This window comes from Giraffa tippelskirchi, chromosome 6 (assembly GCF_054371585.1).
Source record: "Giraffa tippelskirchi isolate mGirTip1 chromosome 6, T2T-mGirTip1v1.2.pri, whole genome shotgun sequence".
Taxonomy (NCBI): Eukaryota; Metazoa; Chordata; class Mammalia; order Artiodactyla; family Giraffidae; genus Giraffa; species Giraffa tippelskirchi.
In genome coordinates this window covers 126,075,579-126,147,341 of record NC_137280.1, presented here as the reverse complement: position 1 = coordinate 126,147,341, position 71,763 = coordinate 126,075,579, and the positions used below count along the sequence as shown (strand labels likewise).

Below are 71,763 nucleotides of genomic sequence, written 5' to 3'. Positions count from 1 at the left end.
TTCTAAGTCTCCGTCTTACTTCTTTGGTTCCCTTGTTCCATGATACTCTCTCCATATCTCAACACTGTAGCCTCAGCCTGGTCATTCCATATCAGGTTCTTTCCACGTGCAAGAATGATGGCTGCCAGCAACTCAGACTTCCATCCTCCCAGCTTAGCAGCCCCAGGGACAGTTTGAATCTACGGACAGGGACTCTCTCCTAGCATCATGTGTATTATTGCCATCTGGATCAATCATGTCTCCAGGAAAATGAAATCTAATGTTTGGCCTACACTGCCTTCCACACCTACATCTGTGGCCAGTTCAGAAGGGAAATAGGGAAATAGATGAATAGGGTAGGAGGTAGGAGGGACACGCTGGGCAACCAAAAATAATCACTGCCAAAGACCTTCATTCAAAGGGGAGGTGCTAGTGTTAGACATTTCTGGCATCATGGAAATTCCAAGATCACAGGCAAATGGGCCATTGTCGGGGAGGAAAGACCCAACAACAACCCCAAAGCTTATTCTGTGTCAAGAGCAAGCCCTGGTCTGGACAGTCTCCTGGGTTAACAGAGGACACTGCGTCCCTGGAAAGCCAACAAGCACTTTTCAAATTACAGGGCAATACATATCACTGCAGCCCACGTGGAGACTGGGGCAGACCCACCACTTAACCTGATTACTGCCTCCTTGGTTATTTCATTCTGTTGCAATTTTACTTTTTCCAAATGAGTGGAATGGAATCTTTTTTAGAAAATGGAGGCACAACTTCAGTAATTGAAAACATTTTCTATTTTACTCTCAGTGGGTTCCAAAATCTGAAAAGAACTCTCAAGGGATTTCCAAAACCTCTCAAATAAAGTTAAATGGCTATCAGCGCCCACACGTTCAAGAGAGAAAATGAGCTGAATCCCTAGATGTGAAAATTGGAAGACCCTGTGGGGACCACCTAGTCCCTCTACTCATTTTACTCAGGGAGCAACTGAGGCCCAGAGCTGTAAGAGGCCTGTCTGGTCATACAGATAAGAAGTGGCTGCTGTTGCTGCTGCTAAGTCGCTTCAGTCATGTCCGACTCTGTGCGACCCCATAGACGGCAGCCCACCAGGCTCCCCCGTCCCTGGGATTCTCCAGGCAAGAACACTGGAGTGGGTTGCCATTTCCTTCTCCAATGCGAGAAAGTGATAAGTGAAAGTGAAGTTGCTCTGTTGTGTTCAACCCTTAGCGACCCCATGGACTGCAGCCTACCAGGCTCCTCCGTCCATGGGATCTTCTAGGCAAGAGTACTGGAGTGGGGTGCCATTGCCTTCTCTGTTTAATGTTTACATAATATTTACATAATGTTTACATAATATTACATAATTACTAAAACCAGCTCTCCCCGCCCATGCCCCTTCCTGACAGGGCCTCTTCTTGTCTGCAACTCGCCCTTATGAGCACAAACTTAAAAAAAAAATAGCATTTCCCTGGTGGTATTGTGAATAAGAATCTGCCTGCCAATGCAGGGGACAAGGGTCTGATTGCTGGTCCAAGAAGATTCAACATGCCTTGGAGCAACTAAGCCCCTGCCACAACTACTGAGCCCCTGCACACTAGGGCCTGTGCCCCCCAACAAGAGAAGCCACTGCAAGGAGAAGCCCATGCACCACATCTAAGGAAAGCCCTCACTGCAATGAAAGACCCAGCACAACCACAAAAAAATGGCTCCAGATACATAGTAAGGGCATAAGAAGGAGGTGCTGAATGGTTGCAAAGAATTTCCAGTTTTAATTCTTTCTTTGGGCATTGCAGGAATCCAATCTATGCCTGGGGGAGGCTTCTTGCTGAAATAAGCACTGCGGGTGCCATATTACAGCTGTGAGTCACAAACAGCACAGGAAGCATCTTAATGAGGTTTTTCTGAGTGAGAGGAGAGTTCTTAAGGGCGAGGAGAGGAAAGGGGTGCAGACATTTTTGAAACTGCAATAAACAGCTGAAACGAACAGAATCCACTTGAGTACTAACCACATGTAATGTCCTATGGGCAGAACAGAAACATCTCAGGCACAATTCTCTCCTTGAATATTTAGAATCCAGTCCCCCAAGGGAGGAGACATGCTTCTGGGACATGTTTTGCAGTCTGTGTGTGTGGGAGTGTGTGTGTACACGTGGGCACACATGTGAATTTGTAAGAGCCCTTTATGCTAAGAGCTCTTAGTTCCTGTCTATCTCACAAGTTGCAAATATTTCTCTCCTGCTTTCATTTGTCTTTTAATTTGTTTTTCTCTTGTGAAGTATTTCATTTTCATGTGATCATATCCATCAATCATTTCTTTTGTGTGGCCTAAGTTTTTGTGTGATGACTCAATATCCTGCTCTACTTCAGTTTTCATCAGAATTTTTTCCTAACACTTTTGTACACTTAAATATTTAAACGATGCAGAATTTCTTTGGGTGTAAAATGTGAGGTAGGGATCTAAGCTTTTACTGTTTTTTTTTTCCCCTCAAAATATTTAATCAGTTATCACAATAACACTTGTTGACTAATTCCCTTCACACCCAGTAATGTTTTACAGAGTTTCAGGCTGGGAGGATATATATTTCCTTGCTGTTGCTATTGAAAAATACATGCACAAATTTATGACCCTCTTCCCTTCAAAAGATGGAATTTAATTCCCCTCCTCGAGTGTCAACTGCATTTGTAACTTTTAATTGAATAAAGTGTTTTTTAAGTCTTCCGTCCCACTTATTCAAGACTCTGACCCCTGAAGCCCTTAGAGAAGCATTGTCTCTATGTAAACCATCACAAGAGGCCAAGAGTTCTTCTCAGCCCCAGAGCAGAGTGTTTTCTGGGGTTTGGGGGTAGAATTGCCTGCCCCTGACTACTACCAGCTGGATCTTCATATAGATCTGCTTTCCCCTGAATCTTGCAAAGTGCCTTTTGAATTGTTTCATCGTTGTCTTGCTATAAGCCCCTCTCTCTGGGTGCTCAGGTCCAGGCCAAAGGATTGGACAGGAGGCACGAGCCCTTCTATCTACTTACAGACACTTATTCTCCCTTCACAGAGCAAATGTCCCACATAAATGGATGGAGACCTATAGGGACTACTGGGAGTGTAGATTAACAGCATGAAGGGCAGCTAAGCACAGTGCTCTGCCAGCCCCATTCCTAACCTAACCTGAGAGCCCTCTGGTCTCTCTGACTCTTTGAGTTAGCATTTGTCTTCTCACAGATCTTTCCTGTCCTTGTTCCAAGTATCCTCTCCTTGGGAACCCAACAGCTCTCCCTCTGCCCCAAAGGAACATGACCTGGCTGTGCTTTTGCATTATAGATGATCCAGCATTCTTAGGGAAGCAGTGCCTTCTGCACTTTAGATCTAGGAAGAGTAAGTTCTAGAGAGGATTCTCTTTCCTCTAACCTTCAAACTGGCATTCATTGATAGCAGGTTTTTGTTGTCAAGGGTTGGGAGGGAGCTGCTTAGGGTAACAATCTGACAGCCTTTTAAATCATGCATATCAGTCTTTTAACAAGCAACTCCATAGTTAAAGAGATGGAGCCAAAGCAACAAAGGAATTTAAGTTTTCAGTCCCACTTATTCAAGGCTCTGACCGCTGAAGCCCTTGGAGAAGCATCATCTCTGTATAAACCATCACTGGAGGCCAAGAGTTCTTCTCAGCCCCAGAGTAGTGTTTCCTGAATTGAACAAAGAATGTTCAAACTACCGCACAATTGGATTCATCTCACACACTAGCAAAGTAATGCTCAAAATTCTCCAAGCCAGGCTTCAACAGTACGTGAACCATGAAATTCCAGATGTTCAAGCTGGATTTAGAAAAGGCAGAGGAACCAGAGATCAAATTGCCAACATCCACTGGATCATAGAAAAAGCAAGAGAGTTCCAGAAAAAAGTCTACTTCTGATTTATTGACTACGCCAAAGCCTTTGACTGTGTGGATCACAACAAACAGTGGAAAATTCTTGAAGAGATGGGAATACCAGACCACCTGACCTGCCTCCTGAGAAATCTGTATGCAAGTCAAGAAGCAACAGTTAAAACTGGACATGGAACCTCAGACTAGTTCCAAATTGGGAAAGGAGTACGTCAAGGCTGTATATTGTCACCCTGCTTATTTAACTTAAATGCAGAGTACATCATGAGAAACGCTGGGCTGGAAGAAACAAAAGCTGGAATCAAGATTGCCGGGAGAAATATCAATAACCTCAGATACACAGATGACAACCACCCTTATGGTAGAAAGCGAAGAAAAACTACAGAGCCTCTTGATGAAAGTGAAAGAGGAGAGTGAAAAAGTTGGCTTAAAACTCAACATTCAAAAACAAAGATAATGGCATCCGGTCCCATCACTTCATGGCAAATAGATGGGGAAACAATGGAAACAGTGAGAGACTTTATTTTGGGGGGCTCCAAAATCACTGCACATGGTGACCACAGCCATGAAATTAAAAGACACTTGCTCCTTGGAAGAAAAGCTATGACCAACCTAGACAGCATATTAAAAAAGTAGAGACAGTGCTTTGCTGACAAAGGTTCGTCTAGTTAAAGCTATGGTTTTTCCAGTAGTCATATATGGATGTGAGAGTTGGACCATAAAGAAAGCTGAGTGCCAAAGAATTGATGCTTTTGAACTGTGGTGTTGGAGAAGACTCTTGAGAGTCCCTTGGACTGCAAGGAGATCCAACCATCCTAAAGGAGATCAGTCTTGAATGTTCATTGGAAGGACTGATGTTGAAGCTGAAACTCCAATATTTGGCCACCTGATGCGAAGAGCTGACTCATTTGAAAAGATCCTGATGCTTGGAAAGATTGAGGGCGGGAGGAGACGGGGACGACAGAGGAAGAGATGGTTGGATGGCATCACTGACTCAGTGGACCTGAGTTTGGGTAAACTCTGGGAGTTGGTGATAGACAGGGAGGCCTGGTGTGCTGCAGTTCACGGGGTCGCAAAGATTCAGACACAACTGAGTGACTGAACTGAACTGATAGGTTATTAGAAGATACTGGGTGTAATTCCCTGTGCTATGGGGCTTCCCTGGTGGCTTAGTGGTAAAGAATCTGCCTGAGCAGGAGACGGAGGTTTGAATCCTGGGTCAGGAAGATCCCCTCGTGAAGGAAATGGCAACCCACTCCAGCATTCTTGCATGGGAAATCCCATGGGCAGAGGAACCTGGCAGGCTATAGTTCATGGGATCACAAAAGAGTCAGACATGATTTGGCAACTAAAACAAACCAAAATGAAAAGCCCTCTGCTATACAGTAAATCCTTATTGCTTATCTATTTTATGTACAGTAGTTTGCATCTGTTAATCCCATACTCCTAATTTATCCCTTCCCCACCTACCTTTCCCCTTTGGTAACCACAAGTTTGCTTTCTGTCTGTGAGTCTGTTTCCGTTTTGTATATAGACTCATCTGTATTGTTTTTTAGGTTCCACATATAAGTGATATCACATAGTATTTGTCTTTGCCTGACTTACTTCACCAAGCAAGTATTCTCTAGGTCAAGGATGCCCTTTATAACATAGTTTACAATAATGAAAAATTGCCAAGAGCCTAAATGCTCAAAAGTAAGGGAATTCCCACACCTATGGTCAATTTATCTTAAACCAAGGAGGCAAGACTATGCAATGGGGAAAAGACAGTCTCTTCAGCAAGTAGTGTTAGGAAAGCTGGGAAGCCACATGCAAGTCAACTAACTTAGAACATACTCTTACACCATATACAAAAATAAACTCAAAATGGCTTAAGGACTTAAATAAAAGACATACCATCATAAAACTTCTAGAAAAGAACATAAGCAAAACATTCTCTGACGTAAATCATACCAATGTTTTCTTAGGTCGTCTCCCAAGGCAATAGAAATAAAAGCAAAAATAATGTGGGACCTAATTAAACTTATAAACTTTTGCAGAGCAAAGGAAACCATAAACAAAACAGAAAAGACAACCCACAGAACGGAGGAAACATTGGGGCTGACAAGGGGCTTCACTTCCAAAATATAATAACAGTTCACATCAAATATCAAAAAAACAAACAACCCAAACAAAAAAATGAGCAAAAGACCTAAACAGACCTTTGTCTTCAAAGAAGACATACAGATGGCCAGTAGATATACGAGATGACGCTCAGCATAGCTAATTATTAGAGAAGTGCAAATCAAAGCTACAGTGAGTTACCACCTTGCACTGTCACTGAAGAAATAGCAGTGCCAAGTCCATGGCCCTACTCTAAGAAGTTACTCATGCCAGAGGCTTCCCTTGGGCCAGATTTGGGTTTTAAACCTAATTTTCATTAGATGACCAACCAGAAGGCAATGGCACCCCACTCCAGTACTCTTGCCTGGAAAATCCCATGGACAGAGGAGCCTGGTAGGCTGCAGTCCATGGGGTCGCGAAAAGTCAGACACGACTGAGCGACTTCACTTTCACTTTTCACTTTCATGCATTGAAGAAGGAAATGGTAACCCACTCCAGTATTCTTGCCTGGAGAATCCCAGGGACGGGGGAGCCTGGTGGGCTGCCATCTATGGGGTTGCACAGAGTCAGACACGACTGATGTGACTTAGCAGCAGCAGCAGCCCCCATGGGCCTTAGTCTCTCCAGCTAAGAAATTTACAAAGAATTTACCTTAAAGGTTTGTGTGAGGATTAAATGAAACAAAATGTGTAAAGTTCTTAGAGCAGTGCACAGGACCCAGTAAAGGCTCAATAAATACTGGCTGTTATTTATAATGCTTTACGTAGGTATCCTTACTTATTGTCGCTGTTCTTTTCTTTCTTTGCTGTGGTGGTAAAATATACATAAAACTTATCATTTTAACTGTTTTAGAATAATTAGTTCAGTGACATTAAGTGTAGTCACACTGGTGGGCAAGCATCATCACCATCCTTATCCAGAACTTTTTCCACCTTTCCAAACTGAAATTTCATACCCACTAAAAAATAACTTTCTATTTCTCCCTTCCTCTGGTCCCTGGCAACCACCATACTACTTTTTATCTATGGATTTACAAGTCTAAGTACCTAATATCCAGGGAATTATATATATATATATATATCTTTTTGTGACTGGCTTATTTCACTTAGCATAATATCTTCAAGGTTCATCCATGTTATAGCATGTGTCAGAATTTCCTTCCTTTTCAAGACTGAATAATATTCCATTGTATGTATACACCACATTTTGTTTATCCATGGACACTTGGGTAGTTTCTACCTTTTGACCATAGTGAATAATGCTGCTACAAACATGGGTGTACAACCATCATTTCAAATCCTTGCATTTAACTCTCTGGGATATACACCAAAGAGTGGAATTGCTAGTTCATACAGTAATACCATTTTTAATTTTTTTGAGGAACTGTCATACTGCATTCCCATAGCAATGCACCATTTTACATTCCCACCACAAGAGTTCTAATTTCTTCCCATTCTCACCGAAACTTATTACTTTTTTTTTTTTTTAAGTAATCATCCTAACGGGTGTGAGCTGGTATTTCACTGTGAGTTTGATTTGCATTTCCCTACTGGTTAGTGATGTTGAGCATCTTTTCATGTGCTTATTGGCTATTTGTATATCTTCCTTGGAGAAATGTGCATCTACGTCCTTTGCTCACTTTTTAATTTGAGCTGTTTGTATTGTTGTTGAGTATAGCAAGGTGTCTTATATAAGTTTATTCCTTTCTTCCCTCAATGCTCCCAGAGCCTCCTCTTAATGCCCCAAGGCACCTCAGACTGATAAATGAGATCTGCAACAGTAGCTAGAAACATGAAATAAACAAATGCAGAAAGGAGGGAAGGGAAGGCCAGCTAAGAAGATAAACAAACTAGCTCTAATTCTTTCCAGCCAGTCCTTACTAAATTAGCCACAAAATGTCAGCGCCTCAGATTCAAATGTGAAGTGATTTATATAAATTTCACCTTTGAACTTGACAATGAGTCTTTGCACATTAGGAGCACCCTCCCTGCTTTCCCCACAATGGAACAGCAGCAGCAAGCACCAGAAAACAGGAGAAAAAGAGTGAGGGGCCTGGAAAGATGTTAGGTCCTGTGCAAGCAGCTTCCAGGATGCAGAAACACGTCTGGGGGAAGAAACAGAAAGAGTGATTGCTCCCCCATCATGTTCTCCAGAGGTGGAATCTTAGAACACAGCGTAGGAAGGTAATGTTAATGAGGCAAGTACAGCCATGATGAAAAGTTGTATAGGGAAGACAAGTGAGAAGAAAATCAGGAGATCCCCTAAAATGACAGCCATCCACGAGACACTTTTTAAGCATACTTGCTCTTCGGATAGTAACCCCAGCTCTGCCCAGGTTCCTTCCCCTAGAATTTGAATAAGACTATAACTCTACACCAGGAAACACACTAAATGCAGGCTCCCAGGCACCATATTCAGAGATGCATCCTTAGTGGGTCAAGGTGGGGCCTGGGGATCTGTATTTTAGCTCCACTGCCCACGATGACAGCTGTGTCGATGGCTAGAGCCCATATCTTGAACCCTTCTGGATACTCTCAGTGGCAGAGATTCCCCTGGGCTATCCCCAGTCTGTGGGACAGCCATCATAGTCTCTATTCTCCTTTCCCTCCCCAAATACTGGGGATGATTCCTGAAATGATGAACAGAAAAATTAGGGAACAATGACTTATTATCCCATGATCCAGGATTCTTCCTTCTACAAAAGAATTTGCTAAGAGATGTTTTCACTTTTCAGGTACTTACTTGTAAGTATTTGTTTGCCAGATTAAGAGTATAAGAACTTTGGCAGATGGCATTCAGGGGAGAGATGGAGAGCATTTAAGATCCATGGCAAACCAAACCTCACTGAGTAATGAAGATAATATGAGAATCACAAGCCAAAGGTACAGAGAGAGAATAGGATTTTGTTTCCACACTTGTCAAGAACACATCCCTTTGTAATTGTAATAATAATGACTAATGAGTCAGGCCCTATGCTAGGCACCGCACTTGATTTAAACATATATTTACATAAGTAAACATGAACAAAAGCCAAACTGAGGCTGTATTTACAGATGATTACAAGTCAGTCAAGTAACGTAGCCTTGTGTTTTAGCACGAGTTCTAGACAGACTCAGGTTCAAGTCCTGGCTCTATCATTCATTAACTGTATGACCTTAGCAAGGAAGATCTCCAGATCTCAGTGGGTACATCTGAGAAATAAGGCAGCATGTACATCACAGGACTGTTCATCCAATTAAAGAAAACGATACGTGCAAAGCTCTTAGCATGGTCCTCAGTACATGGTAAAACCAGCTTATGAGTATTTTTAATGGTTGCTATTATCATTGTTGCTGCCTGAGTAGAGTTTGAGTCCCCTATACTAAAGAAGGGCAAGAGTTGAGTCTATAGCCAGTTCTGACTTCACACATCCCCACCAAGATGCAAAGGAATACAGGGGACACTGCCAGACCAGTGTCATCACCAAGGTGTACCCAGAGCTAGAAACAACCTGTCACCGGTTATTCATGCCGGATAACTCCCCCTGCACAGACAGTGCATCCTAGAAACTGCAGAGATCCATAAGGTAGATGTGAGGTCACTTTAAGAATGAAAGGAAGTAGTAGAGAGCCCAGTACAGAGCAAATATTCAACCATTATTAGACATTGTTATTATCTCTAATTTATAAGATATCTGCTATGGTGTCTCTAAAAACATGATCTCATTAATAGTAATTCGCATTGAGCACCCACTCCAAGAGCCATCTCTTGGGTATGCATGCCAAATACCTTCACTTTTTCCTGATGACAGCGTCTCATTTTTCTCTGGGGAACTTCCTCCCTCCATCCTAGTAGGTAGACCATCCTGTGGCTCTAGTAGGGCTGCCCATCACAGTGCTCTATTCCAGCTCCTGACAGTCATTACTAAATCATTCCAGGGCTTCCCTGGTGGCTCAGTGGTAAAGAATCCGTCTTTCAATGAAGGAGACACAGGTTCAATCCCTGATCCAGGAAGATCCCACGTGCCATGGAGCAACTAAGCCTGTGCACCACAATTACTGAGCCGGTGCTCTAGAGCCTGGGAGCCACAACTACTGAGCCCGTGTGCTGCAACTGCCGAAGCCCGTGCACCCTAGAGCCCGTGCTCCACACCATGAGAACCCACCACAATGAGAAGCCCAGGCACAACTCGAGAGTAGTCCCTGCTCGCTCCAAGTAAAGTCCACGCAGCAATAAAGCTCCAACATAGCCAAAAATAAAAAAATAAAATTATTTTTAAAAAATTAAAAAGTAATAGTTCCTGACTAACCAGCCAGAGGTCACCACGCAGCGAGGTGGGGCATACAGAAGACCTGAGGAAGGACTGCAGCTCTTTTGTGTAAGTTTTGGGTTCCAGCTCAAGGATTCCAAGGAGAGTCGAGGAGAAGCGGGAATCAGTTCTGGACTGGTTGCTGTTTTGGTCTCAGGATTAAGAAAAGCAGAGGTTAACTAGGAATGGAGTGTTGTCATGAGGTGAGGGCTCAAAGCAGTTAGTTATTCTCAGTAAGAGATGAGAATAACAAAGCAGCCCTTTGCTTTTGTCTTTTGTCAGAAGTCAGAAAGCAGCAGTCATCCCAAGAGAGGTCCTTGCGGCATGTCACAGCTGCTGCCTGACTGTGGGAGAAACACAAACCTGTGGCTTTGCAGCTAACTTTATCTCCCCTGTCCTCCCAGCCGACTTTTTTGCTTCGCAGTCCAAGCTGATCTTCACTGTCAGCCCTAACTGTGACTTTGTACAAAGACACCCATCCTCAAAACACTGGATTGTCATTTGCTAGAAAATTGTCCTAATGAGAATTCAATCCTCTGATGACTATGATGTGAAGGAACCCCCTGCTTGCAAGCTACTGTGATAAGGTAGAACTCTGCCACACCAACAAAGGTTGCAGCTGGATCGTCCAAGGCAGAACCCCAGGGGAGGCCTAGCTACAAGCTGCTGGTGCCGAGATGTCCATCACTGCCTGGCCTCTCCCAGCCTCCCAGAGGACTGACTGTTTAAGCTATTATTTCCATTCGAGGAACTATCCCAGTCTTCTTCCAGTAATCTTTATTATACCAAGCCACTGAGTTTCTGTTGCTTGCCACCACAGAATCCTAAGTGGCCTATCTCTGTAAGCCCTGTGTTGGCTGCTGCGGATAGAGAGGAATAAGATGCAGGCCTACCTGGGTGTGCTCACTGACCTCTTGTGACTAAAAGGAGTGATTATTCTCATGACAAAAAAAGATTCTTCCCTTTGCAAAATAATTCACTTCTGGGTCCTCCCATCCCTCATTTTGTAAACTTCATGATCGCTTAGTCTATCCTCAGTGCCTGGCCCACAAGCAGCCCTCAGTGAATTCACTGAATAAATGATAGATGATGTGATCATCTCCATTTCTAAAGATAAGGAAAAAGAAGCTTATAATTCATTTGGTGGTGGTTTAGTCGCTAAGTTGTGTCCGACTCTTGCGACCCCATGGACTGTAGCCCACCAGGCTCCTCTGTCCATGGGATTTTCCAGGCAAGAATATCGGAGTGGATTGCCATTTCCTTCTCCAAGGGATCTTCCCGACCCAGGAATCGAATCTGGGTCTCCTGCATTGCAGGCAGATCCTTTACCAACTGAGCTATGAGGGAAGTAGATGCTATCAATAAGTGGTAGAGCAGAGATTCAAAACCAGATCAGCTTGTGTCTTCCCTCCACTATACCACACTATGTTTCCCTTATCCACCAATAAAAGGAGCTCTCCTCTTCTTGGATAGGAGAAATTCCAAGATACGAAGGAAATATTCTAATTTTAAAACATCACACTATGATTTTGCAGGTCTTCTAAGAGCTAAGCAGGATTACCATTTGACCCAGCAATCCACTCCTAGGTATATACCCAAAGACCTGACAACACCTACCTAAATGAGCACATGTACGCACATGTTCACGGCTGCAACATAGCCACAAGAAGGAAACAGCCCAAATATCCATCAATGAATGGATGGGTAAACAAACTGGCAGAAGCATACAATGGAATCTGTTATTCAGCCATAAAGAGAAATGAAGCACTGACACGTTACAATGTGAATAAACCTTGAACATATATACTACAGGAAAGACACCACATACCAAAGGTCACATACTGTATGATTTGATTTATATGAAATAGCCAGAATACAGAAATTCACAGAGATAGAACACAAGAGTTTGGGATTTTCAGGGGTGAGCGGAGGAGGAAATGGAGAAAAACTGCTTCATGGGTAGGGAGTTCCCTTTCGTGGGTATGAAAATGTTTTGGAACTAAATAGAGGTGATGATTACATAACAAGGTGAGTGTTCTAAATGCCACTGAATTGTTCACTTTAACATAGTTAATTTTGTTAAGTGAATTTTACCTCAATTAAAAAAAAATCATTTTCCAGGAGCTCTGTGGGCACTCAGGAACACCAAATGTTTCCCATAGCTCTTATGCTTGATGTTGTTCATGTGTTGGACAAGTCCTCTTTTGGAGGAAGTACGGTCAAACAGCTGGAGTACAGACAGCCTCAATTCAAACTCCAGATAAACTACTTATGTCGTGAACCTGGGTGAATTTCTAAACCTCTGGATGCTGGTTTTCTCATCAGTAAAACCGGAATAAGGGTATCTACCTCGTAGGGTTGTTTTAAGGACTAAGTGAGATAATAATGCATGCAAGGCACCAGCAAAGAGATCTCCAGCAATGAAATTCCAAAAATGTTCTGGAGGACCCTCCCTGGTTTTTATCTCCATCAGCAGTGGAGAGCTCCGAGGAAGTGAGCCCGACACAGAATCATTAGAGTAGTCCCTGTTCCCTTTGGCTGCCTGGGTAATTTAGTGCATTTATTGTTAGCTCTGTTTCTCTGTCATTTGCTATGTGGGATGACACTGCTTCCCTCCCAGCCCCAGGCTATTTCCTGTGCTCTGTGATGTGGAGATTTGGAGCTGTGGGAGACATCCCACACAGCTGGTTGGCCAACCTCAGATGTCCACCCTGGTCCAGATGGGTCACTAGGCTCAAAAAACATCCTTAAGCATATCAAACCTGTGCCTCTCATCCATGCCTTAGGTCACACATTTGATTTTTAAAAAAATAATTGTTTCAGAAATAATTAAAAGTGTTTAATATATAAAAGAATATGTCATGAAAAGGAAGCCTCTTCTGCTCCCTGCTCTTCAGCCTCTCAGCTTTTCAGTTTTTCTCCTCCCAGATCATCATGACTGTTTCCTGTATACCCTTCCAGAGACAGGTTGCTCATACAAGAACATATATTTATTCCTCCTTCTATGATGCCCACGCATACTCCAGCACAAATTATACCATACAAGGAGTTGGCATCTTGTTTTCTTTTTTGAATGCCATAACATTTATTAAGGAAATTAAATCCTTATTTTTCCAAAAGACAAAAAAATCTTCCCAGAAATACAACTACAGGTCGTAATGGCTTCTCTGAGCAATCTTTGCAAATATTTAAGAAAGTGATATACTAATCACCACATCTTTTCTTTTTAAAAATTAGCTATCATGATAGTATTCATATTAGTTCATGGAACTCCATCTCATTTTTAATGGCTGCACTGTATTTCATCTAACAGGTATCCAAAGATTTATCCAGCCAGTTCACGACTGATTGATACTTAGGCTGTTTCCAGTACTTTCCTTTAACAAGCAGGCTACAATGAATGCGTTTGTAGAAGGAAATGAGAATTCACCTTCCTTCTGTTGAGGTGTGGCTTCCTCCTCTTCCCCTAGCACTTTGCTTATACAGTTGCCTGTACAGACAGGACATGTTCATTACTTTGTCCTGTGTCCTGTACTGACTTTCAGGACACCCTGAATGTCTTGTATTCAGCTTTTTTCAATAAATTACCAAAATACGTCAGAACTATTTTTCCTCCACAGTAATTGGTGCTTGAATCACTTAAATGGCAACACCAGCTGAAAAACGTATCTCCACAAATAAAGATTCAGGCAACCTCTTATGATCTCCTGCAGGTTTAGCGAAGGGAAATAAAAGGGGTCGCTGAGATTTAAATGTATTTATTTGCACATTCAGGAAAGGAAAACACTGTTCGTTGGCCATAGTCCCAAGCCGTGAACAGTAACCACCGTTAATAAGAAATAACAGTGATTTTTTTTTTTCTGAAAATCAGCCTATCAGCGACACCCTCACTTCAGTAACTATGCTTCTGGATGTGAGCAAATCCAGGCCGGCCCCAAGCCTCCAAAAGCCAGCCAATCAGTGACAGTGTCCATGCTCCTAAACGACAGCCAATCAGCAAGCGTCTCACTCCCAGGTCCTTTCTGGAAAGCCAGCCAGCCAAAAGCAGCCTTCCTCCACGGATACATTAACTCAGCTGAAAAGTCCCTACATCCCTAAGTCCTTTCTCTTCTGAAAATCCATCACCCCCCGCTCCCAGGCTTCCCAGACGCTTTCGTAAAATCAGCTCCGGCTTTGCTGGGGGCACTTTGCCTTAAAAGTGCAGTTCTCACTTTCAGGCAAACAGGAAGTTCACCTTAAAAAAAAAAAATCATCACACGTTAAATTCAATGTATGTTAGTTTGCAGTTTCGCAGCCCTTTTTACAGTTGGACCCAGCTGTTCATAATGAGTTTGAACCTGTGAATGACAGATGTACTCTCTCACAGCTGTGAGATTATCAATCTCTGATTCTTGCAGTGGTTTTTATCACTTTTTTCAACCTTCCAGAAATATTTTTTTTCTTGAGGTGTAAAAGACATATAACACTAGTTTCAGGTGAACAACATAATATTTGCCATCTGTAAATATTTCAAAATACTCACAAGTCTAATCAACAACTGTCACCATACAGTTACAAAAATTTCTTTCTTGTAATGACTTTTCAGATTTACTCTTAGCAACTTTCAAATATGCAATAAAGTTTAAAGTCATCAGTACATCTCCATGACTTATTTACTTTATTGCTAGAAACTTGTACTTTTTGGCCCTTTTCACCCATTTCTCTTAATCCTTACTCATTCACCTGTGGTAACCACCCATCTCTGCTCTGTGTCTGTGAGCCTGGTTTGTTGTTGTTTTAAATATGTGTCATAAGCTATTTTGTCTTTATTTCTGTTAGCATAATGCCCTCAAGGCCCATCCATTTTGTTGCCAATGGCAAGATTTCATTCTTTTTATGACTGCATAGGGTTCCATTGTGTAATCTATGCTGCATCATCTTTATTCATCCATTGATGGACACACAGGTTGTTTCTATATCTTGCCTATTGTAAGTAATGCTGCAGTGAACACAGGGTTGCATACATCTGTTCGAATTAGTGTTTTCATTTTCTTCAAATAAATACCTTGGAGTGGAATTGCGGGATCATATGGCAGTTCCATTTTTTTATTTTTTGAGGAACTTCCATACTGATTTCCATAATGGTTGCACCAATTTACATAACCACAACCAGTGCGTGAGGATTCCCTTTTCTCCACATTCTCGATAACACTTGTTGTTTCCTACAATAATAGCCATTCTGACAGGTGTGAGATGATACCTCATTGTGGTTTTGATTTGCATTTCCTGATGATTTAGTGGTATTGAGTATCTTTTCATGTACCTATTGGCCATCTGTATATCTTACTTAGAAAAAATCTATTCAGATCCTCTACCCATTTTTCAAATGGGATTGTTTCAGGCTTTTTTGCTATTTAGTTGTATGAGTTCCTTATATATTTTGAATATTAACATATCATCATATCTGTTTTTGTGTATATGGTGGTGGTGGTGATGGTTTAGTTGCTAAGTCATGTCTGACCATTTGCAACCCCATGGACCGTTTGCAACCCCATGCACTGTAACCCACCAAGCTCCTCTGTCCATGGGATTTCCCAGGCAAGGATATTGTAGTAGTTGCCATTTCCCTCTCCAGGGGACCTTCCCAGCCCGGGGATCAAACTGGCATCTCTCTATCTCCTGCATTAGCAGGAAGGTTCTTTACCACTAGCACCACCTGGGAAGCCCCCTTTTATGGCAGAGCCAAATGCAAAGAATCACAGTGCAGAAATTCTTTTTGTTTTGTGCAATATTTTCCTCATAAGAAAAGCTTGTATTGTATATAAGGCAATTACAAGTAGAATGCCTTCCAGATGAGACTTCAAAAACAGCAGCAATTTTTTGCAGTCTTACTGAGTTGAGTTAATCACTCACACACAAACACACACACACACACACAAACCAAAGGGACACAGGAAATTTTTGGAGGTGATGGATAAATCTATCAATTGTGGTGTTATTAATTTGCTGTTCCCCAGGGAATGCATATGCCCATAAATACTCATCAAATATATACATTAAATATATGTAGTTTTTGCATATATATTAAAAAGTTAATAATACAAACCAAAACCACAATGATCTGGAAGCAACCTAAGTGCCTACCGATACATGAATGGATAAAGAAGATGTGGTATACATGCATATATAATGAATATTATTCAGGCATAAGAAAAGAATGAAATCTTTCCATTGGTGACCATATGGATGGACCTGGAGGGCATTATGCTACTTCAGACGGAGAAAAACAAATACTGTATGATTTCACATATATGTAGAATTGGAATCTAAAAGCAGAACAAATGAACACACTTAACAAAACAAACAGAGTCATAGACACAAAGAACAAAAGGTGGTTGCCAGAGGGGAGAAAGGTGAGAGAATGAGAGATATAGGTGAGGGAGATTAAGAGGTATAAACTTGCAGTTACAAAATAAGAATCATGGATATGAAATGTAGTGTGAGGAATATAATCAATAATAACGTAATATCTTTATATGGTGACAGATGGTGACTAGAGTTATTGTGGTGATCATTTTGTAACATATAGAAGTATCAAATCACTATGTTGTGTACCAGGAGCTAGCACAGTGTTGTAGGTCAACTGTACTTCAAAACCAAACAAACTCAACAGGTACACACTACTATATATAAAACAGATAATCAACAAGGACCTATTGTATAGCACATGGAACTCTACTCAATGTTCTATAATTACCTATATGGGAAAATAATCTGAAAAAGAATGAATATATGTATTTGTATAACTGAACCACTATTCTCTACAACTGAAACTAACACAACATTGTAAATCATACACCTGAAACTAACATAGCATTGTAAATCAACTATACTCCAGTATAAAATAAAGGGAAGGACTTCCCTGGTGGTCCAGTGGTTAAGAATCCGCCTGCCAATCCCACATGCTGCCGGGCAACCAAGCCTGCTTCCTGCAACAACTGAAGCCAGAGCACCTAGAACTCATGCTCCACAAGAGAAGCTGATGCATCACAACGAAAGAGTAGCCCCTGCTTGCTGCCACTAGAGAAAGCCAGAGCGCAGCAATGAAGACCCAGGACAGCGAAAAATAAATATGTAAAATTTTATAAATGTAAATGAAACATACATAGACTGTCACTTTGGGGAATTTTATAAGAAAATCCTGCGAAACAATGAGCTATTAAGAACCAAATCACCAAGGAAATATAAAGAAAGAAAGAGGTCTCTAATTTAGATGCAATTTATTTCAGATAAACAAAAATATGTTTTTAGAGACACTCATCCGGTGGTACAGTAGGTAGGAATCCACCTACCAATGTAGGGGATATGGGTTCAATCTCTGGTCCAGGATTCCACATGCCGAGAAAAAACTAAAGCTACAACTATAGAGCTCACATGCTGCAACTGCTAAAGCCCATGCAGTTAGAGTCTGTGCTCTGCAATAAGAGAACCCACTTCGATGAGAAGCCCATGAATCACAACTAGAAAGTAGCCCCCACTCCCTGCTACTACAGAAAGCCCCACGCAGCAACAAAGACGGCACAGCCAAAAAAAAAAAAAAATGCTTTTAGAACAAGTATATCTCATGGAGGATTTTCTTTTATCTCAAAGTATATATGCATAAGAAAGTAAAAATGATTCAAATTTACCTGGGTATCCTGTTTATATTTCTTAAATCTGGAAACACTATTCCTCCAGCCTCTGTGGCTTCCTGTTTATGATCTTCCCTGTCTATAATGCCACCCTCCTCCTCTTCAGTAACCAAATCCTAACTCTCTTTCAAGGCCCATCTCAAAACTCTAGTAATAATAACAACGATTCCTTAGTGACAGCTAACTCAGTGCCAGGCACTGTTCTAAGTGCCTTACATGTATTAAATCATTTATTCCTCATCCCCATGGAAAAGAAATGCAAACAAGCAAAATGGCTGTCTGAGGAGGCCTTACAAATAGCTGTGAAAAGAAGAGAAGCAAAAAGCAAAGGAGAAAAGGAAAGATATTCCCATCTGAATGCAGAGTTCCAAAGAATAGCAAGGAGAGATAAGAAAGCCTTCCTCAGCGATCAATGCAAAGAAATAGAGGAAAACAACAGAATGAGAAAGACTAGAGATCTCTTCAAGAAAATTAGAGATACCAAGGGAAATTTTCATGCAAAGATGGGCTCGATAAAGGACAGAAATGGTATGGACCTAACAGAAGCAGAAGATATTAAGAGGTGGCAAGAATACACAGAAGAACTGTACAAAAAAGATCTTCATGACCCAGATAATCACAATGGTGTGATCACTCACCTAGAGCCAGACATCCTGGAATGTGAAGTCAAGTGGGCCTTAGAAAGCATCACTATGAACAAAGCTAGTGGAGGTGATGGAATTCCAGTTGAGCTATTTCAAATCCTCAAAGATGATGCTGTGAAAGTGTGGCACTCAATATGCCAGCAAATCTGGAAAACTCAGCAGTGGCCACAGGACTGGAAAAGGTCAGTTTTCATTCCAATCCCAAAGAGAGGCAATGCCAAAGAATGTTCAAACTACCGCACAATTGCACTCATCTCACATGCTAGTAAAGTGATGTTCAAAATTCTCCAAGCCAGGCTTCAGTAATACGTGAACCATGAACTTCCAGATCTTCAAGCTGGTTTTAGAAAAGGCAGAGGAACCAGAGATAAAATTGCTAACATCCGCTGGATCATCGAAAAAGCAAGAGAGTTCCAGAAAAACATCTATTTCTGCTTTATTGACTATGCCAAAGCCTTTGACTGTGTGGATCACAATAAACTGTGGAAAATTCTGAAAGAGATGGGAATACCAGACCATCTGACCTGTCTCTTGAGAAACCTGTATGCAGGTCAGGAAGCAACAGTTAGAACTGGACATGGAACAACAGACTGGTTCCAAATAGGAAAAGGAGTACATCAAGACTGTATATTGTCACCCTGCTTATTTAACTTATATGCAGAGTACATCATGAGAAACGCTGCGCTGGAAGAAACACAAGCTGGAATCAAGATTGCTGGGAGAAATACCAATAAACTCAGATATGCAGATGACACCACTCTTATGGCAGAAAGCGAAGAAGAACTAAAGAGCCTCTTGATGAAAGTGAAAGAGGAGAGTGAAAAAGTTGGCTTAAAGCTCAACATTCAGAAAACTAAGATCATGGCATCTGGTCCCATCACTCCATGGGAAATAGATGGGGAAACAGTGGAAACAGTGTCAGACTTTATTTTTGGGGGCTCCAAAATCACTGCTGATGGTGATTGCAGCCATGAAATTAAAAGACGCTTACTCCTTGGAAGCAAGGTTATGGCCAACTTAGATAGCATATTTAAAAGCAGAGACATTACTTTGCCAACTAAGGTCTGTTTAGTCAAGGCTATGGTTTTTCCAGTGGTCATGTATGGATGTGAGAGTTGGACGGTGAAGAAAGCTGAGCACCAAAGAATTGATGCTTCTGAACTGTGGTGTTGGAGAAGACTCTTGAGAGTTCCTTGGACTGCAAGAAGATCCAACCAGTCCATCCTAAAGATCAGTCCTGGGTGTTCATTGGAAGGACTGATGTTGAAGCTGAAACTCCAATACTTTGGCCACCTCACGCGAAGAGTTGACTCATTGGAAAAGACCCTAATGCTTGGAAGGACTGGGAGCAGGAGGAGAAGGGGACGACAGAGGATGAGATGGCTGGATGGCATCACCGATTCGATGGACATGGGTTTGGGTATACTCCCAGAGTTGGTGATGGACAGGGAGGCCTGGCGTGCTGCAATTCATGGGGTCGCAAAGAGTCGGACACGACTGAGCAACTGACCTGAACTGAACTGAAGTAACTACTCTTGGCAATCATAGTACATACCATAAGGTAGGTGTTATTTTTCCTATTTTATGGATGAAGCAATTAAGCAGGAAGAAATTAAGTGACTTCCCAGAAGTTACAATTGGTAAGTGGTAGAGCTGGGAATCAAAGTCAAACAGTGCCTCTGGGCTGCATTCCTGGATATGCCCCAGGTCTCTCCGGCTTTGATCTATGTGGCTCTCTTGGGGCTCTGAGCTGCTTTCCCATCTAATATCTGAACCACACGATCATGCTGCTTATTATATTGTCATCCCCTTGTCAAGGAGCCTGAAATTACTAAACTTGTTCACATTTCTCCGCTTAAAAGGAATTCTGCAATACCCAAGAGGTAGGAGCAATCCAGTGTACCTGGACAGATGAACAGATGAAAAGATATGTATGTATATATGTGTATAAACACAAACACACACACACAATGGAATAATTTTCAACCTTTAAAAAGAAGGACATTCTGATACATGCTACAATGTGTATGGAACTTGAGAACATATGCTAAGTGAAGTAAGTCAGTTGCAAAAAGTCAAATGCCATATAATTATTTGTATATGAGGGAACAAAAGTAAACGAATTGGTAGAGACAGAAAGTAGTGCTGCATGGGCTCAGGGCAGGAGGAAACGGGGAGCTGTTATCTAATGGGTATGCAGTTTCAGTTTTGCAAGATGAAAGAGCTGTAGAGAGGAGTTGCAAAACATGAATGTACTAACCATACTGAGCCGAACACTTAAAAAGGATTAAGATGGTAAACTCCATGCTATCTGTTTTTACTGTAAATAATTTTTTTTTTAAAAGAAAAAAGGAATTTTGCTTTTGCCTTCTTAGTCGCTCCCCTCTCACCTACTCTCTAGGAAGCCAGTTTTTGGCAGTATCATGCCTGGATTTTTGGAATGAGAGAGAGAGGAAAAGAGAACAACTGGGAAGCCAAACTCTGGTATCTGCATCAAAAAAGACAGAGAAATGTACTGTAAAGAAAAGGAGAATGGACGTTAAGTTGAAGGAAGGGGGAGGCAGTCTTCTGCTTTGGCTGGTTATGTGTTGGGGCAGATTTTTTTAGTTAGGAATTTAGAATGAGCAGTGGAAAAAGGTTTCCTGGTTAGCAGTAAAAGGAATGAGGCAAGGAGAATTTTAAAAGGTGCTCTGAGTTCTGATTCAGATTGTCTTTGATATTCCTCTAGAGACCTTAACAACAATTCTAATTGCTTTTGGTCACCAGACTGTTTCTCTGAATATAACTCTGGTGAAAGAACAACAACAGCAATAATATGGGATTAAACTATGTAAAATGGACAGTATTTGGTTTCTGATCCATAAAAATGACAATTTTTTGTATGATTCAACCTAATAAGTGATATTTATGGAGCAGCTACCATGTTCAGGCATAGTTCCAAATGCTTTACATGTGACAATCTATTTTAAGCCTCATGACAACCCTATGAAGTAGTTACCACTACTTTCCCTACTTCGCAGTTGAGGAAACTGAGGCACAGAGATTAAGGAAACGTACCAGCTAATAGGTGGTTGATCTAGTATCAGAACCCACTGGGCTCCACAGCCATTGCTCTGAAACATGTGGGGCTTTGACTTTTATATGCAAGGTACTGAGCTAGGTTGTATGGGAAGTGCAAAGATCAGTGAGAAAGCTGTGAGATCAGAAAGAAAGTGAGAAAGAGCTATAGGAAATTGAGATTAAGACATGGCCTCAGATAATGAGAAGACAGCAAGTAACAGCAGAAGCCTTGGCAGGGGATTCACAAACGTAGCATAAGGCAGCACAAGGTGGGAAGGTGTGGTCTGAGGAATGGAGAGTCATTTGTGGGTCAGATGATGCACCTCTACGCACAGGGGAGAGAAAACAGGAGTTGGATCTCTTGCTCAACATCTATCCCACCTATGGAATTTTCCTGAGTGTGTTAGATATCTACTGCAGCATAACAAATTACTTTATAATGCAGCAGTTTAAAACAACAAATGTTTATTTCCTCACAGCTTCTGTGGGTCAGGAATTCAGGATTGACTTAGCTGAGTGATTCTGGTTCAGGATCACTCATGAGACTTCACTCAATATACTACTGATCAAAGTGGTGCATTTGTTACAAGTGGAGAGCCTACACATTATAATCACCCAAAGTCCAGTTTACATCAGAGTTCACTCTTGTACATGGGTTTAGAAAAAAGTACAATGAAGGGCATGTATCCATCACTACAGTGTCACACAGAAAGCTTCACTACCCTATAATCTCTGTACTCCACCCATTCATCCCAGCCTCCCTGTTGTTTCCATTGTTTCCTGTTAATTCTTGGAAACCATCTTTTTTATTGTCTCCATACTTCTGCCTTTTCCAGAAAGTCATATGGTTGGAATATTATAATATGCAAACAAAATTCTAGCAAACAGAATCCAACAACATATTAAAAAGATCATATATCATAACCAAATGGGCTTTATCCCAAGGATGCAAGGATTCTTCAATATTTGCAAATCAATGTGATACACCACATTAACAAACTGAAAGATAAAAACCATATGATTATCTCAATAGATGCAGAGAAAGGCTTTGACAAAATTCAACACTCATTTGTGATAAAAAGCTTTCCAGAAAGCAGGTACAGAAGGAACATACCTCAACATAATAAAAGCCATATATGATAAACCCACAGCAAACATTATCCTTAATGGCAAAAAATTGAAAGCATTTCCCCTAAAGTCAGGAACAAGACAAGGGTGCCCACTCTCACCACTACTTTTCAACATAGTTTTGGAAGTTTAAGCCACAGCAATCAGAAAAGAAAAAGAAATAAAAGGAATATTATAATACATAGTCTTGTCAATAACATACATTTTAAGTTTCCAAGTCTCATGACTTGATAGCATATTTCTTTTTAGCCCTTATTGTAATTATTGTTTTCAGCCACTAAGTTTTGCAATAATCTGTTATGCAGCAATAGATACCTCAATATTCTTCCAGAGTATCCCATAACTAGCCTCAGGGGAAAAAAGATATTTATTTTTGTATTCAGTCATTCTCCCAACTTAAACCCAACAGAGTATATTTGGCTTCGGATATGGTTAGATCTAGACAGCTCAAGTGATGTCAACAGGGCTTTCTGTCTGTTTCCTATTGGTTCTACATCCCTCACTGACAGCTCTAAACTTTCCTGGATTTTATTAGAAGAAAGATTCATACAGAAGAAAGGTATCTCCTTTCTTCTGACCTGAGTCATCTTCTCTAACAGTGAGTCATGTTTTTGATCTTAAGTCACAGAAAACTCTACCAGCAGTGGTTTAAATAAATATCCCCCACAGATATTTATTATTTCCTTAGAGGAAGTCAGGAGTAGGAGGTCTAGCACTTGTCAAATATCAAAGACTTAAGTTCTTTCTATCCTCCAATCTAGCTTCATGCTCGTTGCCTCACAGTTATAATATGGCTTCCCCAGCTCCAGGCATTACAACTGCCATCATGACAGGAAGGAATGAAAAGGAACAGAGATTATATAGATGAACTCACAAACAAAAAAATTGGGGTGAGGGGCGCACTCACAATTCTTTTAATTAGACAACTTTAGTTCTAAAACAAGAGGATGGGAGGATGAGTATGGATAACAGTTTAAACCTAGGCATGGAGCGGGAGGAGTCTGAGGAGGGCAGGTTAGATTAGAGAGTATTTCAGAACTCTGTAAGAAGGAGAGGAGGAAATAAGGGGTATCATGGATCTATGATAATATAGTCAACCATCGGTTTCCCAGGGGATTGCTTCAAGGACCCCCACAAATACCAAAATCCACACCAGCTCACGTCTCTTACATAAAATGACACAGTATTTGCATATAACCTATATACAACCTCCTGTATATTTTAATCACCCCTAGATTATTTATAATCCCTAAGACAACCTAAATATTATGCAAACAGTTGCCAGGCACACAGTAAAACATAATTTTTGCTTTTTAGGAACTTTTATAAATTATTTTTCGAACATTTTCTACCCAAGTTTGGTTGAATTTCTGCATTTGGAACCATGACACAGAGGGCTCAGTTTTTCATTTAATGCTCACAATAGCCACATGAGGTCAGTATTACTTAATTTCCACTCAATCCCCAAGTTCCAGAGAAGAAAAGTAAGAATTGGGGAAGGGGAGTCATTGGCTTGAGTCATTCAAAGAAGTGGATATTGGCAAGAACAGAATTCAAACCCAGGCCTTTCTGATTAGCCCCCATGTGGACTCCAGAGTCTCCAGAGTTAACAGACGCCTGCACTGGTTCCCTACAGGAACGGTAACTCTGGGGTGGTGGTGGTGGCTTAGTTGCTAAATTGTGTCTGACTCTTGTGATCCCATGGATTGTAGCCCACCAGGCTCCTCTGTCCACGGGATTCTCCAGGCAAGAATACTAGAGTGGGTTGCCATTTCCTTCTCCAGGGGATCTTCCCAATCCAGGGATTGAACCTGGGTCTTCTGCATGGCAGGCAGATTCTTTAAGGACTGAGCTATAACGGGAGCCCAACTCTGGGGAAACAGGCCCAATTAAGGTCACATGAAGTTACTTCCTGGACCTATCTGAAGGCAACTGACTAGCTGCTGACTAGCAACCTATTATCTGAAGTGCTCGGAGATGGGGTGGGAACCTCACTGAGAAACATCTGCAATTCTCAGGCCGAGATGAGATTTCTAACTAAATAATTTTTAAAAAAGCAAAACAAACAAACAAAAAACCCTACACCAACAGTGAAGCCAAAGAACAAGCCCCCAGAACGTGTGTCAGCTGCACAGTCCGAGCTCATCAGGTTCTCACCAGAAGATGAAGCCGCAGCGGGGCCCCAAAGGAAAGGGCGAGCCAAGTCAGGGGACCTGCAAGACATGGGCGCCCAGCTGCCTCGGGATGGCCCGTTGGTATGTTCTCATTTCTGTAAAATGTAATACAAGGATATTAACGAAAATTCACTGAGGATGTAGTCTAAACTGTTAACATGATTATCTCAGGGTGGAGGAGTAGAGACCAAGAGTTTACATTTTTCTCTAGTTTATACTGCTGCAAAGATTGATCTTTTTTTTTCCTAAATGCAGGAAAAAATCCAATTATATTGAAAACAAAAAAAGCAGTACTATCTAGGTAAAGAAATGATACCTAAAAAAATAAACTAAAAGTGAGAGCCAAGCTCAGCCCTAGAGGAAGCGATTCTGCTCTTCCTCCCCGGCCTCACCTCCAAAACTGAAAACCTGGTCCCAGAACCCCCGCCCAGGGGACTGGATCCCTGGGAGCAACCTGGGACCCCCTTCCGTCTCTCTCTTCCACCAAACCAGTCTCCAGGTCCCGTTTCCCACCCACGCCCTCCGCCGCCCCTCGCTTTTCCCGGGCCTACTTGGCTCCGGAACTCAAATGAGAGTGGGCGGCCCCTGGCCCGCGGGGCAGAGTCTTCCGCGGAGCCGCGGCCCCTCGGAATCAGTCCCGCTGCCCGAGCGCCACCGCGTGACCTGCAGCCACATGACCCGCGCGGGGCGGGGCTGCCGGTACAGTCGCTGCAGCCGCCGCGGGAGGCATCCGCGTAAGTGGGGAGCGGGGTCCGCGGGGATCCTCTTCGCGGGCGGGGTCCGGGCGCTGCCCAGCCTCCGGCACTCCGGGGCCGGGATTCCCAGCGATCTGCTTGGACCTCCTCCCTTGGAGGGCGATGGGATTGCCATTGGGGTGGGGGGAAAACTTCTGTTCCTGGGGAAAACCCCATGAATCGCAGACCCGGCCACCTCAGCCTAGGGCCTTCCCACTCTGATTTGACCGCAGTGCTGGGGGAGGAGTAAACGCCCTAATTCCTGAGCGATTGCCTCTACCCCGTGTTCTTTGGTGGAAACAGGATTCACAAAGCAAGGCCGGCCGGTAGGAGCACCCCTCGCTGGTACTGAAAGAGAACACACCTCTCCAGTCCCCCCACCTACTCTAGTGATCCAAGGTGATCCCATGACCTGTTTAGTGAGGAGTTGTTCAAGGGTAGAGCATAGCATCTAGCCAGGTGAGGGTCGTCAAGAAGGGGAACGGGGGCCTGGGTCGAGCTACAAGATACTAGCCGACATATTATGTTGAATACTATGTGGTTTACAGGCATTTTCTCATTTAATATTAACCATCATGAAATCTCTCAGGTAGGTGCTGTTGTCACCATTTTCACGTTAAGAGAAACAGGCTCAAAGAACTTGGGTCCTTAACCAAGGTCCTGCAGTGATAAATAGAGGAACCGAGATTAGAACCCAGGTCTGTCCCGCAGCAGCGCCTCCTGGTGGGTGGTGGAGGCACTTGGCCCAGCTGTTTGCTATTCCTGTGAACTGAAAGAGCCTTCCTCCTCCTGGCTCAGCCTAGAGAGAGGGCCTTATCCCTCCATCCCAACCACCTCTACCCCTTTCTGCTTATGCCTTACCAATGATTCTTTTTGTCACCTGCCTCTGCAGGACACGATGAAGCTCATCATCCTGGACCACTATTCTCAGGCCAGTGAGTGGGCGGCCAAATACATCAGGAACCGCATCATCCAGTTTAACCCAGGGCCAGACAAGTACTTCACCCTGGGGCTCCCTACTGGTGCGTTGTGGGATGGGGAGAGTGGGCAAAGGCATTAGGGGCTCTCAAGGGGCCAGGTAGGTAGGCTCATTCAGCCAACGAACTGCAAGGAGGGCTCTGAGGTACTGCCCCTATGAGTGAACAACTCCCCTGCACCCTGGGCATACAAAACAGAGTACCTAACTTCCTCTGGGGTTGGTTTTGTTGCTGCCTGCTCCTGAAGAATCCTGGAGTAGAAAGCATCTTGGTTAGGCACGGAAAACTTTGATTTTTAGGCTATATTCTCAGTCAGCCCTGGGAGCCAAGTGTCCTTAACAGAATTAAGTCCTAATACCTTAAGACATACATTTTATGTAATGAATTAATTTCTCTTCTCTGCACCTGTAGTGCTAGTAACTAAGCACCGTCTTTGGGAGAATTGAGAAGATAGTCACTCAAAGCAATTTCTGTAAGGCTTAATTAAACATAGAACTAAGTGAAAAACAGTCCCCATTTCTTTGGGGAAAAAATCAGAATGCTGCCTTTATCGGAGGATATTTTGACTCTAGCTCATCAAGGCAGATGTTCTGATTATTTCTTTCAGAGGTGGGGTGGATTTGCCTCAGTGGCCCATATACTACTGGTTGAGTCTTCAAGATTTTTCTATATACAGCCAAATAATAAATATTTTACACTTCACTGGCCATATAGTTTCCATTGCAACCACTTAACTCTGCCCTTGTAGCTCAAAAGCAGCCATAGACAATACATAAATGAGCATGGCTGTCTGCCAGTGAAACTTTACCAACACTGAAGTTTGAGCTTATATAATTTTCATATGTCAGAATATTCTTTTGTTTTTTAAACTGTCCTTTAATTTATGAATGCTACAAAAACAGGCAGCACACTATATCTGGCCTGTGGGCTGAAGTTTCCCCATCTCTGCTCGAGAGGTTTGTGGGAACAGTATATGCGGGTGCCTGTGAAACCACTAACATCTCAGACTAGGACGGGGCTGCACTAACATCCTGTTTTCTAACTGTACAGCCAGGCTAGGTTGGAGTCTGGGCTTCTGCTGAAACCCCTCCTCATTGCCCAGTCATTTGCAAAATAGATCCAGCCCCCTCAGAGTGGTATTCAGGGCTGTAGAAGACCTGGCCCTTTCCTTACTATCACACTTGAACCAGCACAGCATTTCCATGTGGGTTCCATGAAATAGTCATTCTGTTAGATGAAGCACCAGTCAGGGATTTGGGTGGAAGCTACCAAAACCTACTCTGGCTAATTTAAGAAGAAAAGGAATTTATTGGCTAGATATTGGGGAGCTCACAGGCTCAAACCAGTCAATCTAAAGGAAATCAACCCTGAACAGTCATTGAAAGGACTGATGCTGAAGCTGAAGCTCCAGTACTTTGGCGACCTGATTTGAAGAGCTGACTCACTGGAGAAGACCTTGATGCTGGGAAAGACTGAAGGCAAAAGGAGAAGAGGGCATCAGAGGATGAGATGGTTAGACAGCATCACTGACTCAATGGACATGAATTTAAGCAAACTCCAGTAGATAGTGGAGGACAAAGGAGGCTGGTGTGCTACAGTCCATGGGGTTGTAAAGAGCCAGACACAACTTAGTGCCTGATCAATAACAACACACAGGATTGATGGGAAGGCTAGAAGTTTGGAAAATGGACATGATGAAGTTCAAGGGGAGGACAGGGAAGCTGTGTAGCTCAGGCATAGCTAAGACCATGTCACAGGGACAAGCTGGTTACTTCGTGTGAATGGGGCTGCTGCCGCCATTCATTCAGCAGATATTTTTCGAATACCTGCTGTATGCCAATGTTCTCGATGCCAGAGATACAGCAATGGTTAAAAAGAACATAAATTCCTGCCTTCCTAAAGCTTAAATTATAGTGGGAGAGACAGATCATAAACAAGTAAATTAGCAAAATACAGAGTAGATTGGATGGTGATAAGAAGGAAGGAGAAAATGAAGCAGGGAAAGTGATAGGGATTGTTCAGGAAAGTGTGGGAGTTACAGTGTTGGATATGGGGGCAGGGAAAGTCTCTGAGTAAAGGCCCTAAAGAGGTGAGTTAGCTGTGCAGATACTGGTAGGATAGCATTGTTGGCAAAGGGAACAAACCCCATGTGCAAAGGCCCTGAGGTGAAACTGCTTGAAGCAAGATTCCTAAGGCAGGTGGGAGGCAGCCAGGGGCCAGGTTATATAGAGCCTTTGTTAGGACTGGTTATTATTCAGAGTGAAATAAGAAGCCATTAGTGAGTTATGAAAAGAATGACCTGGTTTGGGTGGGGCTTTTTTCTTTCCATCTTTTTATTTTTAGCGGTTTCACATATTCAGAAAAGCTAAAAAATAGGTACCGTTTACCTGGATTCACCAGTTGTTAACATTTTGCCATATTTACTTTTATCTCTTGTGCCTCATGTTCTGTCTATACACACACATACACTCCTTATAAGCCACTTGAAAGGTCCAGAGATCCTCTTTTACCTCTAAGTCCTTTAGCACATAACTCCTCAGAATAAGGACATTCTCTCATTCTCTTATATAACCACAATACTATTATCATACCTAAGGAAATTAAAAATGATTTCACAATATCTAATACACAAGCTATATTAATTTCCACCCTAATTGTCCACATTTATTATTTGTAGTTTTTAAAAAATTAATCCAATGTCCAGTCAGGCTTCATGCATATCTAGTTTCTTAATCTCCAGCAGTCCTCTTGCCTCTTTATGGGTTTACGACTGAGTTTTTAATGAGATTGCACTCAAGAGTTTGCTGCTCTAAGGGGAAGTCTCCTCAAACCCACAGGCTAGCCTGTACCACAGCTGACATTATGTGGTGTAATGTGTCCCCTCTCCTAGACAGTGAGCTCCTCCAGGGTGGCTGCTGAGTCTGTCACTTCTCTGCATGCTCGTAATGTACCTCTCACGTACTGGTTGCTCAGGGAATATCGTGTTGGTAATTAAGTCTGACATTCACTCAGGTGCTAATCACAGTCGTTTGTGTCATCAGTGTTTTAAGTGCTAGGGATTTAGCAGTGAACAAGACAAACATAGCCCTGCCCTCCTGGAGCTTGCAGTCTAGGGGGAAAATAGGGTATTAAACCAGCAACTTAATGGATGGCAGTTGGGATTGAGCACTGGGTAGGACTTCAGATCTGATAGGTATTCCTAGTGAAGCATCCCTGATTCATTCCTGGTTGCCCTCTGGGCTTCCAGGAGTGGGAGGCTGAAGGGGGTTCATTGCTGTGGCCTCTCTTGCAGGGAGCACCCCACTTGGCTGCTACAAGAAACTGATTGAATACTATAAGAATGGAGACCTGTCCTTCAAATATGTGAAGACTTTCAACATGGATGAATATGTGGGTGAGTCTTTGTCTTTCACGGTCTTACCTGATTCCAGGAAAGTCGTACTCCTCGCTTCACAGGATCAGGCAGGAGAGGATTGGGGACATCTCGGAACCAGTGACATTTGGTGGTAGGCTCAATTAGTGATACCATATCCTCCAGGCCTTGGTTTCTTCAGCTATGACATGAAGCTAATGAAGCTGACTTTATGGGCTGTAAGCATTAAGTGATATAACAGATGTGGAAGCTTCTTGTACAAACACTTGATAAACTTTAGCATATTGCCCCCTCTGTTTCCGCTCCAATTCCAAGCCATTTCTTTCTGGAACAAATGGCTGCAAATGGGATCTGGGGTCCCATGGCTGGGGCATGTCCCACAGTGTCTGTGTCTGGACTTTCTACTGTTCCATCTTCCAGTCCCCTTCCTGCCAAGTATACTGGGAGGGGAGCTGAGACTGGTGTCCTTCCCACGGATGAAAAGTGGCACCTTCGACTCCTGTCACCCTCTCTACCGCCTACCATCATCTTGTAATGGCTTCACTTGAAAGATTCTTTTTTTTTAATTGTGGTTAACTACACGTAACATAAAATTTAGCATCTTAACTGTGTACAGTTCGGCATTAAGTACTTTCACACTGTTGTGCAACCAATTTCCAGAACTCTCTTCATCTTGCAAAACTAAAACTCTAGCTATTAAACATCAACTACCCATTTCCCCACTCCCCCAGCCCCTGAAACATGCATTTTAAACATTCTTCTTGACTGAAAAATATCCTTTTTGGGAAGCCCTGAGATTAATTCTCACCAGCTACCTGGTGTTCAAGTTGGGGTTCAGGCTGAGCAGGGTGTAACTGGGAATAAATGGTGGGATAGGAGGCATAGGGTAAGGGGTATGCTTGCTTCCTTCCCTAGATGGACCCAGTCCTTACCCCCCAGGAGGCTTGCCCACCTCCAGAGGCCCAGAATGACCCTGGCCTGCAGCCTCTGGCCATTCCCCTGTGAAAGGTGATCAGAATGAGGGCCTAGTCCCATGGTCATGAGGAGACAAGGATACCAGCTCAGCCTATCCTGAGTGGCTGAGGGTGGGAGGGCTGGGGCCCTAGCCTCCCTGATCGGCTTTTCTCTGAAAGTGTCTCTGGGGGTCAGGAGGTATCCTGGCATCTTTGGGAGACGGACTCTGGCTCAGCCTGGCATGACTGAGTGCAGCTGTGGCCCCATAGGCCTTCCTCGAGACCACCCAGAGAGCTATCACTCCTTCATGTGGAACAACTTCTTCAAGCACATTGACATCCACCCAGAAAACACCCACATCCTGGATGGGAATGCAGCTGACCTGCAGGCTGAGTGTGATGCCTTTGAAGAGAAGATCAAGGCTGCAGGCGGAATTGAGCTGTTTGTTGGAGGTGAGCTCAACACTGCAGCAGGTGTCCAGGGTGGCTGAACACATGAGGAGGACGACAAGACCCATGCCTGTCTCTCAAACAGCTTCCTCTCTGTGCCAGTGACGGGTCATTTGTTAGCCTGAGGTGGCAGGGAAGGCACAGAGTGGGAGCCCCTGCTGCTCAGAAACTGTGATCTGGGGCATCTCCTCTTCTTCGATGTCTAAAGTGAGGTATTTGGATTTGGACTCAGATTCTCTCCATTCCCTAGACAAGAGTTTTATGGATCAGTCACGGGAACTGGCTGATCAGTCAGTTAAACATTAAAAATCAGACTCATGTATTTCCAAAAGATTCTACCATCAACCCCTTCACACTATAAATAGCAATTGAACCCCAGAGAAGTTGTGTGTCTTGCCCTGGGTCAGCCAGCCAGAGCAGCAGAGAGAGGGTGGGGACCTATGGTGTTCCTACCCTGAGTTGCCCTCTTATACTTCTGTCTGTCATGGCCTCTGGAGTCACCCACCGCGGGTGGAGGTGGGAGGCTGAAGTTGAACAGTTTTTTACTGCTCCAGATTTAACCCTTCTTTACTTCAAAGTGGGGAGGAAGAGGCTGGGAATGCTCATGTTTTGAGATATTATAAACCTGGCAGCCCCTTTCCAGGCCCTGTGCATGTTTTATTCAGTGTGACTCTGTCCAAGTAGTGGGACCCATGACTAGTGGCAGACGAGAGAAAAGTTACACTTGGATGATCTAGGGGGCAGAAGCTTTTTGAATTGCTCCCTCCTTAGCTTTCTGGGGGGGGTTAGCAAGTTAACAATGTATGTGTATGCCTCAGCTAGAAACAAAGGGGGAAGGTCAGATGCTTAAAAATGTACCTTAACTGAATGAGGTAAGAGACACAGTTTTCAAGGATTTTTTTCAGACCCTAAGTGGGGAAGGAGAGATTGTCCATTCTTGAAGTCTTGGATCCCTGGCACCGACAGGGCTACCCCATCTCTCTTGGGCAGGCATCGGCCCTGATGGACACATTGCCTTCAATGAGCCGGGCTCCAGTCTGGTGTCTAGGACCCGTGTGAAGACACTGGCCATGGACACCATCCTGGCCAATGCTAGGTTCTTCGATGGAGATCTTGCCAAGGTGCCCACTATGGCCCTGACAGTGGGCGTGGGCACTGTCATGGATGCTAGAGAGGTAAGGGTGCAAGGGATCCATAGGCCTTTCACTGGGGGGGGCTAGACTTGTCTTTTTGCTGTTAATTTAACTATACAAGTACTACCTGAATTCACTTTTATTAAAAATGAAGACATTATAAATAAGGCTAAAGTCCCAACTGAGACCCTTTACTGTTCTCCTTCTTCTCTGGAAGTAACCATTCTTCCCAGTGTGAGGTGAAACCTTTCAGCAGTGACTGCCCAGGAAGCCACAGGCTCCTACTCTGCTTACCCAGCACCACTAATGTCAGAATATGAATTTGTACCTGCCCAGGTACTGAGGGGGCCCTCTGGTTCCCTGCAGTTGGTGGTGCTCAGTCACTGCTTGAAGGGAGCTCTCCCTGCAACTCCAAGGTGCTTGTGCTTATTGCCCTGTGTGCAAGGATTCATAAATGTGGAGAAATGGAAGTAGTATCTTGACCTGAATTTAGTGAGTCTTTCCATAGAAATCTGGTATCATTCAAATTTTTTGTGGTTCCAGTTTCCTTACTTTCATTAGAAGCATTTTCTCTTCATTTCTGATATATTCAGTGAGAAGCAGCTACAGAAATTTTAACTTCAACTTTCTTTGCCCAAGTCTGTAAACAAACATGTAAATCAGTGAAAAAGTTTCCCTGTCTAAAATGAACTTTTGTGAAATAAGCAATGGCAACAGATTTCTGTTGGGTAACCTTGAATCAGTACCTAGGGAGGTCCTTTTGCTGGTTTTGGTAAATACTATGGTTTGAGGGCTTTTCCTGCAGTGTGCAGAAAGGACCTGGCGCTGGAAATCTGGAAATTCTCTTTTTAAAAATGAATTCTAGGGTCCTGAACAAAGAGTCACATTTCTCTTTGTGCCTCCGTTTTTTCATCTTTCAAGCAAGGAACAATAACCTGCTCACAACTCCATGGTACAAATGAACTACAATGAAAGGGTATATGGAGAGCTCTTTATAATCACTTTCCAACACTTAACATCTTGATATTTTAAGTGTCGAGGGGAGCCTGTGCCTGTTTTACTTAGACAAAAAGCACATGACAAAAAGCTAAGTCACATGAGCAGGTCTAATACTCTGAATTGAAAAGTGACCAGATTAAGGGGCAGCCTTATTGGGATTCAACCTTAGCAGCCACACAGATAACCCTCACCATTGCTTCCAAGGCCTCCTTGTAGGCGGTACCGACTGTGACCCCTCTTTTTCAGTTTGTCACTGAAAACTCACCCAGCCTAGAAGCCCCAGGACCTAGTGTCAGAACTGTTGGGATAAGGTGTGGGCCTCTTTGTGCATGGCACATCTGTTCACAGGGCAGTTTCACAGACATCATCAGGGGTGCCAATTACATGGTGGTCAAGAGCATGGACTCTTGATTTGAGAAAAAAAAAAAAGAGCATGGACTCTAGGTCAGAAATGACCTGGGGCAGGCTACTCAAACCCCCATCACAGAACCTACTTCCTTATCCTAGAATGTAGGGATAATGATGCTCCCCACTTCAGGCTACTTGTGTGATAAAGCACATAGAGCCTGGAGCACAGTGTGCCCCATGCTAATGACTTACAATGACACATAAGAACAGTAGTCCTTAGGATCGTTTCGGGTGGTCAGACTAGAATTCAGGTGTCTAGACTTCCAGTTTCGCTGCTCCTTCTCCTCCATCACAGGCTTGTTTTCTGATCCCCAGGTGATGATCCTCATCACAGGTGCTCACAAGGCATTTGCTCTGTATAAGGCCATCGAGGAGGGAGTGAACCACATGTGGACCGTGTCTGCCTTCCAGCAGCATCCCTGCACAGTGTTTGTGTGCGACGAGGATGCTACCCTGGAGCTGAAAGTGAAGACCGTCAAGTATTTCAAAGGTGAGGGTGAGGTGGGTCAGAGAGTAGGTAGTCAACTTCAGATGTGCCAGGAGTGAAGAGTGGATCTAGCTTGCATGTTCTGGCCACTGTAATTCACAACTGTTATTTAAAAAACAAAAATCAAACCCTTCTCTCAGAGTACAGTTTTTTCTTCCATCCATGACTGTAAGGGTCCATTTTTGGAGACCTACTTGCTCTGAGGAGGAGAAAAGAATGAAATGAAAGTTGGGAGTTCTAGGGCAATTTGGTAAACTCCTTGCAGTGATATTGGGCCTCAGATTGTTGATCTTTTCAGATCTCATACAGGCCTTTTCCTTCTAGTCAAGGCACTGAACTGTCATGAAGATCTTTTTTTCTTCTGCTTAAAGAGGACACTCACTGCTTCAAACATGAAAATCCTCATTTACTGAGCAGGCAAAATAGGAATTTGTTCTTTGGTGAACAAATGGCCAACTGTCCTAGAGACTGAATTTATAAAAGTCCCATGGATTCTGGCATTCAATAGGAATAACAAATTCTTTTCCTATTCTTAAGAGGTTTATCATTTGGGCCCACAGAGAAAAGATGATGAGTACCAGTTCTAGGACAAAATTTGAGAACTCCTGGACATTACTGTTGATAATGGAACTCTGCCTCTACCTGCATTAACAACTTTTGTTTTTAACTTTTTGTAGGTTTAATGCTGGTTCATAACAAATTGGTGGACCCCTTGTACAGTATCAAAGAGAAAGAAATAGAGAAAAGCCAGTCTTCTAAGAAACCATACAGTGATTAGCCTGTGCTAATCCTGGTATCAAGTACCTCATTGGGACAGGTAGATCTTTCTGGAAATTGTCTTTAGGATGACAGAATTGTATTTCTTTAATCTAGTATGGTTACTTCAGATAAGTGGGCGAACTGTTCTTGGCTATGCAGTGTGGAGTTTGGTCATGGAGTTAAGCTACTTATTTACTTACTCTTAATCAGAAAAAAAAAAAAATCCATAATTTTGATGTCTGCCCCACTGACTAGGGGTTTTTAGCTTTTTGTTCTGTCTCTGACACTGTTCACATGTATACTACACTCCCATCAGTAAGTTCTATCATAATGTGCACTGATTCTCAATTGGGGAGGGAGTTAAGGGCTTATATATATTGGGTAGAACCTCTTTGGAGAGTCTTGAAAGTCCCTCTTAAACAGACCTGCCCCTTGAGAATCACTGTTTTAGATTAAGGAATAAACACTCTGTGTCTAAAATCAGTATGAGGAAGCAGTCCCTTTGGTCAATAACAGAGGCCATGGGAAGGAAACTATCCCTTACTTTCTTTTCTCCATTTTTTTTTCCCACTCTTTCAGTTGGCCCTACCATGAACTCAGAGGACTCTGAGGGAGGATTTGGGTGGGTGGGGCTAGAGAGAAGGCTTTCTCTGATAAACTCAGAGCCTCAAGGGACCCAGCCACGTCAAACTCCCTCCCACAGGGACTTTCCAGCACTGGGAGGAAGGTGGAAACATTTTTCCCACCGGAGTCCTGTGTTTTGTTCCAAAGTCTCACTGTGGAACCTCTCATACACATGGAGGAGGTCCACAGGGGCAACAGACACTGTCAAGTTCAAAGCTGTATTTAGCCAAGGTTATGGGGCCAGGGCAAGCAGCTCAGTTGAGTTTAGAAACACACAAGTGACATGTTCTACAGCCCTAAGAGCTGAGTGCCAAAAACATACCAACTTCTTTTGAAGTTGCCCAATATCCTTTCCCCACATAAAATACCCTATCCTTCTAACCCTCGTGGGCTCCTGTGGCATGGCCTCATGTTCCCAGAACATCAGGAAACACAATGCTTTTGCCCCTTTCTTCTTCGTTCCTTGTTCACAGAATGAGTCTACTGCTCTGCTTTCCTCTTACTTCTATGCCTTGATGGTTTGGATGCTGCCTCCTCCTCCCTGTTTTTGTGCCAGTTGGAAGCTGCTGCCACCTCTTTTCTGGGAAGGATGTTTCAGAGCCTGGCTCAGGCCTCTCTTTAAGTGCTGTGTTTGGTACCAGTGTTTTACCTTTAGCTTTTATACATGATTGTGCTGCCATTCTGTTTTAAGCTAATGGATCAATGGACTTGTTTACAATGTGATATTTTCTATTAAATCCAGTATTTTCAAGTAAAATGTATCATTTGTGGACTTCCTCCCCCAGATTAGAAGCTGGCCTGGGTTGATATTTCTGTGCTTTGAGAACAGCTAGTGAGTAAAGCATCACACTCACTCCTCATAGCAGCTCAGTAGGAAGTCACAGTCACAGCAACTGTTGATCTCTTCTTTGAACACCAGAGAGGAAAATAACCAAAATATTTCACAAAAATGAAGTGCCTGTGTGAAAAAATGGTAGGAATGAACAGATGAGCAATAAATGGTCAGATTCTGGCTCTGCTTGACATCCAAATGAATATATGGCTGTTAAACAGAATAAGGCAGACTTGTGACCAGGAGGGATGTATCAACTGCAAGGTACAGAAAACAGGTTTTAAGTTTTTTTAGTTAAAAAGTCAATACAATGGAACATCTTGGGTCAACATAACCAACTGAGGTATGAGTAGAAGTTGAAAGAAGGGTTTACTTTTTTAACAACTGTTATTAATATATGTGCCCATAGTATTCACTTGTTTTAAATATAAATTCAGTTATTTTTATTAAGTCTGTGGAGTTGTACAATTCCTCACCACAGCCTAATCCTACCCCAGCCCAGGTGACCACTCATCTGCTTTGTCTCTATAGATTTACCTTTGTTGGACATTTCGTATATAAATGGAATCATACAGCATGACATCTTTTGGGTCTGGCTTCTTTCACTAAGCATAATATTTTGATGTTTATCCATATAACATGTAGCAAACCGTTCATTCCTTTCTACTGCTGAAGAGTATTTCACTGTATGTATATACCACATTTTGTTTATTTTGTAAAGAAGGGATTACATTATAAGTAGACATGTTAATAGGAAAAAAATCAGAATGAAATGAGAAAGGATTTGGTGATGAATGCTAAATGGAGATGTCTGTATGAACTCAGGACCTTAAAAAAAATCTGTCATGGGGAAAAAGTCCAAAAGAGTGGGTAGGTGTACATGTCCCCTTCACGGATCACAGCCTTGTCATGGTGAAGGGGCTTGCATAATTCAGTGAAGCTATGAACCATGCTGTGCAGGGCCACTCAAGACAGATGGGTCATAGTGAAGAGTTCAGACAAAACATGGTAGGAAATGGCAACTCATGCCAGTATTCTTGCCTGGAGAACCCCATGGACAGTATGAAAAGGTAAGAAGATATGACACCAGAAGATGACCCCCCAGGCCGGAAGGTGTCCAATATGCTACTGGGGAAGAGCAAAGGGCAATTATGAATAGCACCAAAAAGAACAAAATGGCTGGGCCAAAGCAGAAATGACGCTCTGTTGTGGATGTGTCTGGTGGTGAAAGTCAAGCCTTATGCTGGTAAAGAACAATATTGCACAGGAACCTGGAATGTTAGGTCCATGAATCAAGGTAAACTGCATGTGGTGAAGTAGGAGATGGCAAGATTGAATACTGGCATCTTAGGAATCAGTGAACTAAAATGGATGGGAATGGGCAAATTTAATTCAGATGACCATTATATCTACTACTGTGGGCAAGAATCCCTTAGAGGAAATGGAATAGCCCTCATAGTCAACAAAAGAATCCAAAATGCAGTATTTGGGTGCAATCTCAAAAATGACAAAATGATATTGGTTAGTTTCCAAGGCAAACCATTCAAAATCATAGTAATCTAAGTCTGTGCCCCAACCACTGATGCAGAAGTTGAAGTTGACTGGTTCTACAACAGTTTCTAGAACTAACACCAAAAGATATTCTTTTCATCATAGGATTGGAATGCAAAAGTAAGAAGTCAAGAGATACCCGGAATAACAAGCAAGTTTAGCCTTAGAGTACCAAATGAACCAGGGCAAAAACAGTTTTGTCGAGAGAACCCAATGGTCATAGCAAACACCCTTTTCCAACAACCCAAGAGACAACTCTACACATGGACATCACCAGATGGTCAATACCAAAATCAGACTGATTATGTTCTTTGCAGCCAAAGATGGAGAAGCTCTATACAGTCAGCAAAAACAAAACCTGGAGCTGACTGTGGCTCAGATCATGAGACTTGATTGCAAAACTCAGGCTTAAATTGAAGAAAGTGTGGAAAACCACTAGGGCATTCACGTATAACCTAAATCAAATCCCTTATGATTATACAGTGGAGGTGATGAATAGATTCAAGGGATTAGATCCGGTAGAGTGCAAAGAACTATGGATGGAGGTTCATAACATTGTACAGGAGGCAGGACCAAAACCATCCCAAAGAAAAAGAAATACAAAAAGGCAAAGTGGCTGACTGAGGAGGCTTTACAAATAGCTGAGGAAAGAAAAGTGAAAAGCAAGGGAGGAAGGGAAAGATATACCCAACTGAATGCAGAGTTCCAGGGAATCGCAAGAAGAGATAAGAAGGTCTTTTTAAATGAAAGGAAAAAAAAAAAGAGGAAAATATCAGAATAGGAAAGATTGAAAATCTCTGTAAGAAAATTTGGAGATACCAAGGGAACATTTCATCAAGGATGGGCATGATAAAGGACATAAACAGTAGGACCTAACAGAAGCAGAAGAGATTAACAAGAGGTGACAAGAATACACAGAAGAACTATATAAGAAAGGTCTTAATGACCCAGATAACCATGATGATGTGGCCACTAACTCAGAGCTGGACATCCTGGAGTGTGAAGTCAGGTGGGCCTTAGGAACCATTACTGTGAACAAAGCTAGTGGATGTGATGGAATTCCATCTGAGCTATTTAAAATCCTAAAAAACATGATGCTGTTAAGATGCTGCAAATTTGGAAAACTCAGCAGTGGCCACAGGACTGGTAAAGGTCAGTTTTCATTCCAATCCCAAAGGACAATGCCAAAGAATGTTCAAACTACCATACAGTTGCACTCATTTGACATGCTAGCACTATGCTCAAAATCCTTCAAGCTAGGCTTCAGCAGTATGAGAACCAAGAACTTCCAGCTGTACAAGCTGGGTTTTGAAGAGGCAGTGGAACCAGAGGTCAAATTGCTAACGTTTGTTGGCTCATGGAGAAAGCAAGGGAATTCCAGAAAAATATCTACTTCTGCTTCATTAACTACACTAAAGCTTTTGACTGTGTGTATCACAACAAATTGTGGGAATTTCTTAAAGAGATGGGAATACCAGACCACCTTACCTGTCTCCTGAGAAACATGTACACAGGTCAAGAAGCAACAGTTAAAACCAGACATGGAACAACTGGTTCAAAACTGAGGAAGGAGTACATCAAGACTGTATATTGTCACCCTGCTTGTTTAACTTATATGCAGAGTACATTATGTGAAATGACAGGCTGGATGAATCACAAGTTGGAATCAAGACTGCTGGCAGAAATATCAACAACCTCAAATATGCAGATGATACCACTCTACTGGCAGAAAGTGAAGAGGAATTAAAGAGCCTCTTGATGAAGGTGAAAGAGAAGATTGACAAAGATGGCTTGAAACTCAACATTAAAAAAACTAAGGTCATGTCATCTTGGTCCTATCACTTCATGGCAAATAGAAGGGGGAAAATTGGAAGCAATGACAGGTTTTATTTTCTTGGGCTTCAAAATCACTGTGGACAATGACTGCAGCCATGAAATTAAAAGATGCTTGCTCCTTGGAAGAAAAGTTATGACAAACCTAGACAGCATATTAAAAAGCAGAAACATTACTTTGCTGACAAAGGTCCATATAGTCAAAATGGTTTTCCCAGTAGTCATGTATGGATGTGAGAGCTGGACCATAAAGAAGGCTGAGTGCCAAAGAATCGATGCTTTGGAACAGTGGTTCTGGAAGATTCTTGAGTCACCTGGACTGCAAGGACATCAAACCAGTCAATCCTAAAGGAAATCAACCCTGAATATTCACTGGAAGGGCTGCTGCTGAAGCTGAAGTTCCAGTGCTTTGGCAACCTGATGCAGAGAGCCGACTCACTGGAATAGACCCTGATGCTAAGAAAGAATCAAGACAAAAGAAGGGGGCAGCAAAGGATGAGATGATTAGATAAAATCACTGACTCAATGGACATGAATTTGAGCAAACTCTGAGAGACAGCGGAGGACAGAGGAGCCTGATGTGCTACAGTCCATGAGGTCACAGAAAGTCATGACTTAGTGACTGAATGACAACAAATATGTATATATAAAGCTGATTCACTTTGCTGTACAGCAGACATTATACAGCTGTACAGCACATTATAAATCAACCATACACACCAGTAAAAATTTTAAAAATAGTAATAATAAAATTTTTTTTTAAAATCTGTCTTTCCAAGGCCTGTGTTTCCCAGCAGCAGTGTCATCGTGCTTCAACCAGCTCTCATGCAGATCAGGTGGGATGTATACTCCTGGGGCAGATTGGGCCTCTGATGCTCCTCAGGGCTTCTTGGAGAGAAGCAATCATTAATGTATGTTTTGGGCAGCAATCACAGTAGGCCTGGAATATTTTGTTGCCAGAAAACAAGGATGCTTTAAGAATGGCCATCACCAAAACGTCTACAAACAATAAATGCTGGAGAGATTATGGAGAAAAGGGAACCCTCCTGCGTTGTTGGTGGGAATGTCGACTGGTAACATTACAGAGAACAGTGTGGAACTTCCATAAAAAATTAAAACAGAACTACCGTAAGTTCCAGCTATCCCATTCCTGGGCATATATCCAGAGAAAACCATAATTCAAAAAGATACATGCATCCCAATGTTCACTGCAGCACTACTTAACAATAGCCAAGACATGGGAGCAACCTAAATGTCCATTGGCAGAGGAATGGATAAAGAAAGTGTGGTACATATATATAATGGAATATTACTCAGCCATAAAAAGAACAAATTAATGCCACTTGCAGCAACATGGATGGGCCTAGAGATTTTCATACTAAGTGAAGGAAGTAGAAGAGAAAGACAAATATCATATGATATCACTTATATGTGGAATCTACTTTTTAAAAATGACAACTTATTTATAATTGATAAAACAGAAACAGACTCACCGATTTCAAAAACAAACTTATATTTACCCAACGGGAAATGCCAGGGTTCCTGTTATTCAGTTACTAAGTTGTGTCCAACTCTTTGCAACCCCATGAACTGCAGCATGCCAGGCTTCCCTGTCCTTCACTATTTCCTAGTTTGCTCAAACTCATGTCCATTGAGTCAGTGATGCCATCCAACCACCTCATCCTGTCACCCCCTTCTCCTCTTGCCCTCAATCTTTCCCAGCATCAGGGTCATGGTGGGGAGTTCTGACAAAATGTAGTCTACTGGAGAACGAAATAGCAAACCACTTCAGTATTCTTCCCTTGAGAACCCCACAAACACGATGAAAAGGCAAGGGTGGGGGGATAAATTAGGAGCCTGGAATTAACATACACACACTACCATAGATAATCAACAAGGACATACTATATAGCACAGGGAAATCTACTGAATATTCTGTAATAATTTATATGGGAAAAGAAGCTGAAAAAGAATGAATACACGTACAACTGAATTACTTTGCTGCACATCTGAAACTAGCACAACATTGTAAGTAAACTATACTCCAATAAAATTTTTTAAAAAATAAATAATACAGCTAAGTAGAAAAAGGTGAATCTATCTGTAAAACCCTTAGTGTGATATACAAAAAGGAAAAGATAGTACATATAATTTGTATTTCAGGGGTTAGATGGAATGTGCTTAAAGTTTCATTACATATAGTAAAAAGTAGCAGCATGCTGACAAATGGGTGTCATGCCTCCTATTAAATACATTTAAAAATTGCAGATGGATACAAAAGACTAGCCCACTATCTACACACAACCCTGGTCGATATATCCATAGCTTACTCTCTTACTTCTTCAGGTCTTTTGCTCAAATGTCTTTGTTAGACGTATCTTCCCTGACCCTCCAGTGTCAAGTAGCAATCCTGATTCCCTATGCCTCTCTGGGATATTTTCTGATGCCTCTTTCCTGGGAACTAAAATCCTTACTGTGATGAGATGCTAGTGAAAGGTGCAGAAGTTTCCAATAAATGGACTGTGATAGAATCCTCGATTATGAAATAATGGAAAAAAGAATAATGGAAATAATGGAAAAATAAAACAACGTAGTAATTTAGACCTCAAGAGTGCCCTTAACAACTATTTCCCCCAGTCCTTTCAGTCTCCTTAAAGAGACCTAATTCATAATGTCTCAGGCCTCTAATCCCTCTTCCTCCAGCTTTTCTCTGACCTTGAAAATAGAAGCAAGCAGTAAAGAACTTCCACAGGTTCCCACCACCACATACACCCACCTGCTAGCCTTGCCCTCACTGTTTGCCCTCTTCCTGTGGTTTGTCCCTTGTCCAATGCCTCTATTTGTGCGCTAGATCCCTTCTTTTCTTGCTTTCTTGAGGGCGTTGCTCCTGCAAGACTCTCCTTTCACACCTACAGCATCAAACTGTCCTTTTTTTTTTTCCTGAATCACCCCTACAAGAATACAAAACAAGCTTTAAAAACAAAACTCTTTACCCTGTTTGTCCCCTCCTATAATAGCTTCATTCTGATTCCCTTTGCAATAAGAAACTTCCTGAAATTATCTATACTTTCGCTTCAATCTCTCTCCAGTTCTTTCTTTATTCTCCTATTCCCATTATGCATGTTACACACCTTTTGCAACTGCCTCACAGTCCTTAGATACTCTGTACCTTTTCTGTATCTTTTGTCTTTCCTTTTTCTCTTTAAATTTCAGTTTGGGACATTTCTATAGACCTATCTTCAAGTGCAAGGTTCTTTTCTCAGCAGTGTTCAGTCTACCCATGAGCCCATCAAAAACATTCATTTTTGATATAGTTTTTATATCTAGCATTTCTTTTCCATTCTTTTTTAGAGTTTTCCATTTTTTGCTTATATTCCTCAACTGTTCCTGCACATTGTTCACTTTTTCTGTCAGAGACTTTAGCATATTAATCTTAGATGTTTTAAATTCCCATTCTGATAATTCTAAAATTTCTGCCACATCTGAGTTTGGTTCTGGTGCTTGCTTCATCTGTTCCGAAGCCAGCAAAGTAATTTTCCTTGAGGGCAGGCTTCTGTCCTGGAAACAAAGCTAATTCAAAAGTTACTCCCTCCAGCCCACCCCCACCCCCACCCCACACCGGACAGAAGCAGATTCTTTTGCCATCCTCAGAGTGACAAGAGGATTGAGCTCCGGGTGGTAAAACCCACGTATGGGTGGATCCCCCTCAAATGAGCTCCTAGGTGTTCTTTAAGTTGTAATAATTTATATGATATATGTTACAAATTGCTCCCCATAGTTTTAAACTCTCACTAATCCACACTCAGCCCCCTAGCAATTCATTTAAACACTAATTATTGCCTCCAGCAACTTCTACTTTGGGTGAGCAGACCTGTATTTTCTGCATTTTCCTGTCTTTCTAGTTTTTGTGGAAGTTTGCCCTGTGACCTCAATTCTCTGGTGGAGCTAAGAAAAGTTGATTTTCATTTGTTCATTTTATTACTGTGAAGATACTCCCTTCTTTCTCAAACACACTCCAGATTTTCATCCTCTCCATTAAAACAGCACTTGCCAAAGTCACCAATGACCTCTAAATGGATTGCGAAGTCAATTCTCAGAGCTCATATTACTTGATTTATTTGCAGTATCTGACACAGCCGACCACTCTGTCCTTCACATCTAACGTGGCTTCCAGGACATCACACTCCGCTGGTTTTCTTACTTCACTGGTCACTCTCAGTCTCCTTTGCTGGTTCCTCCTCATCATCCTAAATTGTTAGCATTTGGAGTGTCATAAGACGCAGTCTTCAGACCTCTTCTCTCTTAAAACTCACTCTCTTGGTAATTTCATCCAGTCTTATGGCTTTGAATACCATCTATACATTGACTCCCATATTTACATCTCCAGCCTCCCATATTTACATCTCTCCCTTGAACTGCAGAATATCCAACTGCCTACCTAACATCTCCACTGAGATAACCATCAGACATAGCAAACTCATCTGTCCACAACTCAAGTCCTCTGGCAAACCTCTGCTACCTATAGGTTTCTCCATATCACCTATTCATAAAGACCTAGAAATCAACTCTGATGTCTCATCTCACATTATATGTCCAACCTATCAGCAAATCCAATCCTGTTAGTTTTACCTTCAAGGAAGTACAGAATCTGAACATCTGTCAAGATTCCAAGTGCTGGTACACTGGTCCAAGGCACCTGCACTTCTCACCTGAGTTACTGCAGTTGTTTCCTACCTAATCAATCTGTTTCTACCCTTGTTCACCCTGTTCCCTCATACACCAGACACTATCACACTTCAAAGTCCTCCAAGGGCTTCTATCTCAGAGTAGAAGCCAAAGTTCACCCAAGGCCCAAGTAGTCTGCAGCATCACCCACTCCCATCCCACCTCTTAATATTCTCCCTTTCTCAGTCTGCCTAAGTCCTTACTGGCTACCAGGCCTTCTCGGAGTCCTCTAACATGCTCCTATCCCAAGGGCCTGTGCTTCTGCTGTTCTCTCTGCCTGGACTTTCTTCTCACAGTGCCCACAAGGTTCACTTCCACACTGCCAAGCCCTTATGTTCAAGGGCTTTGTTCAAGGGAGAGGAGATGAACTCCTCTCCACTCTTTAAAAGTCAAACATCACTCAGCCTCCCCTAATAGCCTCCCCTATTCCTTCTTCTAACTTTTCTCCGTGGTGCTTATCTTCTGATAAATCATGTAATTTGCTTAGTGTCTGTTTCCTTCCACCAAAATTTAAGTTTTACAAAGGCAGGGCGATTTATATCTGCCTTAATCACGGCTACATTCTCAGCACCTAGAAAAAAATAGTAAGGCCTATTGTGAGGTGTTTAATAAATATTCATTAAATGAGTGAACAAATACTAGGAAACACAACAAGTTTGTACTGGAATGGGATTGAAATTAAGACACAATCATCTTTTAAATTTATATGCATTTAGGTTATATTAATATTAGCTTGTTGATTCAATGAAGAAAATAAAAAAGAGTCAAGGAAAAGAAATAACTACGCTGACTTTGTACTTACCAACTTTGGCATCAGAATCTCACTAAGTTTTCAATGTGCACAATACTCTCCGAAGCATCCTCTGGCTCAGAGAAATACAGTATATACTATTTGGAGTGGTAAATCTTCAAGCTACTTGAGTAATTATGCAGACACTAGACTATAGGTGCTCAAAGTTGATATTATGAACAGCTTTCTGACCACAACCTCTCAATCTGGCCCGCAGGTCAATGTTTACTTTTAATGAGCCAAAGTTCAGGGAACACACTACTTAGCTACTCTCATCAATATGAGATGGCACCACAGTTTAAAATTCCTTGGTCTGTCTTACTCAGCTATAACTTAATTTCTTCACTTCAGTTGTTTCAGGCAAGCACTACTATCAGAGGTGACACTTTAATGTCACATCACAATTGGAGGTCAACTATGGTTTAAGTACAGTTTTAAGTGGCCTTACAGTCTTTGGTAATACTGCTGCTCCTGCCTTGCTGGTATCATCAGATGTTATTCTACCTAGCAAAGTGTATAACAGACTGTAATGAAACACAATGAGGAAAATTAAAATCCCAGGAATACATCTGCTTCTATAACAAAATACTACCCCTGGCAGAGGAACCAGAGATCAAATTGCCAATATCTGCTGGATCATCAAAAAAGCAAGAGAGTTCCAGAAAAACATCTATTTCTGCTTTATTGACTATGCCAGAGCCTTTGACTGTGTGGATCACAATAAACTGTGGAAAATTCTGAAAGAGATGGGAATACCAGACCATCTGACCTGTCTCTTGAGAAACCTGTATGCAGGTCAGGAAGCAACAGTTAGAACTGGACATGGAACAACAGACTGGTTCCAAATAGGAAAAGGAGTACATCAAGACTGTATATTGTCACCCTGCTTATTTAACTTATATGCAGAGTACATCATGAGAAACACTGGCTGGAAGAAACACAAGCTGGAATCAAGATTGCCGGGAGAAATATCTATAACCTCAGATATGCAGATGACACCACCCTTATGGCAGAAAGTGAAGAAGAACTAAAGAGCCTCTTGATGAAAGTGAAAGAGGAGAGTGAAAAAGTTGGCTTAAAGCTCAACGTTCAGAAAACTAAGACCATGGCATCCGGTCCCATCACTTCATGGGAAATAGATGGGGAAACAGTGGAAACAGTGTCAGACTTTATTTTGGGGGGCTCCAAAATCACTGCTGATGGTGATTGCAGCCATGAAATTAAAAGACGCTTATTCCTTGGAAGGAAGGTTATGGCCAACCTGGATAGCATATTGAAAAGCAGAGACATTACTTTGCCAACAAAAGTCCATCTAGTCAAGGCTATGGTTTTTCCAGTGGTCATGTATGGATGTGAGAGTTGGACGGTGAAGAAAGCTGAGCACCGCAGAATTGATGCTTTTGAACTGTGGTGTTGGAGAAGACTCTTGAGAGTCCCTTGGACTGCAAGGAGATCCAGTCAATCCATCCTAAAGGAGATCAATCCTGGGTGTTCATTGGAAGGACTGATGTTGAAGCTGAAACTCCAATACTTTGGCCACCTCATGCGAAGAGTTGACTCATTGGAAAAGACCCTAATGCTGGGTAGGATTGGGGGCGGGAGGAGAAGGGGACGACAGAGGATGAGATGGTTGGATGGCACCACTGACTCGATGGACATGGGTTTGGGTAGACTCCGGGAGTTGGTGATGGACAGAGAGGCCTGGCGTGCTGCAATTCATGGGGTTGCAAAGAGTCGGGCACAACTGAGCGATTAAACTGAACTGAACCCCTGTCATAACCAGTTATTGCATTTATACCATGGGAACTATTGCCACCTGCTGGTGATATTTATGACTTACTTTAAAAATTAATACGTGGTAGGCTCTCCAAAATTCCAGTTAACATTTTGAAATTCCCTTCTAAATCAGGCAACCACATGAAGGACTTTATGATTATCAGATTTGATTAATTTTCTCTTAAAAATAAAAAGTAGGCATATTAATGAATTTCTAATGTAAATGAGAACCTAAAAGAAATTAAAAAAAAAAAAAATGAGAACGCTCTTCTACTAAAAAATGACCTTGCTGACTATAGGTCTGGGAATATGGCTGCCAACTATTTTCTTTCTTACCCATCTCCTCAACAGGAAGGGGTGCAGCCACTAGATGCTCCCTCATTGAATTCAGTATTTAGCTGAAGTGGCAGGGCTCATCTTCTCACACTAGTGTAGAGCCTCTGCATCCAGATGACCCACAAGACTGATCAACTTGTCCAATGTTTAATGATTTCCTCATGAAGCTGAGCAGAAAAATGACCATAACAGGCACACAGCCTGAAACTCCAGAGATAGCCAGTGTCCTCAGAAAAAAATAGAAAAAGACCTCAATCAAAAAATAATTTCACTGATTTTCTGAGCCTACCTGGAACAGGTAATCAGTCTTCAGGAAAAAATTTCTGGCTTCTGACCCATACAGGTGCATCAAGATACAATGTTTACATAATATTACTAATAAAAATGTGACAGCCGGGACTTCCCTGGTGGTCCAGTGGTTAAGACTCTGGGCTTCCAATGCAGGGAGCCCAGGTTCAACCCCTGGTCAGGGAACTAGATCCCACATGCCACAACTAAAGATTGAACATCCCAAGTGCCACATAAGATCTGGAGCAGCCAAATAAATAAATACAAATAAATATTAAAAAAAAAAAAATGTGACAGTCAAGAGGAGTCTAAGGAGACATGATGACTAAAAGTAATATGTGGTATCCTGAATGGGATCCTGGAACAGATAAAAGTTTCTAGGAAAAAAAAAAAACTAAGGAAATAAGAAGTACACAGACTAGTTAATAACATTGTTCATTAACTGTGACAAATGTATCACAGTAATATAAGATGTTAAGAATAAGGAAATGCTTCACCTTGCAGTGCAGGGTTTGCAAGTTCAATCCCTGGTTGGGAAGCTAAAATCCCACATGCCATGAGGCCAAAACACCAAAACATAAAACAGAAGGAATATTGTAACAAATTCAATAAAGACTTTAAAAATGGGCCACATTAAAAAAAAAAAAAAAAGAGTAAGGAAATGGGTGTAGAGTAGATGGGAACGCTGTACTATCTTTCCAATGTTTCTGAAAATCTAAAATTATTGTAAAACAAAACATTTACTTTAGAAAAAATGAATGGGACAAAATTTACCTCAAGTGATAAAAGCAGGCCCTTAAGTTGATTCAATCCCAAGCTTTAAAAGTCACAAAAGCTTTATATTGACTTAAAAAGTTATTTAGCAGGTTGTTTTCATTTGTCAGTTCTAGATCCAAACCTTTCCTATAAAATCAAGGGATGCACCCTCTTCAAACTTGCTTTGGCAATCTTCAAAGGGATCCTCCTCTGCTCTCTCATTCCCATCAAAAGGACTCATAACATCCATGTCAATTTATGGCAAATCTCAGCCCAACTGTAAAAAAGGCCTTCATCCTGAAACTAACACAACATTGTAAATCAACTATATTCCAATAAAATTTTTTTAAAAATTCAAAGGAAATTAACAACAGTTCATAGAATGAAAATTTCCAAAAATTATACTCATTAGTAATCAATGTGTATGCAAAAAATTTTTAATTGTGTGCCATTCTGCCCTATTAGATTGGCAAATTATAAGTAAATTAAATAAATAAATAAAAATAAGACTTTATAAGTCCTACTGTCTTTGTGAAAATTAAAGGGTAAAGATTTTGTACCTAAAGAAAAAACACTCAGTTGAACAAACAAGTCTTTGAGGCTAAGGACCTGTTGTGTTTTTTTAAATCATAGAGAAAAATCTTGTCATTTCTTTCACGAAACTAAGGAGTCTTTCCTACTTTCAATAACATAATGTACAACAGCCCCAAATAACCCCTAGCAACATCAATTAGCCCATGAACCTAACAGCTTCTCAGAGGTTACCAGTGAAAGGTATGAAATGAACTCCTACCCAGTCATTGAGAAGAGCCACTCTTCTCAAGTATGTACTATATAATTAGTTGAATTTCCATTTATCTTCAACTTATTTTTTATGTTAACTTTAGTTCTTATATAAAATGTGCTGAACTAAAGTCCCTGTAGTTTAAACAAAATATAGGCCCTAAAATCTAAGTTCAGTCACAAGCTTAGGTAAACGAGGAGACACTGTTCCATGACTTTCTTCTGCTCACTTTAAGAATATGTTATAAACCATATAGTTTTTAAATGTGATAATTGCCTTGGTGACAGAACACACAGCAGCAACTCTGCTCTAATTATAAGATAATTTTTAAATAATTTTTATTTTTAAGATTTAGCATCCTCATTGACAATCCAGAAACAGTCCATGCTCTTTGGATACACACACATAAAATGGTTAAAAGTGATTACCCAATTTTCAATGACAAGGTAGGAAAAAGAACATGTTTTCCAGCTATAGCTGAATTCTTCTGTCCTTTTTACCAAAAATCTTATTTTGCTACCAACCCACTCACCAAATCATAAGCAAAGACAATTTTTCAAAAAGCCAACAAAACCCAAGAACAGGTATCTAGGTATCAAGCCAAAATTATCCCCTGAAACAGTGCTGATGCCAAAAAAAAAAAAAGAAAAGGAAAACAAATTTCCATAGCGCATTAGAGAAGTCCTTTAAAAAGAATTCAGAAACTTAGCACTGGAACTATGGTGGTGCAGTGTTCAAAATGCAGATAATTAAAGTTCGGCTTGGGAATATATTAGGCTTTCTCCTATCCCAGCAGACAAAATAAAAATATGAGCTGTTGGAGCTAATATTAAAATTGTCCTTACCAATGAAAGGTAGGGCAAGGGTCAACCGGAGAGAATGTACAACAAAAGGTAGCAAAGGCAAGTCGTTCTGAATCTAGGCTCTAATGCCTAGAAGCAACAGGAAAGTTGAATAGGGCTGAAATTCTTCTAAGCCACTATCAATAAATCCTAGACTTGGCTCAAAACCAGTGGACTATAGACCACTGATAAATATATCAGGTGACCTACAGTGTTTACGTACTAAAAAATATTTTTTAAATTATCTGTAAATTTCTATTCTGAAAAGCAGATCAAAATGACACCAGGGCATCCAATGAGTTAGAGAGTAAAGGGCCTCTTCCAAATAAAATTAGCAGAAATTCAGGTTGGAAAGAATGTCATATGGAGTAAATAAGACCAGGCTCTCGGCACAATTTTAGTAAGGCTTCTACCCACCCCAGGCATTAAGGAGTACTACTGAGAGAGCTCCCACAGAATGTCTTAGAGGGATGCTTCTCAGAGATAAAAAGGTCTTTAACTCTTGACCCCTCTCTCTTTCCCTAAAGCTTGGAGAAGAAAATAAATATTTAATTATTAACTATTCAAAGCTTCGGGCACATTGTAATATTTAATATTTTCTAGTTTTCATTTTCTGAACCTTTGGCTTAATACTTCCTCAATTATGCTGCAATGAAAAAATGTATACATGTGCCTTAATCAGTAGTACCACGTGAAAATAAAACCTTGTTCTTCCATATCTTTTACATAGGAAGACTGAATCATTGGCACCCTAAATATCTTGCAAAGTTACTCTGTATACTTGACAAAAGATTAGGGCAAACCATTCCACTTCCATATCTTGAGCAGTAGAAGTGAACTAGTCTTCAATCTCATCTTCCCAAATATCTCCATTAATATCCACAGCATGGAACAACCTGGACGCATAAAACAAGGTACATTTTAATACACCTGATAGAAATTGAATATGATTTCTTTCCTTTTCTCAAATATATTTTCTGCACTATTCTGTTAACATCTTTGTATATCTTTTCCTTTCCTTTAATCATTCTACTGGGAAGGGCTGAGATGTGAATCCCTCTAAATAAGAAGCTGCCTTAAAGTTTATAGGAACAACCCTTTTTTAAGGATCCAGACAACTCTCAAGGGCCAAGGAGAAACAATAGTGGGAGACAAGTATCACAAAAACTGACACTCAATGTGTAGAATATGTGGAATAAGTCAAGACTGAAAAATTCAGGCAGTCTAGAAGCTGCACTTCTTCAAAACACTGTAACTTTACCACATACTCATCACTCCATCCTTTCCATCTTCACCGTGCTTGTACTCTCCACCAGTAGAATGTTTTACAGTTGCCAATTTCTTTTCCTCCTCTTATGTTACTTAAAATTTGTATTTTCAACACTTTTATTTCCAGTGGTTCATAGGCAGAGCTGGTTTCTTCAATTCATAGTTTCATAACGTCAAGAACTGATTATAGGTACCCCACAGATGTCTATTAACAAAGATTATCAGCTGATGTTGAAATTGGAGCTGGTGGAGAATAGGATATTCACATGTGCCAAGGAGTGACCCCACAGATCACTCACTAATAACAAAAGAAAAACCTTACCTTTACAATGGAACAAATGATAGAACCAAACATCATGCTAATAGTGAGAGAGCCTGACATTATGGATCTGACGTGATACAACATGAAGTATACCACCTCTTGTTAAGTATTCCTGTCAAAAATGTTACTCTAAATCTAGTCCAACTCCATTCTACAGCTAACTTCCACTTTACAGAAAACAGAGAGGAAAGAGAAACAAACTAAAAGGCACCATGGAGAAACAAAACTCCTAGATAAGGGTATCTAGGACAACAGCCTGGACTCTTCAAAACGTCAATGTTCTGCTCAATACAAACAAACAAAAAGTGGGTAATACTTTTCTCTATTATGAAACAGAATCAAATAAAATAATTAAACTTGATTAGATCCTGGTATAATAAAACAGCTTTAAAAGATATTTTTAGGAATAGTTGATAAGTCTTAAATATTTTATTAGATGACAGTATGCCACTGTTAAATTTTCTGAGGTATTACTGTTATGTAGAAGACTTTCCTTATCTTAGGAAAGACGTGTGGAAGTATATAGAGATGAAACATCATATCTCCAACTTATGGTCAAGTAGGTAAGCAATAAATTTAGAAAACAAATATGGTAAATATTATCAATTGTTCATTTTGGTGAAAGATATCATAGTCCTATCCTTTCAACTCTTCTGTATGTTTGAAATTTTTCACTAAAAAAGTTGAGAAGGATAATAAATTAAAGAAAACCTTCAGATAGTATATTTTCATCATAAAACTCATTTTCAAGAAAATGCATATATGGAAAAATATATGAAAGAAAAATATGAAAAATATATGAAAGAAAATATTTAAAAATATGAGAAAATAAAAAAATATATAAGAAAGTTCTCTAAATAAACAGAGTACTGAAGTTAAAACTTACTGGGCTTGTGGTCTGCAAATCAAGTACCAAAAACTGCTGAGACTAGGAGTTCTGTGTATACATACCGGTTAAAACATGGGGAAGCAGGATCAGTGAAATGTTTATAAGGGTTTGCTCTGGAAAGAGAACCCATGCAAATCCAGCAGAAATATTGCATACAGCCAGTACATGTCATCTTGTTACATCCATCTAATTTCTGGTGGGAAAGAGAGAAAAATATCAAGGCTGTAAAAGCAAAAGAGAAATGCACTTGACAAAATGATTTGGTACAACATTCTCCTTATCGTCTCCCTTTTCTAATGCAGGGTTGAGATACACAAGTTAACACACACTGATAACTATTAATGCCTAAACTCTTTGGCATTATAAGTGAAATACAGAAAATACTTAACATACTAAGCAAAATCTCTTCTCATAAACAGTAAATACAAATCAAAAATGTATACATGAATTATGTAGTTAGAATGATATGAAAATATTTGGCTTTAATATGTGGGGTTTAAACTTTTTACATAAATCTAAGTAAACATTTGGTACCCAAGTTTCCCATTCTATCAGAGCTGAGGCATGTCAAAGTAGTTAAATAGAAGGCCAGTTTCCTTAATGGAGTAACTGGGGCATCATCATCCAGGTTAGCTCAGATATAATGTATTGGAACAACAGAATCAAATGCAAAGACATATATTTTGATTTTAAAACATATTAAGGTTTTATCAAGAAGCCAATAGATTTATCTGTCTATTTTGACTTATATCTGTATTTCATAAGCAGGAACTTGTTAAAAAGACATGTTAAATTCCAGGATAAATAGTTTTGAGAAGTCAGCCTTTTTTTTAAAAAAAAATAACATAGATGAGTTGAGTCGACTGTAGCCCTAGTATGGCCTCCTCATAACTCATTCAATTTTGAGGTGGATACAAGGTGAGAAAAACCGTAACTGTATGAAATCACTCTGAAAAGGGAAGTCTACATATATTTAATATCAATAAAAATAATTAGTAGTAAATTTGAATCTTCCAAGAAGGTTTAATAAATCCCAAAATGTGTTTTCTTAATTAGTTCAAAATTAAAAGGCTTCTTGAGGAAATCATAACATGCTTGCAAGCAGGTAGGCCTCCAAGTCTGTCCCCAAACTTTTACCTCAATGGGAGTTCCACAACATGGGCAGCTCTTTGAGTTCTTTTCTAGCCACTCCTTACTTTCCATCTCTTCCAGTGCCTTCTGAATCACCCTCTTACCATACCTCTGTTCCAAAAATCTTTTATTGGCCTCATCTGCTTGTAGGTACTCATTTCGTAAGTCCATTAATTTCTCTAGAAGGTGAAATGGAAAATTAACTTTTATACAACTTGTAAAGCTCATTAAAAATCATTAAAAATGATCATAACCTTTGACTATTCAATAATGTTATTCCTGGGATTTTATCATAAGGAATTAAACCCAAGTAAAATTATATGCAAAGAGACGCATGTAACAATGGCAAACAAATTAAATGTCCAAGGGAATAATTATGTGTGGAACCACTTAATGACATAACATTTAGTTATTAAAACTTATAATTAGGATGGCTACAACTCAATTAAAATACTCATTACAGAAGCCAGCAAAAAGTATATTTAGGTTGTAACTAGGTAAAAATTACACTTGCATGAAAGACAAAGATCAGACAGGAATTCTCCAAGTAGAAAAGCTGGACTTCTTAAATGTGACAGAATAATAGCTTACCTTTTTCCTTTGATTTTAACTTATTAATGTTGATATTTTTGTGCAACTAGTACAACTAGTAGTACAGTTTAAAGGCTGACTTAGCAAATGACACAAAGGTTGAAACAGACACTGATTTTCTACTAAGTCAGCATCATTCACCATTTAATAACAAGACCTGCCAAACTAAACAAAAGCACCTTTGATTTAAGGGCAAAGACCAATGGTTCAATTCTGCATATATAAGAAAAAAGCCAGTGAATAAAATTTACCACCAACAGGTAAAGGAAAAGTCCTTTCTACCAACTTTTCCGCTTAATACTCATCAATCTGCTTTCTACTGCTTTATCACTTAACTCAAATGGAACGGGCAGCTATTTCCAAAGGCTTTACTTGTCAACAAAGGCTTTTTTTTTTTTTGCTCACAATTCTATTACCTTAACTTTTCAACACAATTAATTAAAGACCTCTCTCAACAATGTTCTGGCTCTTTTATTATTTTACCTTCCTCACATTATTTAGAAGTAGACACCTTCTGAGGCAGAATTATATCTGCACTTTTCCTTCACCTACGAATCCTTTCTCTGTGTTGTTCATTCCCATGACTTCAACACTTCTACAGAGATGCAGCAGGCATGTATTTTTAAATCCTGTCATTTGTATTTCCTCTTCTAGTTCAAAGTGTTTTTGTATTCCGAGACATCTTAAGGACAGAGGTTGCTGCTCTAATGTTCTTGCAATAATAAAATTATTAGTGTATCATATATTTTGTATGGTAATATCTAATATATAGATATAGAGACTAAGAAAGAGATTTCCAATTTTGCTAAAGCCCCCAAGTCTATGTTTGATTTCTTCCCCAAACATTGTGAAATACCTGGAAGGTATTTCAGCCTCTCAATGATAAGGATACCAAAGTCTCAAGTGAAGGCTTATATTATACTCTGGTGAGTTCTCCATCCCATCTGCCCATAACCTCTACAAGACTCTGCCACAGGTGACTGGAAGTACTCCATTTACTCATTCTCCTATCAGGGTCTTTTCTTGGAGATGACACTCTGCTAACGATCAGTAACTATAGCAATACTGGCATTAAGTTACCATTCTGTAGTTTAAAGACTTAAATCTAACACGTAACACCATAAAACTTTCAAGAGAGAACAGAGGCAAAACATTTTCTGACCTTGTCTCTGCTTTACTTTTTTTTTTTCCTCTTCAGCATTTACCACAATCTAATATTCTTATTTATTTGGTTTGCCTATCTCCCCCATTAGAATGTAAGTTCCATGAGGGTATTTGGTCACTGCTATATTCCCAGAATGTAGGCAGTAACTGACACAAAAATATCTGTTGAACCAACACAGAAGAACACAATTCTTCCAAATTAAGAATTGAAGTGATAAGTCTCTTTTCTAGTGGGTGGGGGAGGGCTGGGAGACTGAGTTCACATGATTACAACCTACCTGCTGTCACCTTACATGGAGAAACCCCGTGGTAGGTCAGTCTGCACAGAGTACAGAAGGCGAAATTGCAGCTGGAGCAGATGCCCATGGTGCAGCCAGGCTCCTGCATCACAGGCAGCTGGCAGGATGGGCGGGGGCAGTACACCACATCGGCCATCAGGTCCAAGGTGGACTGGAGGAGAAGGCGGTCATAACGGGCAAACAACTCTGCTTCCACTAGCTCTTTGACCTGGAGGGAAATATAAAACATCGTTAAGTTTGATGATTTCCCAATCAGTTCTGATCCTAAGGGAGATCTTTAGGAAGCAAGCATAAAAACCAGATGAACGGAAAATAAAACCCTCCATCTCACTTCAAAATCAAACCAAGTATGAGTGAGTGAGTGAGTGAAAGTGGCTCAGCCGTGTCTGATTCTTTGCAACCCCATGGACTATACAGTCCATGGAATTCTCCAGGCCAGAATACTGGAGTGGGTAGCCTTTCCCTTCTCCAGGGGATCTTCCCAACCAGGGATCGAACCCAGGTCTCCCGCATTGCAGGTGGATTCTTTACCAGCTGAGCCACAAGGGAAGCCCAAGAATACACGAGTGGGTAGCCTATCCCTTCTTCAGCAGATCTTCCTGACCCAGGAATCAAACCAGGGTCTCCTGCTTTGCAGGCAGATTCTTTACCAACTGAGCTAGTATGGAAAGTCTATATCTTGACTGAGACGGTGGTTACATATGTCTATGCATTTGTCAAAACTAAGCAAAATGTACACTTTAAATTAAATTTATGCCTCAATGGAAGAAACAGCCAAGCAGGCTATCTTTCAAGTCTGTAAACATTTGGTTAATCATCCTAAGGGATAACCCCTCCAGATCCCAACCTCACACAGACGGGGTAGCAGTTCCCCCTCCTAGCAGACAACACAGAGTAAATCACCAGAATTATTTTTTTAATGTTCATCCTTGCCAAAGACCACCCATTCCAAAGCCAGCAAAGGGAGCATTTACATTTGCTTAAATCAAGATCATGAACACAATAAAACAACTGGTGGGCTGGCTCCAAGGCCTCGGACTGCCCTGATGAGCCCTATCAAGAAGTTCCTGAGAGAATGCCTCCCTTTGAAGAGTCATGAGAGAAGCAGGGAGCAGCTGTCAGTGGAGTGAAGAGTTACCTGACACGGAGTGGCCACTGAAGGGCACTTGGGTTCTGGGCAGTTGAGGCATTTAACTTGGCCATCTCTGATCTGGATTTCAAAGTAGTCCTTGAGACAGGCTTTGCAGTACACATGTCTGCATTCCAAGAAGTACATGCACTCACTACCCAGTTTCTCAGAGAAACAGATATTGCACAGGAACAATTTACTATTAAAGCATTTTATCTGCTGAGCTTGATCAAAGTCCAAGATTTCCTGGATCAGACTCGACAATGATTCCACATCCTGCACGGCTCTCTCGTCCACAACTTCCTCTTGGTCTATGTCAGATCCAGTGGCTCCTCCAAAATCTAGCTCTGTGTTGGAAGAAGCTTGAGCCATCCTTCTCTGAACCTTTTTCTGAGAACCCATCGTGAGTTCAAAAGGAGAGACAATATTCAGGTACGCTAAGGTCTCTTCCTTAAGAAACTGCATCCAGGCAAACAGGACCACGCTGCCACGGTGTTCTTCCCACAGGTTGTCTAAGTGCTTGCAGAGAGCAGATAGCTAGGGGGAAAACACATGAGGATGCTGGTAAGTTGGAAAGATGATGATGCTGTCAAAGCCTAATTTCCCTTGAAATCTTTTTAATTTAGACCTTTATACTTCCTGTTAGAAGTAGAAAGTATTCTTTTCACTTCTGTGATAAACTGTGCTACACAACAGCATCAGTGTTCTTATCAAAGTACTTCTTAAACTATTCAGCAACATGAGCCACAGACACAAGGTCAGAAGCTAAAAGTCCTATAAAACAAGAGAAACAGTTAAGAGTCTACCAGATGTAGAACAAGGTTTACATATGGGCTACTGGAGGACTCTTTCTGTTCTTTATTTTTCTTTACTTTAGCATTGCTATGTATCTCATGTAGGAGAAGAGATCTAGTTTTAAGATGAACTATTTCTATTCCTTTGGAGTACTAGCTCTGTAGGTACCCTACAATAAAGATTAGCAAAAAACAATTTAAAAATACCATCCAAGCTTTAAAATTAATTCTTTCAGCTTTATCAAGAAGTCAACTTATGTGAAAAAAAATCACTAACAGAATCTAACCTCAGAGTCTTTGTTATTCCAATTTATAAGCTTATTTTAACTAAGCAATATGGGCTTACACCAGATCCTGGCTAATAGAGGAAAGCAGACTGATATTGAACCTGGATATGATGACAAGCCCTTAACACGATTTGACTGCCATAGGCAAAGCTCACATTTCCTAAGTTAAGCAAACAAAGTTTATAAACTATTTTGACTTTTCCTCCTTAAAACTGGTCTGTTCAATTTGAAAGGCAAATATAAGATTTTTAAGTAGAGCTCAGGCTCATAAGCAGCTTTTCTTTTTAGGTAAACATCAAAGAATAAGCCTTCCAGATGCAAATAAATTTTGTAAATTTGACATTTGAAGTGAAAAAGAACCACATTCTCTTCCTTACACTGCATAGTGCTATTCACTAAACTCTATACGGGCACAAAATTAAAAACTGACTGTTCAAGACTGGACAACAAATGCTTTCACACATTTGCATGAATGTGATTTTATGATCAATAAGAAACCTGACGAAATCTTTAAAATGTAATAAATACTAAAAGGGAAGCTCTGAATGTTTGAGTCACCAAGTCCAAGGAAGAAGTCTTTCTCCTTCATCCTCTTTTCTTCTCTAGTCCCTTCTCGAAAGAGGTATCTGAGATGTACATACATGTGAGGAACGAGGGAGGCAGAAAGAGAAAAGCATGAAAGACACTGTGTGTGTGTATATATATATTGGAAAAGAAATAGGGAAAATACTAGAAAACTAAACCCACTTCTATCTATCAATCAAATTCAGTGAGGAACAGGTCCATGCGTCAACTTCATTATCAACAGGAGCCATTCATAAAGCCAAGGAATCAGGGCCCAGTAACAAACAAGAATTAAAGGAAGAAGGAGCATAAGAGACAGATTAAAATGTCAATTATATGGACAAAAATTTACTTGACAGAGAGTCCTACTGTAATTTTAGCTATGTAACATAAAATAATGAGCAACTCTCTTCTCCCTACACCCTAAAAGCCAGCATTAAGTAGATGCTATTTGGTTGGAATCTGAAACTGTACATGTGTACACATGCATGAACATAAAGTATCAAGAGCTCTCTGGAGAAATGGGACTATAAATGTCTAGATAATTTAGTCAACTCTCAGTGATCTAAATGTAAATAATCCACCGTCTTGCATGTGTTGCCTCTGACAAAGATATTGAAATGCAAGATGGGGAGGGAGGTGGGAGGGGGGTCCAGGAAGGGGAACACATGTAAACCCATGGCTGATTCATGTCAATGTATGGCAAAAACTACTACAATATTGTAAAGTAATTAGCCCCCAACTAAAACAAATACATTTATTTAAAAAAAATAATAATATAAAAAAATAAATAAAATGCAAGGTGAAACTCCTTTTTATTCTACATGTATTATTCTTTTTTAAAAATTTAATTTTGTTTTTAAATTCTAAGTTCAATTTTACAAATGCACTCTCATCTAAGGATCAGCCTGGTGATGAACAGTGGTGGGAATGAAAATTACATGATCAAAAAAGAAAAACTGACAAGCTGTTCCTTGAGGTCAAGAAACTCTGACAGCTTTTGTCTTAATACATCAGCCTATCAATCTTCATCATGACTTCTAGAAAAGTAACTGCTATTGATCCATTATCTATTCCAGAATACATTATACTAGCTTCAAGACATATTTATGTCTCAATCAAGAGCTGATGTTGTTACTAGAAAAGGATATACGACCCCGAGGAAATGAAGGCTCATAGAATAAGATCTCAAGCCTTAATGAGATATCTACATGAATCATATGCATTTCTATTCGTGTGCATTCACATTATGTGAGTGCAGTCAACAACTGTTGCTAATACACAGACTTTTACAAACAAAAGTGCTTTTATGTATTCTTAAGGAATGTTTATTATAACTACATTAGCTCAATTTTAGTCCTAATTACAACTAAATCTTTCATTTAAGGAATGAATAAAAAAAAATAAAAAGCAATACCAACAACTGAGGAAAATGAGGAGGACCTACAGTCTCCATTACAATACAGATTAAATGGGAAAATAGCAAGATAAGGAGAGAAACAATATACTTGATTAAAAATTACTCCTACTGCAATTCAAAATGATTAATCATTCTAATTATTGCCATTCCTTTCTAAAACATCAAACATTTTCAACTTATTAACATTACAATTCATGAAGGGGAAAAAATTACATCAAACCCATTTGTTCTTCATGCACTGAATTCAAGATCATCAAGGTAGTCTTCAATTAAAGATGATTTTTTTAAGTTTCTAAAAATGGATAGAAATTAAGTTTCGGGTCTAACCTGAGTTGGTGACAGCCATTTGCCACTAAGTGTGAATGAAGGTGGGGAGGAGGATGGATAATCTGGTGGCAGTTCAAAGTTCAGCACAAGTGGAGGCAGAAAGCAAATGGTGTATTCAAAGCCACTATTCTGGAGACACTCATTTGAATTGCCTGAACCAAAAACAAACATTAGAAAGGATCAGCTGGTCAACACTTGAGTGTCCATTACTGCTGAGCAGTGCTCAAGAAAAATGTAATGCTTTAGTTGAGGGGATAAAAACCCACCCCCAAAGCACTTTCTGTTCCTAATTTTACTTTGGAGCCACCACCTTAAAAAAATCTTATAAGCCCTTAAAAAAATCTACTAAGCATCATGAAATTTAAAATGAAGATACACAACTTATTCTTGCTACACTTCTGAGTATAATTCCTAACACTAGTGAGCAAGTAATACACAATGTTTTCTTTTGTTGTTTTTTACAGTAGATGATTAAAGACACAATCTAGAGAAAAAGATATTTATTTCTATCAAAAAGCCATGACCTACTTAGACAAGCATATGCCAACTCCAATGAATCAGAGTTGGGAGAATTTATGCCAATGCAACGATCTCAGGCTGAGGGCAAGCTACAACACACAACACTCTCACAATCAAAGTTTCATTTTCAGTTATCACACTTACTTTCTTTACTTAAAGCTGTTACACTAGAAACATATTGAGAAAGTGTTCATAATGTCTTCTGTGAATACAGTATCAAAAGTACTAGTTTTTAATTTTTTTCTGAAGCAAAAGATCACAGAGTAGTAGTGTCATGTGTTTCTGGTGGTTGAAAAGATTCTAGAAACCAAATAGTATTAACAACAACCAAATCTTTCCAAGTGTTTTCACATATATTATTTCAATTACCCCTATTTAACAGCCAACGACTCACGGCTGATGAACTGCTAGTTGGATGATTAGGAAGCATGAAATATCCAGGATAATATTTGTGATCAAAAAGGCAGAATTAAATTGAAAATTGTTCACCCTTTATTTTCAATTAAAATAGAAACAGGCATTAAATCTGTAATACTACCATCTATCACTAATGCCTATAAACACAAGATGATAGATAACTTAGGGTACACTAAGAAATTGAGAATAATCTTCATTTAGAAAAAATCTGTTTAAGAGAATATTAACTAACCGCTCACAAATATCTTGAAATTTTGTGGTAAGTCCAAATGGATCCTGGTTTCTCCACCTTGGACAGACTCTGCTTTTCTAAATTCATCTCCATCATAAATACTTGCCAGGGCCAGCAATTCATCCTCCTGAGCTTCTCGGTCTTCTGACGACATTTAATTTTCTGAGGAGCTGAAGATAATCATTCAAGTCAGTTAAGAACAGAAAAGGCACAGAGTCTGGAAAAGTCTAATGGCCCTCCCCCCACAATCCCAATCCCCCCAAAAGAAAGTTCCTCAAAAACAACTGCAAAGAATTAATCAATATTCTCACTGTTCTATCTAACTAAAAGTGACAGGCATATCTAATATTCCAGTAGATCAGCACAGTAACAGCCTTTTTCAAAAAGGACAGCTGCGGTTCTTATAATTGCTGACTTTATTAGTTAGGTATGATTTAGAAAAGAAAGCACAATAAAAAAAATTTTCAAGGACAATTCACAAACTACTTTGACTTGCTCTCTAAACTTAGGAAAGTGCCTTGCTCACAAAAGCAGTCAAAGTATATTTGATATACTTCTTAAAAATAAATGAATTTTTTAAACCCACAGGAATCTCTAGGGCAGGTTTTCTCAGCCTCAGTGCTACTGACGTTTTGGAACAGACAACTGTCGTGGGAGGCTGTCCTATGCATCAGAGGACGTGAATCTGCATGCCTGGCTTCAACCTACTAGATGTCAACAGCATCCCTTTTCCTCAAGTTGTGACAATCACAAACACCTCCAGACATAACCAAATATCCACCACCACCCCTGCCACTGGGGAGGGGGAAGAAAATTACTCCCAGTTGAGAACACCCCACTCTAGACACTGTTACAAGGACGATAACATGTGAGACAGATAACTGAGGAAGCGGCAAAATAACATTAACTTTTTGAAATAATATCAAATCAATTTTATGATTTACCATTATTTTAGGTAACACCAACAGTGAAAATATGCTATAATTAAACTGTACAAATGCTTTTTAATTATAGCAACTGAAAGATACACCACACTGTTAGATAATTCAAACATGCAAAAAATATGTAGTGAGAATCTGTGAAAATTACTTTAATAAAACAACCACCAAAAATTACCATTCTATCAATTAAAATACTAGACTATAACTGCATTTGTAAATATGCTCCGTCTTGGCTGAAATATTTTCTAAATTGGAATGCACAAAGAAAAGTTGAGACGTGGTTTTTCACGTTATAAAAAAGTGACACTACAAAACTCAAATTCATTTATAATGATTCCATTTTCAAAAAAGTACATTTTCTAACAGATGATAATGGTTCTGCTTAAGCTGTGTCCCTACCTAAGACACAGTGATATATTCTATTTAAGGTCAATTAGTACCCGTTAATAACAACTAGAAGAAAAGGATATTAGCACTGGAGTTTGTATTTCAGCCTCAAGTTTGGAACTCATGCAAATCTCATTTATTCTTAAGATGATGGAGATGAGACTGCTGAAGGTGGATAAAAGGCCAAGATGTAGAACTCATATTAGATATACTAGAGAAATCCTGCCATCTGCAGAAAAAAAATACAAAAGATGGTGTTAGCACCCTCTCCAAATTTAAATTCTGAATTTCCGTAACCACCACTTAAATCAAGCACATCCTAACACACAGTCAATCCTAATCTACAGCTGCATATTACTCACCTAGGTCAGCCTAACTGAGCCATGTGGTTCAAAGGACATTTGCACGTTCCCAGTAATCAGAGTGCCCTTCTTATCTCACTGCCTTCAGCCCTGGGAGGAGCTGAGAACACCAAGGTCATACGAAATGACAGCACAACATGCCCCCATAACAAACCACTTCCTGCAGTTTTCTTGTTTTTTCCTCTTCCACTTCTTCTATTTCTTCATTTCCTACCCTCTCCAGTTTCTCCTTTTGTCCGATAAGGAATTAATCCTGCCAGGGACACTCAATGTTAGGTTACTTTAAGCAAGACAGCAGGATATTTAAAAACAAAACAATAGAACTGCTCACACACAAACATTTAAGTCCTATTCTAAATGCTTTACCAGGCTTCTTCAACTGGGAATAAAGGAGAAAGGGAGATTGGTCTATAGATGGGTTCTGGAGAATGCTATGAATACCTTAAAATATGCAAAAAATATGATATAAAACAGTAATTTTAAACCATATTTTCAGATGTGTGACTCCCAAATAAGTTAAGAATGAAATTTAGGATCAATTTATATTTATTGAATATGTACTATATACTAAGTCTTTTGTACTATATACTAAGTCTTTTCACATCACCTTACATAATTGTAAACGCTTTTTACCACGTGTAGTACATGGTGATAATGTAATTAAGCTTTTTGCTTCTTCCTGTTCAAACATTATAAATGAGGTGAAATGAATTTATACCCAGGCTATACCCCAGAGCAATTCAATCAGACATGGGTAACTATCCAAGTTCACCATGTTATTCTAATGTTCAGCCAGGATTAAGAAACGCTCCTCCAAGCTGTTTCCCACTGGCAGCTCCTCATGACCCAACTCACCAGACCCCAGCTTCTGAGGCTGCCATGGGTCCCAGTCCCTTAGCTAAAATTGCTGACATACATTTCTTTGATTCCATTCAGTCTTCAAGACCCACCTCCAAAGCCCCTATTCCATGTAAAACTTCCAATTAGCATGTCTTTCTTTAAAAATCTAGAAAACTTTTTTTTATTGTAACTTTCCTATGACATTGTCACACCCCACCTTGCATTATAGTTTTTCCTCTGAACTTGCACTTCCTCTCCTACCAGACTAAATTAGTTCCTCAAAGGCGAGGATCAAGTCTCTTGCTTCTGTGTATTTGCTCTCAGAATCTAGCAATGCTTTAGGTTAGACACCGGAAAAAGTGAGAACTGAACTAGGGTCAGATGTTGTTGCTGAAATGGGGGACTAGAATCAAGGTTCAGGGACTGCATTGCCACATCCCGCCAGGAGCATGTTGGGTTGGTCGTCACAGTAACAACAAAAAGAGTGAACTCTTACCGTCTGTCAGGCATTGTGGTAAGCCCTTTAAATGCACTAACTGTTAGATTCCCACAAACCCATGAAGAAAGTCCTACTCCTATTTCCCCTATACACAGAAAAATGACATTTTAAGTCCACGCTGGCTCAAGGTCACAGAGCTAATATAAAAATAAAACTGGATTCAGACCACCTTGTTTCTTCAGCTGTTAACACAGGAACAAGAATAAACCCCGGTGTCACGAGACGAGAGAATTCAAGTGTAATATTACTTTTAGGCAAACCGGAAACCGCTACAAGAGTGAGGGAAGCCCCTCCTCCGCCGGGTTTCCCTCGGGTCTGGGAAAATCCTACTCATTCTCCCAGGCCACACCATGAAGGTGTCAGCCATGAGGGGGTCAGCACGCCGCTGCCATGTCTCCACGGCTCACTGCAGGGCGTATGGAGTTGTTGTTTGTGCGACTCACCTACAACTGGGTGGCAGGCCGGAGCCCTGCTACCTGCCCCAGCGCTTGGAAACGGAGGACGCTGCGCGCGTGTGGGCCCGCCCAGGGGTCCCGAAGGGGCAGGGCCTGGGACTTCCCCTTCCTCCTTTGGGCAACCTGGGGAGCTTAGCCGGGCGGGTCCCGGGTCCGGGGAGTTGAAGCCTGCTAAGCAAGCAGTCCCGGCCCGGCCGCCCTTCTCTGCCTCACGAGCCTGGAGCGCAGTTCCCACCGTACCTTCCGGCTGCCCCACCGCGCCGGGCTCGAAAGTTCCGCCCTCCAACCTAGCTCCGCGTCCCCTCACCTCCGCTCGCTGGCCCCGCCTGGAGACGCCCGACTCAACCGGCGGACCGCCTCTTCCGTCTTCGGAGCTGTCAGCTGAGCCGGGCGGATCTGGCTGGGAGGCCTCGGCGAGAGAAGGGCTCTGCGCAGACGCCGTGACCGCCCCGGCCCCTCGGCCGCCCCCTGCAGGTCAAACCGGCGCTGCAGCCGCGATCACCGTCACCGTACCGCTGCCCACCACACTTAAGTATGCCTGTGGAGACGTTGACACAAATGCAGATTCTGGACCCCTGATGGGAATGTGCCTCAGAATTAGAATTTTACCAATCACTAGAGGTAAATCATGAGACAGGGAACTACCTGGGGTAGACCTGCTCCCCCAAGTAGAGAAAGCAAGCTTCTTCTCCTCCCTGAGATCCCGGTCTCAGAAATGCTACCTGTCTTTCTGGCACCACCACTATGAAGGCATTCACTCATTGGTCATAGTGTAACAGTAATAACTACCGTGTTTATTAAGCATAGGGATGCTTCAAGTCCTGTACTCATGGTTTTATGTAAATTTTCACTTTACTATAACCTTATAATTTAGATACTATTTGTTATTCCTGCTTTACAAGTGAGGAAATTGAAACTGAGAAAGGTTCAAGAATTTACCAAAGCGTATAGGCCGAGTGGGAATTAAAATTACATGTCCCCTACCTCATGCTATATGCAAAAATTAACTCAAAATGTATCAAAGACCTAAATGTAAGCAATAAAACTAAAAAAACTCTTAGAAGAAAATGTTAGAGTAAATCATGAACCTGGATTACGCAATAGGTTCTTAGGAACAAAAGCACAAGAAATAAAAGAAAAATAAATTATATTCATCAAAATTTAAAACTTCTATGCGTCAAAGGACATTATCAAGAAAAGACAACCCACAGAATAGGGGAACATATTTGAAAATCATAGGTTTAAAAGCCAGAACATATAAAAGAACTCCTATAACTCAACAACAGAAAGACCAATAACTCAGTTTAAAAATGGGCAAAGGATGTGAATAGACATTTCTCCAAAGAAGATATACAAATGTTTAGTAAGCATATGAAAAAAGGCTCATCATTAGTCATCAGGGAAATACAAATCAAAACCACAATTAGAAGCCACTTCACACTTACTAGAACTGCTGTAATAAAAAGAAAAAAATTTTTTTTAATCTCATAATACAGAGAACTGTTTCGTGGTTGCCAGAGGCAAGAGGTGGGCAAGTGGGTGAAGACACAAACTTATAATTATAAAATAAATAGGTCATTGGGATGTTATGGAAACCATGGTGACTATAGTACATAATACTCGATATATGAAAGTTGCTAAGAGAATAAATCTTAAATGTTTTCATCACAAGAAAAAAATCTGTATGTATGGTGTTGGATGTTAACTACACTCACTGTAGAAATCATTTCTCAATACATACATATATTGGATTATTATGTTATACACCAGAAACTAATATAGTGTTGTATGCCAATTACATCTCAATAAAGAATTTTTAAAAAGAAGACATAATAACAAGTGTTGGTGAAGTGGCAAAGAAATTGGAATCCTCATATATTGATTCTGAGGATGTAAAATGGAGTAACCACTCTGGAAAACAGAGGTCTGCATTTCATTTTGCACTGGGCTTCACAAATTACATTGCTGGTCCTGCATGTAGGAGAAAGGAAAAGCCAAGAGGGAAAAAATTGGGTACGGGAGGGGCTTCCTGACTGCCACAGAAGGGAAATTTTTGAAATGCAAATAATCAGTCCTAATCCTCTATACTATAAATCTTGACTGTTACAGAACAGAAACCTAACTATCCCTGTAACGGACATCAAAACCAGAAATGTACTCCTTAAAAAGACAAAGGAAGGAAGAAGAATCTCTGAAGTTATCCACTAATATTGTTCATATTCAGCCAAAGGAAATAAAACCAAGAGTGAAACCCTACTGCAGAGTGCTCAGAGATGAGACCATGAATGCAGCCAGAGATCTCCCAGCTGCTAAAAGTGAGGGAGACAAAGAACCAGGTCAGGAAATTCTCACGAAGTCAAAGTAAAAGGTGAATTGTGACATCATGTCAAGGCTTCATGTCAGAGGTCACAGGACAGAGGGAATAGAAGAATTTCAAAGCAGTGTTAATAGTTTGGATGAATGTTTAAAGTGGACTAAGCAGAGGCCACTTTGGAGGTCAGGTTTGGATAAAGACAGTTTTTTACTTAATTTTCTTTTTAGACTCCATAAGATTTTTGTAGCTTTGGTTTTATGTGCCTGGTTTTGCATCATTTAGTTTAAATTGAGCTTTCCCTACATGCCTAATCCTCTGCTGTGCTAAGCATTTTATATGCATTGTTTCATTTTAACACCCAGGACCCCATGACCAAAGTAATTGTATCTCCCCATTTTACAAATGAGGAAATTGAGGTGCTACGGGGTGAAATGATTTTACCAGTGTCATTCAGTGGTGACCTATAGTATTAGGACCAATTTCTCATCAGTCTGACCCTCTCATATAGCTTGTAAAAGAATTAGGGTTTGTTGAAACAGAAATAACAGACAGAATAAAGTCATTCTGGCTTTAAGAATTAAAAGAGAAGGCCCCAGGGAAGTCAGGATTACAGTTTATGATGTCATGATAGGTAGAATGAAAATACAGAGAGAGAGAAAGAGATCTAACTCCATCCCCTGTCCTCATGAACACTAGATGATGATGGAGTCCAGGGCTAGGAGAGAATGGGATGTGTGACCTAGACCAGAGGTCAAGACCCTGCCATTGGGTAGAGAAGCAAAAGTGAGTCACAAAATATGTCTGGTCTTGTAGGGACCAGCAGGCCTTCCATCAGGACCTGCACTGGTTCGTCCATCACTGGCATCCAATGGTGTCCAGAGCCTTTGCTGAGCTCATCCCACCTGCCTGGGGGGGTGGGGGGTGGGGGGGTCCAGCCTCCTTTTCAATGGCCATCCCTCTCAAGCATTCCTGAAACAAGCCTTGACATATAGAGGGGCAGCAGTGTAGAAGGGAAAGTCTTGCCCCAACTCTGGGACAGGACTGGATAGTGGCAGGCCTCATCCCAGTACAGAAGTTTCACAGCTGGTCTCCTGTCATTATATACTTCCTCACTCTGTGGATCTCAAAAAATTTACTACTATCACCTGGAAATCTGAAAAACTGGTGTTTCTTTAAACAGGGGCTTCGTACTCAAAACTAAAAATTGAGAGCTAAAAGCATAATTATAAATAATTAACAAGTAGAGAGCTACTCATGTTCTATGCGCCACTCTAAATGTTCTGCATGGACTAAGCTAAACATGACAGTAACCCTGTAACATATTACCATCATCATCATCCCTATTTTAAAGCTAAGGAGACTGATCACAGAGAAGTTAAGTGGCTTGCCACTGTCACACAGATAGGAAATTACAAAGCCAGGCTTTGAACCCTGGCAGTTGGAGTCCTGAGCCCGTGTTATTAACCCTAATGCTATGCTTAGATCAGGTTAACACTTTGCCCAAGGAAAGTGCTCAGGTCTGTAAGGAAAAATAGCCAGACTAACCAATGTGGCCAGCTTCCCTGGTCAGTACAGCTCAAACAGTACCTCAGGTCACCCCAGGGTTATATAAAAACAGACTCCTAAAAAGGCTTGCAATGGCTGACAGTATAAAAATGTTTTCTGTGCTTCTGATCCAAGGTAAAATTTGATTTACAATAACAGGCACAGAATGATCATGTTTATACTTGCAACCTGGCACTTTATTATTATTCCTCTGAATAACAGTGAAAAGAGTTTTGTAACCCCAAGGTAACATGGCACTGTACGAAGGAAAGAGGGGTGAGATTTAGCAGCAGCTGCCATCATAAATCAGCGTATGGCTGTTTCTCTCGGAGCTCCGGGCTCAACTCTTGGCTGTCATAAACTTATAAAGGGGAACCCCATGAGAATTTATGTAACGATGGGAAGACTCATTTTCCTTCCTGCAAGAATCTTTCTGAAGCAAGGTGAGAATTAGGCTGATTAGATTCTATGTGAAGAAAGAAAACCAAACCAATGGTTTAGAGGAAAGGAAAATATGGGTCAACTTTAGCTATTTAGCTACTTCCCTTGCCAAAAAAAACTGACCTTGTAAATGGAGAAGAACATGCTGAATTCCACCCAATAAATGAGTGACTGGATGACCAAATAAATTAATGAATGTGATCCAAGCCTCCTCAGGGGTGATTCTTTTAGTGTGAGAACAGTTACATCCTAGAATCACCCAGAAATGCTGAATACATAACAAGGCCAATCAACAGAGTCAGCCTCTGAATATTCATGCACAGATGATGCTCCCAGTCAATATGTTTGATTTTTGTGTTTACTGATAGATTTTCAAATTCACTGTGTAAACCAAAATTCTAAAAATAAAAAGAAGAGGAAAAAAGGAAAACAGAGAAGAACTTGTGGTAAGGTCATACTTAACGTCTGGATAGGATTACCAGATAAAAATACTTAAAGTTTTTTCACTATCTGAAATTCAAATTTAACAGTCACTCTATATTTTTAAAAAATTTATTTATTGGTTGTTCTGGGTCTACGTTGCTGCACGAGCTTTTCTCTAGTTGCGTCAAGTGGGTGCTACTCTCTAGTTGTAATGCATGGGATTCTCATTGCGGTGGCCACTCTTGTTTCTGAGCACGTACTCTAGGATGCTCGGGCTTCAGTAGTTGTGGCTTCCAGGCTTTAAAGCACAGGCTCAATAGTTGTGGCACAGGGGCTTAGTTGCTCCACGGCATGTGGAATCTTCCCAGATCAGGGATTGAACCCATGTCTCCTGCATTGGCAGGCAGATGCTTTACCAGTGAGCCCCCAGGGACACCCCCATCCTATATTTTTATTTGTTAAACCTGGCAACATACTTCTGGGCTAAGAACCCTAATTAGAAGAGAGGGCTGAAGAGAATATTTAGTGGACATGCTCACACCTGAGAGTCAGAAGGAAGGCAAACCAAAGGGAGAATCAGAGAAGCAGGCAGAAGAGCCAGAGAAATATGGAAGAACCAGTGTGCACAGAGCTTCTGCTGAGCATTGATACAGGCATAGGAGAGAGGTGGGGACCAGGAGAATGCTTGGTGAGAAAGGCCTGATGACGGTAGAGTTCAGCCCTTACCAGGCTGTTAGTGCTTCTAAGAAGCTCTGTGAGCCCGTTGGCTGCAATTACTGAAGCCTGCGCATCCGAGAGCCCGTGCTCTGCAACAAGAGAAGCCACCATAATGACTAGCCTGCACACAGCAACAGAGACCCAACACAGCCAAAAATTTTAAAAAATAAATAAAAAGTTTAAGAAGCTCTATGTCAGTGGTTCTCAATGAGGTTGGGGTGGAGAAGGGGTGTGTGGTAGAATAACCTATAGTATATCAGAATTGAAACCTACATGCTGGAAGTAGCCCTCTTCTCCTCTGAAGATTAGGGAGAGAGACCTAAGTGTAGCCCTTATTAACTCAGAATTTATGTGGTCCAGTTTGGGGGGCTGTGTTGTGGTTACTAAAGCACAAAATAAATTATAAATCCTTTCTTGCACTTTTCTTGAAAACCATGAAAGAGAGTCACAGTTTACAACTATCCATCAGAAAGTCCTTATTATCAACCTACTTCCTTCACAGCCTCAGCTGTTCTCTAAGGTACCCCCTCCACAATATCCTCAACCTTCAGCAATTCCCCTCCTCCTCATCTACTTTCCCTTTTATTATATAGATAAATTAGGCCTCTCTTCCCAGCAAAAAGGTCCAATTGACTTACCCAACCTGGTCCCAAATGATCTGAAAGATGAAGCATTTTCAAAGAGAGGGAAATAGAGCTGGCAATTATAAAATTCTCGTTGGCAGTCTGGAAAAAAGAAAAGTATGAATTGCCCTGTTCCTGGTATTTTGAAAAGCTTTTCAAGTGACTATGATACGTGGACCCTTTTGAGAGATACCACTCTTGATCAAGACACAAAACCTTTCCACTTCCTGAAAAGTCCTCTTTCTTAGCAAATTTCTCCCTACCAAGTATTCTCTCTACAGTGGCCCCAGAAATCCACCCAATTGGGTGGGACTGGACATCTGTGATCTGCCCCCAACAGAAACCACAAACTGTGGGGCAGGAACAGGTGACCCAGAACAAGTCCTTGAGTCTCCCAGTCAATGGCCCAGGCTAGAATGCCTCCAACTTCAATAAAGTTTTGCTTGGGAAAAAAAAAAAAGAGACAAATCTTATGTGGTCCAGTCACCTCCCCAACCAGAAAGGTCTTGAGAATGAAGCCTCCCAGCTGCATCAATG

General features: G+C 40.9%; 2 protein-coding genes and 1 non-coding gene across 40 annotated transcripts; 2 read left to right on the top strand and 1 right to left on the bottom strand.

Moving 5' to 3' along the window:
- The first annotated feature begins 24,714 nt into the window (after window positions 1-24,714).
- GNPDA1 (glucosamine-6-phosphate deaminase 1) lies at window positions 24,715-36,569 on the top strand. 6 transcript variants are annotated; one of them, XM_081504769.1, is made up of 8 exons: window positions 24,715-24,996; window positions 26,542-26,671; window positions 29,919-30,020; window positions 31,223-31,405; window positions 32,393-32,577; window positions 34,258-34,432; window positions 35,107-35,246; window positions 36,286-36,569. In XM_081504769.1, exons 1-7 carry the CDS (start codon window positions 24,964-24,966, stop codon window positions 35,205-35,207), a joined length of 909 nt encoding a protein of 302 aa, XP_081360895.1. In that variant the 5' UTR covers window positions 24,715-24,963; the 3' UTR covers window positions 35,208-35,246; window positions 36,286-36,569. The 6 variants fall into 6 exon arrangements, with proteins under 6 accessions (XP_081360895.1, XP_081360894.1, XP_081360896.1 ...); XM_081504770.1 differs by lacking the exon at window positions 24,715-24,996 and adding an exon at window positions 25,617-25,649; XM_081504773.1 differs by lacking the exon at window positions 24,715-24,996 and adding an exon at window positions 25,617-25,975.
- RNF14 (ring finger protein 14) lies at window positions 32,660-65,533 on the bottom strand. 33 transcript variants are annotated; one of them, XR_014057858.1, is made up of 15 exons: window positions 64,878-65,138; window positions 63,075-63,236; window positions 61,680-61,841; window positions 60,512-60,663; window positions 57,129-57,656; window positions 55,970-56,198; window positions 53,943-54,115; window positions 52,868-52,998; window positions 51,129-51,221; window positions 48,718-49,002; window positions 47,656-47,882; window positions 42,805-42,979; window positions 36,667-36,770; window positions 34,135-34,401; window positions 33,144-33,175 (listed from the first exon to the last, which is right to left on the bottom strand). XR_014057858.1 is itself a non-coding variant. In XM_081504745.1 (9 exons), exons 3-9 carry the CDS (start codon window positions 61,831-61,833, stop codon window positions 51,164-51,166), a joined length of 1,425 nt encoding a protein of 474 aa, XP_081360871.1. In that variant the 5' UTR covers window positions 61,834-61,849; window positions 63,020-63,236; window positions 65,404-65,533; the 3' UTR covers window positions 49,807-51,163. The 33 variants fall into 33 exon arrangements, 29 of the variants coding, with proteins under 29 accessions (XP_081360871.1, XP_081360857.1, XP_081360864.1 ...); XR_014057855.1 differs by lacking the exons at window positions 42,805-42,979; window positions 48,718-49,002; window positions 64,878-65,138 and adding exons at window positions 47,384-47,499; window positions 65,471-65,533 and having other exon boundaries at window positions 32,660-33,175; window positions 61,680-61,849; window positions 63,061-63,236; XR_014057856.1 differs by lacking the exons at window positions 42,805-42,979; window positions 47,656-47,882; window positions 48,718-49,002; window positions 64,878-65,138 and adding an exon at window positions 65,471-65,533 and having other exon boundaries at window positions 32,660-34,628; window positions 61,680-61,849.
- TRNAG-UCC (transfer RNA glycine (anticodon UCC)) lies at window positions 48,057-48,129 on the top strand. Its single transcript has one exon. It is a non-coding gene; the product is annotated as a tRNA-Gly (tRNA).
- Window positions 65,534-71,763: the final 6,230 nt, after the last annotated feature.

Bases quoted from the DNA above. Each gene is read 5' to 3' on its own strand.
- GNPDA1 (XM_081504769.1), top strand. From the start codon at position 24,964: ATGGGCGCCCAGCTGCCTCGGGATGGCCCGTTG. The intron at 26,672-29,918 runs GTGCGTTGTGGG...CCTCTCTTGCAG, and splicing joins CACCCTGGGGCTCCCTACTG to GGAGCACCCCACTTGGCTGC. The intron at 31,406-32,392 runs GTGAGCTCAACA...TCTCTTGGGCAG, and splicing joins AATTGAGCTGTTTGTTGGAG to GCATCGGCCCTGATGGACAC.
- RNF14 (XM_081504745.1), bottom strand. From the start codon at position 61,833: ATGTCGTCAGAAGACCGAGAAGCTCAGGAGGATGAATTGCTGGCCCTG. The intron at 60,664-61,679 runs GTTAGTTAATAT...TTTTTGGTTCAG, and splicing joins TTTCAAGATATTTGTGAGCG to GCAATTCAAATGAGTGTCTC. The intron at 51,222-52,867 runs GTATGTATACAC...TTATGCGTCCAG, and splicing joins GCTTCCCCATGTTTTAACCG to GTTGTTCCATGCTGTGGATA.